This window comes from Antechinus flavipes, chromosome 2, assembly GCF_016432865.1.
Source record: "Antechinus flavipes isolate AdamAnt ecotype Samford, QLD, Australia chromosome 2, AdamAnt_v2, whole genome shotgun sequence".
NCBI classification, from domain to species: domain Eukaryota; kingdom Metazoa; phylum Chordata; class Mammalia; order Dasyuromorphia; family Dasyuridae; genus Antechinus; species Antechinus flavipes.
In genome coordinates this window covers 471,839,296-471,911,384 of record NC_067399.1, presented here as the reverse complement: position 1 = coordinate 471,911,384, position 72,089 = coordinate 471,839,296, and the positions used below count along the sequence as shown (strand labels likewise).

At 36.4% G+C, this 72,089-nt stretch overlaps 2 protein-coding genes and 1 pseudogene across 5 annotated transcripts; 2 read left to right on the top strand and 1 right to left on the bottom strand.

Moving 5' to 3' along the window:
• The window catches only part of LOC127547050 (putative monooxygenase p33MONOX), a 920-nt pseudogene extending 178 nt beyond the window's left edge, over positions 1 to 742 (bottom strand).
• A 14,657-nt stretch (positions 743 to 15,399) lies between these two features.
• On the top strand, positions 15,400 to 43,829 carry LOC127550606 (zinc finger protein 501-like). 4 transcript variants are annotated; one of them, XM_051979699.1, is made up of 6 exons: positions 15,400 to 17,164; positions 18,359 to 18,632; positions 19,272 to 19,358; positions 39,057 to 39,183; positions 39,463 to 39,561; positions 42,186 to 43,829. In XM_051979699.1, the coding sequence occupies exons 3-6, from the start codon at positions 19,326 to 19,328 to the stop codon at positions 43,412 to 43,414; spliced, it is 1,488 nt and encodes a 495-aa protein (XP_051835659.1). In that variant the 5' UTR covers positions 15,400 to 17,164; positions 18,359 to 18,632; positions 19,272 to 19,325; the 3' UTR covers positions 43,415 to 43,829. The 4 variants fall into 4 exon arrangements, with proteins under 4 accessions (XP_051835659.1, XP_051835660.1, XP_051835658.1 ...); XM_051979700.1 differs by having other exon boundaries at positions 15,400 to 17,193; positions 39,466 to 39,561; XM_051979698.1 differs by having other exon boundaries at positions 15,400 to 17,193.
• Positions 43,830 to 53,405: 9,576 nt separating this feature from the next.
• On the top strand, positions 53,406 to 71,749 carry LOC127546808 (zinc finger protein 260-like). The gene is made up of 3 exons (XM_051973750.1): positions 53,406 to 53,952; positions 63,797 to 63,940; positions 67,478 to 71,749. The coding sequence occupies exons 1-3, from the start codon at positions 53,842 to 53,844 to the stop codon at positions 69,305 to 69,307; spliced, it is 2,085 nt and encodes a 694-aa protein (XP_051829710.1). The 5' UTR covers positions 53,406 to 53,841; the 3' UTR covers positions 69,308 to 71,749.
• The last annotated feature ends 340 nt before the right edge of the window (positions 71,750 to 72,089 follow it).

Sequence of the window (72,089 nt, the reverse complement as noted above, 5' to 3'; positions counted from 1 at the left end):
TATCTCTGAAGGATTGGACCCTAAAACCCAAATCAGATTTCTGAAGCATTCTTGTTCCAAAAAAGCTCCACTTTTCAGGTGAGGGTTTGTCTCTATCTCCATTTCCAGAGTCCATGCTGCTGACATCTAGGCCCAGTAAGGAAGTAGAAAATCCATGAGTAAACCAGCCTCTGGGCTTTTGCCTTGGAGAAGAATGGGGTGTACTACTTGGAGTGGACTGGGCTGGAGCAATCAGTCTATCTTCTTTTGTTATTTCTCCATTTTCTAACTTCAATTTATGGACTGCCTCTGCCACACGGTGGTATTTGGCTTCTTCTGTGGTGAGGCCTTTATGGGGAGTGTATCCTGCATCTCTCAACCCTGCCTGCTGCTCAAAGAGCTGGATGCTCTCTTGCGTCTGTTTTGTAATTAGAGAATTCACGATGACATGCATAGCCTTGGCCTTCACTACTAGGACCTTGTACATTTGATCACTGGAAGCTGAGGGGGTTATGGAGAAACTATTTTCTCCTTCCTCAACCTTGGAAAGCTGTTGGTACTTCCAATCTGGGATGACCGGCTTTTTCCATAGAACTTTACTGCACATGTCAGATGAAGATAGAGTCATTGGTGTGGGATCCTCCAGGACATCATTATAACTGAATGCTTGACGATGCATTTCAATTGGCAAAGACATCTTGCCTAGAAGCTCACCTGTATTGTGCTCAATAGCAGGTATATCTGGCTCTCTGGATGATTCCATGAAAGACTGTGATCCAGATGTTTCTCTAAATAGATATCCAGGTGATTCGACAGTGAGGTCTATGGAAGCTATGCAAATAAGACAAAGACGTCAAAAGGGAACATTCTGTACCTAGTGTTGAACTAGCAAAGAGTCCCAAGCAATTCTCATGCAGAGGCTCTCCAGACAGCAAGGTCTCCTGAGGAGGTGGTGAGATGGAGGAAAGAGAAAGGAAAGAGGCTGTCCACAGCCTGAGGCTCCACCATGGACAGAAAGCTGAGACTAACAAGGCTCTAGAACCCTGTCACTCGGTGGCAAACCGAGGCCATGACACAAGTAGTGCCAAGACCCAAATAGACCTCAGCTATGAGAAGTAGAACAAACTTGAATGTAGTTTTTATTGCATTGTGATCGGAAAAGAAAGCATTTACTATTTCTGCCTTCCTGCATTTAATTTTGAGGTCTTTATGTCCTAATATATGGTCAATTTTTGTATAGGTTCCATGAACTGCTGAGAAGAAAGCATATTCCTTTCTATCTCCATTCAGTTTTCTCCAAAGATCTATCATACCTAATTTTTCTAATATTCTTTTTACCTCTTTAATTTCTTTCTTATTTGTTTTGTGGGTTGATTTATCTAATTCTGAGAGTGCAAGGTTGAGATCTCCCACTATTACAGTTTTGCTGTCTATTTCTTCTTGCAATTCAACTTCTTCTTTAGGAAGTTAGATGCTAAACCTCTTGGTGCATTTATGTTTAGTATTGATATTGCTTCATTGTCTATGCTACCCTTTAGCAAGATATAGTTTTCTTCCTTATGTCTTTTAGATCAATTTTTGCTTTTGCTTGATCTGAGATCAGGATGGCTACCCCTGCTTTTTTTACTTCACCTGTAGCATAATAGATTCTGCTCCTGCCTTTTACCTTTACTCTGTATGTATCTCCCTGCTTTAAATGTGTTTCCTGTAAACAACATATTGTAGGGTTCTGACTTTTGATCCAGTGTGTTATCCACCTCCATTTAATGGGAGAGTTCATCCCATTCACATTTACAGTTAAAATGACTAATTCTGTATTTCCTGACATCTTATTATTCCCAGATTATGCTTTTCTTTTCCTTGCCCCTCCAACCCTCTTCCCCCAGTTTTAAACTTATGGGCCCCATTTGTATCACACTGCTCACCCTCTTTAGGATCCCTCCCTCTCTCCTTTGAATCTCTTCCCCTTTCTTGTGCCCTTCCCTTATTACTCTTTTCCTTTTCCCTTTTCCTCTCCCTCTTTTAAATGAGGTGAGAGTAGATTCTCTGTAAAACAAATATGTCAATTATTTTCTCTTTGAGCCAATTCTAATGAGAGTAAGATTCCCACAATGTTCCTCCCCCTCTCTAAATTCCTACAGATATGATAGGTTTCCTTTGCCTCTTCATGGGTGTTGGGGTGGGAAACAAGGATAGATGCCAAAAACACAAGCTTGCTAGCTATAAGATCACCATATAAGGATAAAACTGGTAACAGACACCCTGATTGGTGCTGACAAAACCAAAAAGTTTTTATTTACAATGTACTTCCTGGAGTCCCTCTCTGTGCCTGATGTAGCTTTGTAAGAATAAACTTCGTCTGTTCTCTGGCAACTCGGCTCAGTGTTTAGTTCTTCCTCGGAAGCCAGTGACGACCGAAGGCCCAGAAGATGGGTAAGTAGAGGGCAGAGACTCCGCTCGAGAAACACGTCATGCTACAAGTGGCGCCCGAACAGGGACAGAGGGTCCAGGGACCTTCACGAGCGCAGAGAGACTGCCTCGGCAGAGATTCTGCCTTCACTGAGCTGCCTCTGCTGGGAGCAGGGATGATGGGGGTGGGGGGGAGGGGAGTAGTATTCCCCAAATGTTGCCAGAAGAAAAAGCGGTGTTAGCAAAACGCCTCTATAAATTATGTGCACAGAAAGGTTGCAAACTTCCCATAAAGACATGTCGGGAATTTATAGAGAAGATTTGGGACGTCTGCCCATGGGTCCAACAATCAGGCATAAGAATAGGAAGATGGCATCTAGTGGGTCAGCAAATGGCCGCATATGACTATACACACCCAGGGATCATTGAGATCCCTCCCGTCCAGTCCCCGTCAGAACTGCCCCGATACTTAATCCCCCTGTCGCCCCAGTCATTGACCTCACCACAGCTAAGCAAGACTTAACGAACAAACTCTCTGCATTACAACAATCTTTACAAAGAACTCTCTCCCTCCCTGTGTCAGGGTATCAGGGACAATTACCCAAAGCAGTGAGACCCTTGCTGAGACGGATATTTTCTGGGACACTGGGAAATATCTGGGTCTATGTTATGTGTTATATGTTTGTTTAGTGTTGTAACTGTGTAGTCTGTGTGATGTGTGTTCTATGTTCTGTGTGATTTGTCTGTTTTATTGGTTGGAAAAATTTTTAAATGGAGCTCCATGTTTGTCTGTGTGTGTCTGTGTTAAAAGTTAGCAAACTTGTAAGAGATAAGGATCCAGCCTCTGTGTGCAGGCTTAGCAAATATCAAGAAGCTTGAAAAATCTTTCTCTCTCCCTCTCTCTGTCTCTGGCTGACTGCAGTAGCCTGGGAGACAAAGGGAGAAAAGTGAGAGAAAGGAAGAAAAAGAAATGAAAAAATAGATTGAAAGGGATTTGGAATTTCGGAAAGTTAAAATATGTATATAGAAGACCAGTGTGCTAACATTTAAAGGAAAGAAGTTTGAATGGAATATCTAGGCATTCTCTGTGAAGAGAAAAAAGCACTAAATTAGTTTGGAAAGGGGTAACAGAAACCCCTTTGGATACTGAAATGGGAAAAGGGAATTCAACAAACTTCTCTCTGGGGGTGGAGGTCCTGGAAACAGCCCCTAGTCTGTTTTTGCTGATTTAAAAGCTTTGTTAAGTTTTAAGAACAATGATTAAGAAATTTGGGAATTGGTTGTTTGAAAATTTGCTTGTCATTTTAAAACTTTTAACCTGTTGTACTAATTTTGTAAGTACATGGAATTTAGCTATTTTAACAGAAAATAGTTTTTTTCAGAAAAGGTTTTTTTCCCTTGAAACAAAGCTTACTAGAGTAAAGAGCAATAAAATTCAAGGTTAGCCTGGCCTGGGCAATAAAAAGCTCTGGAGATAAGATGCTAATAGCTGTTAGAAGGAATGTGGTAAAAGAAAAAAAAAAAAACTTTTAAAAACAGCTGTATTAGTTTGATTCAGTTTGTTACCTTCTGAAATATATTGAGTTATTTGTTAACATAAGTTATACTTTAAAACCAGCTCTGCTGGACATGTGTGGGTTTTTGGAGGTTTTGGACTATTCACTATAGTGTGAATCTTACAGGTTTTCGAAGGACAAAGGAAAGAGGAATGCAGGTGATTTAGGAAGGACTGATTTGTAGGAACAATTAGAGGTTTGCATGGCTTTAAAAAAGGTGAAAGAAAATCTTTTAGGAGTAGGTGAAGAGGTGGGGGGAGGGAGCCATCCACCTCCACTGTCTTTATAGTAGCATCAGGAGCATCTGATAGGAAAGTTCTTTAAGGAGATTGTTCAAATATGTAGCCAGGGAGAAAGAGAAGGTTGGAAATGGGTGAATTTGGGAAGAAACCTGATATTGGGAAACTGATGGGTTAAATCTTGAAAAGGATCCCCATTAGGAAATTTGAATGGGGAACCTGAGGGAAGTTTTTTCCAGGGGGCAGGAGTGGGGGAAGGGTGGCCATGTGGAATCCTCTCCTCCCCTCACCCCCCTGAGTATGTTCCTGCCGCTTTTTTCTTATCTGATTATGGCCAGTTCAGCAAACTGATTTTTAAGGACATACTTTTAAGTTAATTGATTGAATATTTGTTTCTTGATACATAAATATTTTCTTGGTTGAGGAATATAGTCATAAATGTGATCCATACTTTGGTCCGAGTATTTCTAAAAGTTTAATTGCTATGATAAAAACCTTCTTGAATTCTTTTATGTGAAATTGGGTTTTTAGTATAAGTTTAAATTGATTGTATTGGGTCATCCTGAGGTTATTTAAAGGGCCTCTGAAAATAATAGTTTTTTTCTTTGTCCTTTTTAAAATGTTTCTGTTATGGACAATATGCAATTTGGGATATTTTTCTATGTATTGGGTATTTTTAAAGCCAAATGATTTGTATGTATAATGTTCACTTAAGTAACATCTACCTAGATATGATAATTGTTCTAAGTTGTGAACTTACTGAGACAATTTCTTTCTGTCATGACTTATAAGGATATGATAAATAATTGTTTAAGAGTTATCAGAAATTTGATTAATGACATCTGTTATTGGAGGTAAAAGTTTTGGCTTAGAGTTAATTAGCTGTTTGGGAGTTTTAAAGCTCCACCCTGTGACAATTACTGGGACAATTGATAAGCAGTTAAAATTCGATTATATTCTTGCATTTTTCCTTTTGTAACTGATCTCTCTGATCAGAGCAATGGTCAGTAGAACTGTTAATGCAATTCAATTATGTCATGCCTTGCTATTTTCAGTCTGGTCATATGTAATCATTGTATCCTAAATGCTTGGGCAACTGAGTATTTAGCCTGGTCATCTGTCTGTTACCGGATATTGGTGTTTTGTTTCTTTAAGGTTTCTACATGATAAGTGGACAATTAACAGGGGTCTGTAAGACTGCAGCTGTTTGCCTGGCTTGTAAAGCAAACTCATTTCTTCACATAGGGAACAATTTATTTTGGCCTCCTCATGTTTTGCAGCAACCTGATGAACTGAGTCTTTCTATCTGAGACTGATCTAATCTTTGTGCTAGATTTGTGTTTTTGCTCTAGATTTTGGTCAAATTACAGATATTGGCTTGCTTCTGGAACCTGGATCAGCTTTGATCAGCTTTGATTGTCAGCATGATGCACCCACTCTGCAAGGAATGAGAACCTCCTGTCACTTCACAGCCTGGAGCAGCAGTTTTAAATGAGAGCCATGGACTGGACCCTGCATCTACTGTAGTTTGGACTAATATAAGGGACTTTGGGAATGGTTGATGAATGACTGTTAAACCTTGCCTGGATCATCTATTACTGTGTGCTTAAGATTTGGGATGGGATTTGTTAACACTGTGTAACTGTTGCTGTTATGTTTGAGGGATTTTTAGGAACTGCTACTGTACTAGTCTGTTATGTATAGGGATTTTGATTTGCTCTTAGAATTTATATGGGGAATGATCATTTGATAATTCCTTTCCATGAGTAAGAAAAAAGGGGGAGGTAGAGATAGAACATTGGAGAACCTGATAGAACATTGGAGAAACTGGTATATATTTTTTCAAAATACCTGAAAGAATGGGAACGCCTAGCTCCTATTCACTTTGCCTGCTCCTCTGGACTGACCACTTTTATCCGCTCCACCTCCTTTTTAAGCAAACAAGATTACTGTGTGCTCATGTCACTTTTTCCTCACCTCATGGTACACCCAGCCGATGAGCTCTTACAATTTTGGGACTCAGGGACTGACGCTAGAATCAGAACAAAAAGAGAGCCTTTAACAGCAATCACATTTGCCGTGGTCATTGGCCTTGGTCTAACTGGTACAGGAACAGGGATTGCCTCTTTAGTCACATCCAATCACCAATATGTGCAGTTAAGTGCAGTCATTGATAAAGACCTCACAGAACTCCAATCAGGCCTTGAAAATTTAAAAGACTCTGTGTCCTCCCTAGCAGAAGTAGTACTGCAAAATAGAAGGGGTTTAGATCTGTTGTTCTTACAGCAGGGCGGCCTTGGCGCTGCACTAAAAGAAGAATGTTGTTTCTTTGTAAATAAGCTGGACCTGGTAGAGAATAGCATTCAAAGGGTCAAGGACAACTTAGAAAAATGTAAAAGAGAGAGAGAGCAACAAGAATCCTGGTACCAAAACTGGTTTTCTGCTTCCCCTGGCTGACAACATTGCTTCCTAGTCTCCTAGGCCCACTCATTGGCTTCCTACTTTTGGTTTCCTTTGGACCATGGTTGTTCAATAAATTAACCACCTTTGTTAAGTCTCAGGTTGACTCCGCGGTACAGAAAAACGTTCAAGTTGTCTACCAACGAATCCATGACTCAGAGCCAGTGGACAACTCGCACACCCCACAACCTGAGCCCCTTTGTTTTACTGAAGCTGATTTTAACACCCCATGGTACCGGAAACTTTGCCTTAGTTAAATTATCTATCTCCTAGTGCCTGTGGTGTCTATGTATAACTATTTGCCTTTGGCTGAATTGTAAATAGAACACGTGTATAAAAGAGAGACGTTAGTTTTCAACATTGTCATCATTGTGTAATTGAAAGATAATGACTCTCAGGTCTGGCTGACGGAGCTTGAACCACAACTGTAAGACCACTGCTACGCCATGATGGGCAACTTCAGGGCATTCCCACCCACCTGAGACAGGGCCTTGGTGTGGCAGGGATCCACGGGTCAGGTGTGACTTGCCCTGACAACCTTAATCAGCGCCCGGTGGCCGAAATCCTCAAGTTCACGCAGAAGGGGCCCAGGGCATAATCTATTATTGAGATACAGTGACCCGTTTTCAGCACTGGCTTTAAACAAAAAGGGGGAATTGTTGGGGTGGGAAACGAGGATAGATGCCAAAAACACAGGCTTGCTAGCTATAAGATCACCATATAAGGATAAAACTGGTAACAGACACCCTGATTGGTGCTGACAAAACCAAAAAGTTTTTATTTACAATGTACTTCTTGGAGTCCCTCTCTGTGCCTGATGTAGCTTTGTAAGAATAAACTTCGTCTGTTCTCTGGCAACTCGGCTCAGTGTTTAGTTCTTCCTCGGAAGCCGGTGACGACCGAAGGCCCAGAAGATGGGTAAGTAGAGGGCAGAGACTCCGCTCGAGAAACACGTCACGCTACAATGGGATGTAGTTTCCCTCTTTTTATCCCCCTTTTCTGACACTATCCTTGTTCCATTTCTACTTCCCTTCTTTATGTTATATCATTAAAATCAAATTATACATGTAGTTTTTTTGTATATCCACAACAGAAATACTAAGAGTTCCTTTTACCTTTTTCTGCTTCTCTTGAGTCCTATGGTTGGAGATCAAATTTTTTATTTAGTTCCGTTTTTTTCCTTAGAAACAAATGGAATTTATCTGTTTCATTAAATGTCTATCTTCTTCCCTGGAAGAAAATGCTCAGCTTGGCTGGGTAGTTTATTCTTGGCTGCATTCCAAGTTATTTTGCCTTTTGGAATATCAGATTCCAGGCCCATCGATCCTTTAATGTGGAGGCAGCCAGATCTTGGGTGAGCCTTATCGTGGCACCTCGGTATTTGAATTGTTTTTTTTTTTTTTTTTTTTTTCTGGCTGCTTGTAATATTTTTTCCTTAATCTGATAGTTCTGAAATTTGGCCACAATATTCCTTGGAGTTTTTATTTTAAGGTCTTTTTCAGAAGGTGTTTGATGAATTCTTTCAATGACTATTTTACCTTCTGATTCTATTACATCTGGACAGTTCTCTTTGATGATTTCCTGTAAAAAATATCTAGGCTCTTTTTTTCATCATAATTTTCGGAAAGTCCAATAATGCTCAGATTATCTCTCCTAGATCTATTTTCCAGGTCTGTTGTTTTTCCAAGTAGATATTTGATGCTTCTAATTTTTCATTTTTTTTGATTCTTCTTGACTGATTCTTGATGTCTCAACGAATCATTCATTTATATTTGTTTAGTTCTGATTTTTAATGAGTTATTTTCTTCATTAGCTTTTTTTACTTCTTTTTGTTTATGTCCAATTGAATTTTTAAATGAGTTGTTTTGCTCTATGGAATTTTTTTCCATTTCACTAATTTTTTTTTTTTTTTTTTTCTTAGTGAGTTATTTTCTTTTTCCAATTCACAAATCCTACCTTCTTGGGAATTCTTTATCTTCCAATTCACAAATCCTACTTTCTTGGGAATTCTTTATCTTTTCCAATTCCCAAATCCTACTTTCCTGGGATTTTTTTTTTACCTTTTCCAGTTCACAAATTCTCTTTTCCTGCACTTCCTGAGAATTCTTTTACCTTTTCCAATTCACATTTTAGGAAGTTGTTACTTTCTTGCATAGCTTCACTTTCCTTTCCCCATTTTTCTTCTAGCTCTCTTTTGAGACTTTTAATGGTCTCTTCTAGGAGAGTGTTATGTGATAGGGGCCAGGTAACATTCCCCTTTGGGATACTGTCTAGAGACTGTTTGCTATTAGTCTACTCGGGGTTGCAAACTTGCTCTTTTTCTGTATAGAAGATATTGATAGTCCTTTTGATTTTTTTATTCTTTTTTTAAAGCCTTTAGGGTCTGCCTTCAGGGCAAGATGGTTACCAGCTTCCTCTGCAAAGCAGATAAGATACAAATAGGCTGTAGAGAGCAGCAAGGTATGGGAGTATTCTGGGAAAAAGTTCCCCAACTGGAAGTGATTCAGATCTGGTTAGCACAAGCTGAGCTGCAGAATTGCCCAGTGAAGAACCCCCACTGTGCAGATTAGCAACTGCCCTGAGGCTAGTGAAAATGTCACTACCCCAGGCCAAAGCCCACCTGGGGCTGTGTTTATTAGCAGCTGACCATCAAATAGCCTGGTATAGACCGGAAGCGTCCCTGCTCCAGAAGCACAGCCTCACTTCGGAAGTTCTATTTCCCCAGGTTAAGCCCCTTACTGTGCAGATTAGAGGCTGCCTCGGGCTATGGCCCCCTGCTGTGCAGGTTCATAACTGCCCCAAGGAAAAGCCCTGTACTGTGGATAGGGGCTGCGCAGTTGTGCTGTGATCTGTGCTGTATCACTTCCAGTTTTGGGTGGATATAGCCAGATCCTGTTAGGTTCTGGCATTTTTTGTTTGTTTGTTTTAGAGTGGCTTCGAATTCTCTGCTGATCTGCTGTTTTGCAAGCAAGGCAGAGCAATCAGTCTATGTCAGAGTCATCTCTGTAATTTTTCTAATCCAGAGATCACCCCCACCCGATCTGCACAATATGCTAGCCTCTAATTCTGTCCCTGCTGATCTGCTCCGGTCCCTCAGGACAAACCTTTTTTTGACAAAATTCCAGATTATCTTTGACTGGTGAGTTGTCGTATTTCTAACCTTTGTGGGTTTTACTAGTCAAGCACTATTTTTGAGGCTGAATTTAATAATTGGTTGTGAGGGTATGAGAGAGCTTAGAAAGTCACATGTGCCTTCTCTGCCATCTTGGCTCCACCCCCTGTGGTATATGATTCACATACGGTTTATTATTGTTCTGTAAGAAATGACCAGCAAGATGAACACAGAGAGGCTTAGAAAGCCTTACATGAACTGATGCTGAGTGAAATGAGCAGAACCAGGAGATCATTATATACTTCAACAACAATACTGTATGAGGATGTATTCTGATGGAAATTGATATCTTTGACAAAGAGAAGATCTAATTCAGTTCCAATTGATCAATGATGGACAGAATCAGCTACACCCAGAAAAGGAACACTGGAAAATGAGTGTGAACTGTTTTCATTCTTGTTTTTCTTCCCAGGTTATTTTTACCTTCTGAATCCAATTCTTCCTGTGCAACAAGAGAACTATTCGGTTCTACACACACATATTGTATCTAAGATATACTATAACATATTTAACATGTATAAGACTACCTTGCATCTAGGGGAGGGGGTGGAGGGAGGGAAGGGAAAAGTTGGAATAGAAATGAGTGCAAGGGATAATGTTGTAAAAAATTACCCATGCATATGTACTGTCAATAAAAAGTTATAATTTAAAAAAAGAAAAATTATCTTTTCTTTATGTTTTCTATATAAAAAGCTATCATAAAAAATAAAAAAAAAACCAAAACTGGGGTTTTAGGTTTGTGAAACACTCATTATTTTGTTCCATGAACCTAACCTATTCCATTGATCAACTAGTCTATTTCTTAGCCAATACCAAATGGTTTTGGTGGCTGCCAAATTGTTTTTTATTCAATCTTTCCTATTCTATCTGCTCAAATCTCCCAATTTCTTCATGTCTTATTTACACTCACTTTGTTCCATGTCTCTGCTATATGAACTGCTGTACTCAATTCTACTCATATAGATTTTAGAATCCCTACTTCCATTCAGTCTCATCATTCCATCCCTCCCATATCAATTTTATAACTAAAAAATAGGCCTTCTCTAACACAATAAAATTAAATTGGGATAAGTATAAAATCTTATCTTTTTAATAGCATACCTTTGATATTTGATTATAAATTTATTAACACTTCACATGCATTTATAATGTCACATAATTGATAAATGTTGGGATCTCTGCATCTTTCAGTCAACCATGTGCTTGAAAAGGGGTCATGTACAAGATTAGAAGGAAAGCAATAAACTGATAAAACATTTTTATATTCAAAGGTTCTGATAAAGGCTTCATTTCTAAAATATTTAGAGAATTGACTCAAATTTATAAGAATTCGAGCCATTCTCCAGTTGATAGTCAAAAGATATGAACAGACAATTTTCAGATAAAGAAATTGAAACTTTTTCTAGTCATATGAAAAGGTGCTCTAAATCACTATTGATCAGAGAAATGCAAATTAAGCCAACTCTGAGATACCACTACACACCTGTCAGATACACTATGATGACAGGAAAAAATGATGAATGTTGGAGGGGATGTGGGAAAACTGGGACACTGATACATTGTTGGTGGAATTGTGAATTCATTTAACCATTCTGGACAGCAATTTGGAACTATGCTCAAAAAGTTATCAAACTGTGCATACACTTTGATCCAGCAGTGCTATTACTAGGCTTATATCCCAAAGAGATCTTAAAAGAGGGAAAGGAAGCCACACGTGCAAAAATGTTCGTGGCAACCCTTTTCTTAGTGACAAACTGAGTGGATGCCCATCAGATGGAGAATGGCTGAATAAATTATGGCATAGGAATGTTGTGGAATATTATTGTTCTGTAAGAAATGACCAACAGGATGATTTCAGAGAGGCCTGAAGAAACCTACGTGAACTGATGCTAAGTGAAATTAACAGAACCAGGAGATCATTGTACACAGCAACAATACTACATGATGATCAATTCTGATAGATGTGGCTCTCTTCAACAAAGAATTGATTCAGGCCAGTTCCAATTGTTCAGTAATGAAGGAGAGTTAACTATACCCAGGGAGAGGACTGTGGGAACTGAGTGTGGACCACATCATAGCATTTTCACTCTTTCTGTTGTTTTCTGTAATGTTTTTCTCTTAAGTATAATGTTCTCTGAAAGCAGATTTCTTGGGGGGCTTCTAGAGGCAGCCTTTGTTTCAGTTCAGTATAATGATCACCTCAAATGCAGCCAGGTGTTAAAGTCCAGTCCTTTATTGTTTTTTTCAAAATAGCCCAGTTAGGTTTCTTAGAGACCCATATCTCTCCTTGATTCCAAGAGCTCTTACTGCTAGTTCTTTGCCTCATCCAGCTTCAGTCTCTAGCTCCCTCCAAATCCAAAGCCTCCAGCCAGCACAAAGATGGAAGTTGGAATGAATCTGTCTTGCCTCTGAGAGTGGGCTCCTCCTCTGCTCCTCTAGTGGGCTTGTCCTTGTGACTTTTGAATCTCACACTGAATTCTGGTCCTGATTCTCCTGGAGCTTCTGGTGGACTTGTCCTTTTATATGCTCTTTTAGAGGTGTGAACTCTTAAAGGTGTGAAAGGTGTGAACTCTAGCAGAACTCTAATAAGTACTAAGCACATTAGTGAACCAGATAACTGCTAAGCACCATGCTAAAATTAGACGACCAATTTAGCACTTTGTAAGAATCCTAACAGTTTTCTGCTTGCATTTTTGTTTTCCTTCTCAGGGTTTTTTTCTTTCTAGATCTGATATTTCTTGTGCAGCAAGATAACTGTATGAATATGTATACATACATTGGATTTAACATATATTTTAACATGTATTGGAATACCTGCCATCTAGGGGAGGGAGTGGGGAGGAGGAGAAAATTTGGAAGAGAAGGTTTGCAAGGGTCAGTGTTGAAAAATTACCCATTATTTATACCTTCTGAATCCAATTCTCCCTGTGCAAGAAGAGAACTGTTCGGTTCTGCACACATATATTGTATCTAGGATATACTGTAACCTATTTAACATATAAAGGACTGCTTGCCATCTGGGGGAGGGCGTAGAGGGAGGGAGGGGAAAAATCAGAACAGAAGTGAGTGCAAGGGATAATGCTGTAAAAAATTACTCTGGCATGGGTTCTGTCAATAAAAAGTTTAAAAAAATAAAAAAATAAAGGAAAATAAAGAAAAATTACCCACACACACGTTTTGCAAATAAAAAGCTATAATAGAAAAAAATTTTTTAATTCTTCTAGTTTTTAAGTGGCCTCCCAACTCATTGATCTATTTTTTTTCTCTTATTTCATTAACGTAAGAGTTTAGAGGAATAAAATTTTCCATAAGTACTACTTTGGCTGCATCCCATAAATTTTGTAATGTTCTCTTATGGTTATTTTCTTTAATGAAATTGTTTTTATGATTTTTGACTCACTTATTCTTAAGATTAGATTATTTAGTTTCCAATTAATTTTTAATCTATCGTTCCATTGTCCTTTGTTGAATTTTTATTGCATGTAATTGCAGCAGTTTTAGCTTAGATTGTTGCCTAGTAGCTTTTGTAGTGAATGCACTCTTTGATGCACTTATAGTTCCATAATATGCTGACATACAGACTTTGCCTGCCCTTTACTTACCTGCATCAGTTTTTAGTACCATGCTTACATGGTATACCTATGGACAGAAGAAACTCTTGTATTTTAAGAGATTTGCAAAGACACAATTAAATAATCTAGGCAAAAGATTATGAGGTACTAAATTAGCATGGTAGTTGTGTGAATGGAAAAAAAGTTATGAAATGGGAAAAAAGATATGAGAGGCTATGAAAATAAGACTAGTAATATTTAGCAAGTTAATGGGCAAAGGAGAGTAATGAATCATGAATGACTCAGAAGTTTGTGAAATTTAGTGACAAGAAGTAAGGTGGAAATTTCAAAAGAAATTTTTTTTTTTTAAATTTGGAAACAGATAAAGGGAATTTCAAAGGGAATCTCAAACTCAAGTTTTGTTTTGGACATACTGACTTTGAGATTCCTGTAGGATATCCAGGTAGACATTTCCAACCAGTGTTGGTGACATGGTCCTGGAGCTGCATAAAGACATGCCATATGAAGATATGAAGAGCCAGAGGAAGAGATAAAAAGACAAAGAGGAAGAGAAACAATGAGAAATTTGTAGTCATCTGAACTGATCTGATCATTGAATTCATGAAAGCTGACTAGATTACAAATAAAGTGTAAAGGTGAGAAATAGCAGCATTTCTAAATACTACACTCTTAGACACAAGGGAAGAAAGAAAGCATGGAATATGATGATATATCAAAGGGAATTGAAGAGGAGATAAACTAGAAGGAAGAGAGACAAGAGAGAGCAGGTGAAAAAAGAGAAAGCCAACAGTGGTCAATAATATCATAGGCTTCAGATCAAACAAGAATGATGAGGCCTGAGAAATTCAAGATTAGCCATTGAGATTAAGATATATTTAGAGAAAAATTTCTTTCAAGTGGCTGACTTACAAAGCCATATTGCAAAGAGGAAGAGTAAGTGGTAAATAGGGAAACAGAGACAATAAAACAGAGGTTTTTGTTTTTGTTTTTTTGAGTTTGGCTCTGAAGAGAAGTATAATAGAGGAACAGATTGAGACAGGGCCAGATCAAGGTTTTTTAATGTTGAGAAAGAGCTATTTATGTAAGCAGAGAAGGATGCAGTAGATAAAAAGACTAAAGATCAAGGAGTAGAAAAACCATCAGGAGAAAACTGGAGGGAATAGGATAGCAGCAAAGTAGAAAGAATGAATTTCACAAAGAGAGGAATAAAGTATAACAAAGGAGCAAACAGTTTTTCACAAACTGGAGGGAAGAAGAATGAAACAAAGAATTGGAAAGAGGAAATTCATGAAAAAGAGACCCAAATTTCCTCAGGTAAGATCCCTTTCTCTTCATCCTCCTTTTCTCCATAATCTTTAAAGATCTTAAAATGAAAACCTTAAAACTCATTGGATTTGTGAAAGGCATTTGTTTCTTCTGTTTGCAAGTAAACAATTCATTCTTACATAGTTCCTTTCAATTAATCAAATTTATATTTCTGATTTCCTGTGTTTTCATTCTGACCTTTTCATCAAGAAAAAATAAATCTTGTTTCATTAAAAATCCATTTTCCCCCTACAAGATTATCTTCAGTTTTCCCAGATAGGTTATGCTTTATTGTAAGCCCTTATTTTTTGCCTTTTGAAATATTTAATTCTGAGCTCTCTTTTTCCTTCGCTTTTTCCTTGGAAGTCTTGTGTAAATCTTCAGTATCATTGAACTTTCTCTTTTTGGTTTACAGTATTTTTTTTTTTACCTCAAAGCTCTAAATTTAGACAATAATGCTCATGTCAAATCAACATAACCATGAGCAGCTAGTCTTCCAATTATTTAGCTCTATATTTATCACTGAAAAGCAAGTTATAATTAAATTCTTATATTCCCCGATAACCTTAGAAGATACATTTCCAAAGTCTCTAATTTTTCTCTATTACATATAATTGCTCTTTCCTTCAGATAAATACTATTTGCTATATTAAATAAAGGTATATTTATTCCTATGATTTAGTTATTCATAAATCAGTTGGATTTCATCTATTGGAGGAAAATCATGATTATTATTTGTTATTAAATTGGTTTGTTATATATATGGTTTTCCTTATGTAGAACCAACTCTGCCTTCCTGGTACAAACCGGATTCTGATGAGTCTGGACAACAGTGTGAGGCAGATGACTTTGTATGCTCTGCCCTCAGTTTTCACCCTCTCCTTCCCAAGATTCAAAGGTTGAGATAGAAACTAGAAGTATTAGAAAGTACTGCCTGTACACTAAAATTTGACACTAAAATGGGCACATCTATAAAGATCTAGGAGCTATGGGTTTGAAAAAATACAGACTACCTTGAAGATAGCTTGTCTGGGTAGATCCACAGGTGAGTTGCAAGACTGGGATGGATGCCTTAAGGTACTTCAAGAAGTTAGTCTTTTGAAATTGAAAATTTTACTATGTACTTCCTCATTCAGATAATTTATAAAAATATTAAATTTCCAAGTCTCTGCCTTAGACACTGGCTTCATCCCTTTTATTTCCACTTTTCTACTCAAAAAAGCCTCTATGGATTCCAACTTTTTGTTTTCTGTATTTATCTCAACTCTCTAGAACACACATACACAAAAAGTTATGTTCTCCTAATATTAGTGACTCCCTGCCTTTAAAAAAAAAAAAAAAAAAAAAAAAGAACTTAGAGTCCTAATGGTTAAAACCCTCTTAAAAGTCTAAATTGTGGTCTGTTTCATGAGTCCTTCCAGATTCCTAAAAGGCCTTCAGACTAAACAGTTTCTCCTAATTAGGATTTTATTAGTTCCAACACATCCAGCTTTCATAGCCGGTCCAATCCTCCTTTTTAATAATGATGGCCCCGCCCTCCTCTTGTCCCGCCTCCAGGAATTTCCCCCAAGTTCCACAAAAAGAGAAGGGCCCCTTCCCAGCTCAATTTCTAGAGAATAAGGCTCTCCCACTAGTGGTATTGCTCCTTAGTTTTTTCAGTTGTGTCTGAACCTCCGTGTTCTCTTTTGGAAGTTTTCTTTGCAGGATTGCAATGGTTTGCCGTTTCCTTCTCTAGCTCGCTTTTCAGATAGGAAACTGAGGCAAACAGGGTTGAGTAGTCTGTTAAACAAGTAAGTGTTTTGAGCTTATATTTGAACCTAGGTCTTCCGGATTCCAGGCCCCATGAGCTAATCATTCCGCCGTCTAGCTACCCTTGTAAGACCGCATCTAACCTTAACTCTCCAGAGATGTTTCTCCTGCTAAAAAGTGGATTAAATCCTTCTATCTCATCCACCAACTCCAAATGAAATGTTTTTCTACCACTATTTCAAAGTGTTATAATCATTTCCCTCGTTTCACCTCTAGTCCGTTGCAACTCCACGCTACAAAAACAGGCCATTCTCTGATTCTACATTCCCAGAAACAGAACCGGAAGGGCGGGCTTTAGCTACAATCAAAGAAACATTTCGTGATATACGATAGGGTGGGAACGAGAAAGGAAATTTCAATGACCACCACCTGTGATTGTCGAAAAATCGATCACTACCTGCAGAATTTAGTTTTTTTGGCGTCCACGTGCTCTCAGTAAAGAGATCAGACCGTTATCCCGGATACTAGAGAAGTAATGGACTTAGCGACCTTTTGCCCAGGAACGCGCCAGAAAACGGAAGCGATGCATTGTGGATGTGGTAGTCTCGACGCTACTAGGGCACAAGCTTTTCTCCCCCCTCCCTTCTGAGGCTACATGATGATGCGCGCGCAGCGTCGACGCCATGATTGGTTCTTTGGCCTCGAACCAGTTCTTTATCTGAGGTCAGTCTAGGCCCCGGACCCAATTCCAGGTATTTAGTGACCCGGGCCCAATTCCTCGCCGCACCCTGAACCCGAACTGGGCGGGTCCGGGAGGAGACTTAGGGGCCTGGCGCGGAGCATGCGATCGGGGCCGTTCCTTTCCTTGAGAGGGGCGGGACAAGGGGCGGGCTTAACTACTGAGAAGGCCCGGGAGTTGGGGTTGAGGTTGGGATTGGGGATGGGGAAGAGGTGTGTGTGTGAGTGTTTTTATGTGTGTTATACATAGAATAACAAAAGCCCTCTTTTGTATGGGTTACATTTGTGTAAAGGAGTTAAGATTCCCTTGGTTTCCTATCACCAATAACTATTAATTATCTATTCTGTGTAAGTCATTGTGATAGACATCTGGTATACAAAGATCCCCAATAAAATATAGACCTCTCTCCCTCCCTTGTCATATAATTTCATGAGGAATAAAAGACATGTATGTATCCACGAAGCTTTTACATGAAGGATTCTTTGATAAGTACAATGGAGAGGTCCTGGATAAATGCCATGTTAAATTTAAGCATAGAGAGATTACTTCCAACTGGATGTGTGGGTAAATCTAGGGCTTTAGTAGGTGGATAGAAGTCCAATCTAATTCTAGATTTTGGTTATAGTATTAACAAATGCTCCGGGTAGGAAAAGGTGATCTAAGAAAAGGATTGAGGGATAATCCAGGACTGTTAGATTGTAGAATATACCATTCCTATGCTGGTGTTTTATGAATTACAGCTAAAAAGTTTTAATGAAGCTAATTTGTAAAGGGCTTCTAATACCAGTGTTAAGGTGTTTATTTTTGTGCAGTGGGGAGCCAGTGTATGTGTGTCAGAGAAGAATCCTCCATCAGTGTCTATGTAAGTGACTATGAGAATCAATTCGAGGAGCTCTTGACATTGACTTTTCAGCATCATATGCTAGACAACATCAATATACTAGATCTTCAGTTCTTAAAGGTCAGAGACCTTGTTTTATTCATTTTTGTATGCCCTATAGCAACTTGCATAAAGATTTGATCACAGTAGGTATCCTTTATCAATTTGCTAAATGAACAAAATTATGATTCAACATATACCTATTTGCATAGTTCTTGCTACTTTTTCTACTTTAATTCTTAACCCATTAGCAGAGCTGCTAGGTTCCTTTTGCTGATTCCATCTTTTCTTTGTTCAGTCCTCCAGAGATTCTATATAAAGTATACAGCTCTGGGCACCAGAAAGAGGGTTCTCTACTGCATTTCACCGCCAAAGTAAAGTTACCTTTCTTCTGAATTCTCATGACCTAGAAACCTGGAATCCATCCCAAGTGGAGAAACTTTTGCCCAAAGTAGAAAAAAGAAAGTGTATGTCTTTCGGGGCTGTTGCCAAAACAATTCCTAAAGGGACACTGCAACATTAAGAATCCATTGAGTAGTGGGTGATTTGAAGGATTGATCTTGAGAAGAAAGGTAAGTATTTTGAGCATTACAAAGAAGGAGATATGAATGGTCCAGGAAAGAAATTGCATCTAGAATTGATTGCCACGTAGAAGAAAAAAAATTTTTTTCTCTCATGTAATTGCTTTTCCCCTTTAAAAATCACACTCACTCTCTCACTCATTCTCAAAGGGATGTTTCTGGGAAGGAAGTGAGATATTCTACTGAATCTTAACTTAATCCCTCTCCTAAAGCAGTTCAGCAAAGAATGAGGATTTTAAGATTGGGATACCATAGGAAGTTATGTAACAGAATGCTTTGGCTTTCATTGATACCATTCATAGAGTAGCTCTCAGTTTAATAAAAGTTTTGAGAACTGCACCTTGAGTGGTCATATTGTCTTTAAGACTGATCTTAATTGGGACCATAAATAATAGATGAAATATCTAGAAGCTAATAGCATCAAAAAGATAAGAGGACCCAGGTCAGTGGGACTTCTTTTTGATCTAGGATAGAAATAGAGTTGTTGCTGGACTTAATTTCACTTTCCTGCTTTTCACAAAGTGTTTGGGGATTGAGGGTGTAGCATTACATCATTTTCTGTGAGAATTTCTAGCCTGGTAAGAGATCTACAAGATAGGAGGTCTTTCATGGCTTCTTTCTCATCCCCAGGTCTGTTTTCTCCAGACTGTCTTTCCCCAGCAAGAGAGTACTGAGCAGGGGAAGATGAACTCTGTACTTTTGACAGCAAAATCCCAGGTGAGTTTCTCTCTCCTAAAATACCATATCTCTAGTCTCAAAGAATGTAAATTGTTTTTTTCCTTTGTCCCCAGATCTCATAAAGGGACTTGTGCCCCAATTGTTTGATCCCAGCAAATTAGAAATGTTCCCAATTTGTCTGCTGCCATTCATCATTGACTTTCCCTTCCTCTGCCTACCATCAAACTGTTAGCAGATTATTCAATCATATTGTATTCTTAGAACTGAACTTGAACCTGTGAACAAACCAAAAGAATTAGCATAATCTTTCTTCTTAAAGGCTCATTGGAAAGATATAAACATCAAATGACATTTTTATTTTTAACATAGGTTAAAAAAAATTGAAGAAATATATATATAATTCTACAACTCAAAGCTAAAGGAAAAGTAAAATGAAAAGACTTTCTGAAAGACATAAGATTAGAATTAACATTGATGAAGATTTATATAGTTATAGAGAATGGCAGAGGGTATTATAAACAGAGGATTAGAGCTGAATTATCTTCTCAACAAACCACAGAGGAGACTGCAGTGAAAAGTATATTATGGAAATAGTGAATAGATTGGCAGTGTAGTGGGGATCATTTTATGGAGGATCTTGAATGTCTGCTTAAGGAGTTTAGAATTGGTCTTGATATAGACAAGCAGTGCATAAGGGAAACTTTTGACACATGTGAAGAAAAAAGAATAATTGATTCAGCAGAAAAAATAAAAAATGGGAGTTAGAGTTGACTCCATGCTCTTTACATTGGACAACTGGCAGAATGATGATCTCAGTAGTAAAGTTGGACATGAATATTTAAAATTGGCATCACTGTACATAAATAGTAATCTAAACATGACATATGTGAGGAGGTTTTCACGCACACACACGCAAAAAAAAATTGATGTGCTGTGCTTCTTCTTGGGACTCCATAGCAATGCATTTCTAGTAGTATGGCTAGGCCTACTCGAGGCATCAATTCCTTAAACATGAGTTTAGAATTCATTGTTATTTTCTTTGAAACTGCTCATTTATGCTTTTCTTAACAACAACAACAACAGCAACAACAACAAAAATGGCCAAAAAAAAAAAAAAAACCCAAAACCGAATACTTGGGTAATTTCTTCCTGAGAAAGCTAAATATATAATAAAATCTTTTGTGGCTTTTTTGTCCACAGTAAATCAGATACTATGGTACTTACTCAATAGAATTAACTTTCAAAGGACAGCTTTCATGTTTTTGTGCCATTGTTTGATAATCACATATCACATGGAGAAGCTAGTTTCTTAAGTCTTTAGGAGAAAGCAAAGTTCACAGTTCATTATATTTTCCAAAACAGCCCAGTGAATCTCATTGTAATATATTCTGCTTAGTAATTTATATTACATAAGTGAATACCTCATGAAAATTGTATTCAGAATTTAGACAGTGAATGAAAATCTTTTCACAATCATTTGCAACAAATTTAAAACAAAACCAAAAAATTAATATATTCTTATAGTCATATATCTTGAACATAGAATAATAAAATTATATGGAAGTAATCTTGTTCCATAAAAAACAATCTTCATTTCCTCTCCTTTCTTTTGTCCTAGTAAAATTACATATTCACCAAACTCTAGATCAGTACTTACTATTCATATTATATTTCAAACATAAATATGTTGCATGTCTGAATTAGCTTTGGAAACACTGACCAGTAGGCATTCAGCAGTAAATATTAGAATAACAAGATTTTGTTACATTTTAAAATTATGCAGTAAAACTAGAATTAAATTTGCATCAGAAGATTTGAGTTAGCCTACTTATCACCTGTGTGACCTTTGCTAAGTTATTTAACCTATCTGGGCATCATTTTTTCTCATTTGTAAAATGTGAAAGTTGGCCTTGATGACCACTAAAGCCTCTTCCAGTTCTAACTCTATAATCCTATGTTCAAAAGAAGCAATTATTAAAAATTATTTCTAGCATATATACAATTAGTAAGAATTTATTAAATGCTAGATATGGATATACAAAGACAAAAATTAAATAGACTTTGCCTTCAACAATTTACTTTCCATTATGGGAGATATGTATATTAAAAAGATAAGGTAACTTTGGAGGGGGAGCCACTATCAACTGCCTAGATGATGGGGTCAGGGAAGGGAAGAGGAAGCCAAGGCAGTGGTCATAATAATGATCCCATGCATCATCTGTCATAGTTCAGTTTAATTCAGTATAAATTTATTAAGCATTTCCAATATAAAGGTCTTGTGCTAGGTCCTAAAAATGCAAAGACAAAATGGAACCTCAAGACTTAAGGAGAAGAGAGAAAGAGAGAAATATACACATAGCTAAGTATAGCTAAAAATTTATATTTATGTACAAAGTAAATAAGTTATTTGGTGGTAAGGAAGAATACAAACAATTAAGGGAAGTGAGAATGATTGAGGAAAGGGTCTTACATAGAAGGTGGTATATGAGCTTAGCCTTTAAAGGCGTTTAGGATTCCAAGAGGAGCGATAGAAAAATTTTCAAGGAATGGGGGAATTTGGAAAGGCATAGAAGTGAAAGATAATATAGTATTGGGGGAACAGTGAATAGACCAGTCTGACTGGAATGTAGACCTTCTGAAGAAGAATAATGTTAAATAAATCTGAAAAGATGGACTGGAGTCAGATTTTAGAAGGCTTTAAAGATCAAAGAATTTTCTAGTTTATCCTAGTAGTTAGAGAGCCACTGGCATTCTTGAATGGAGAGTGAAATCTCCAGAACGTTAGACATCCAAATTTGGTTTTGCATATATATTTCACATTTGTAAAAAGTGTGGTTAGGGGAGAGGAAGAAAGGAAGAAAAGGAGTTGTGGAATTATATAACTTTTTGGATATGGGGAGGTAAAGGAAAAGTGAAGAGTATACTAAGGTCCTGAATCTGGGTATTTACAAGAATCAAGTGGTACCTTTAACAGTAACTGAGAAATTAGGAGGAAGGAAAGGTAGGTTGAGATTGATACTTAGTGGAAATCCAGGTGAAAATGTCTAGGCAACTACTTCGTGATTTAGGCCTGAGCTCTTAAGAAAATAGATTTTTAAATGGGCTTCATATATTCATGTAATCTAACAAGAACCTCCTTTACAAAGCCCCAAAAAGTGATCAACTAGGCTTTCCTGAAAGACTATTAGTTAAAAGGATCCTTTTATCCCCTCACATTCCATTCTGGAACTTTTTAATTCTTAGTAAAGTTCCCCCCACCACCATCACCAATTTCCACCTCTTGTTCCTGATATTATTGACCTCTCTACAAACAAGAAAAATAAGTCTTTTATGCATGACAGCTCTGAATAGATGAAAGCAATTATCATGTTTCAATAAAATCCTCTAATTTTCAAGTGAAAAAATCTACTGATCCTTATTTAGATAGTTCTTGCTTTATGTAAATTTGTTTTACACAAATTTGACTTTATACAAAGAAGTCTGAAAGAAATCTGCATTCTTAAAAAAAAAAAAAAAACACTTTCTTTAACTTTACTATACTTTACTGCACTCTCTCTCTCTGATCGTGTTCCATTGTCTTGGCCTCCACAGCCTCTCATCTGTCCTATCCTCACCCCCTAAATAAAAAATCCTCCAAATAAAAACAGAACAACTTTCGAGGAAACCACTACTATGGATTGGAGCTTCGAACCTGCACCCTGAAAGAGGAGACCTTTGCCTCATTACATCCACTTGTTCAAACCTGAGTATTTTTTTGCCATCCATCTGTACTTGGGTACCACATGTATGTTCTCAGACATCAAATGTCATCTGCCCTCCTCTGTCTTTGTCAATGTCCAGGTCTAGGCCATGTATCTGCTCCCTACATGTCCTACTTACTTTTACTCAGGTTTGCACCATATTCCTCCTTCTACTTTGCCTTCTCTATCTTTACTCCTACGTGTCCTTGTACTATGTGCCATTTGTATCTCCATGAACTCATGTCCTCCTTCCTGCCTTGATCCTTCCCACAAATCTACAGAAAAATTCACATTTCCAAAAAAATCAATTTATGTAGAATAGTCTGAAGAATAGTCTAATAGTAAATAGAAATAATAAAGCAAGAATTATCTGTATAGCAAAATATTGAGTTTCCCCACCATGGTGTTTATTCTTCTCTAAACAGTCTTCAATCTAATAGTGGACCTTCCTCATATGTATTATCCAGAATTGAATAAAGTATTCCAGATGTATTCTGGCCAGAGCAGAGGACAATAGGATTGTCTTCTGCCTAGTCTTAGGTACATCACATTTCAATGCAACATAAGATGACATTATCTTTTTTGTTACTATGTCACACTGTTGATTCATATTGAGCTTATAGTCCATTAAACTTCAAAGATATTTTTCAGACAACATGCTATACCTCTCATCTCTTGTAATTGTGAAGGTGACTTTTTTTAACACAAGTATCAGATTCATCATTCATCCCTGTTAAATTTTATCACATTTGATTTTGCCTAATGTTCGTTTGTTAAGATATTTTTTAGATCCTGATTTTGGAGTCTATTATCTAGGCTTTGTGTCATATGCAAATTTAGCAAGCATGTTATAAGACCTAGTAGATAGGATACTGGATCTGGAGTCAGGAAAACCTGAGTTCAATTTGGAGATCAGATAGTTACCATTTGTGTTACCCTGGGCTTGGGTTACCCAAGTCACTCAACCTTATTTACCTTAGTTTCTTCATCTGTAAAATGAGCCAGAGAAGAAAGTGGTAAAATCACTTCAGTATCCTTGCCAAGAAAACTCCAAAAGAGGTCATTAAAAGTCAGACAGGAATGAAAATGATTAAACAACAACATTCTTTGATTCCTTATAAGTCACTGATACAAAAACAGGATTAAGGATAAATCTTTGGGATACTCTGTAGAAACTTTCTAAGTTGATGCGTACCCATTAGTGAATTTCTACCCATCTATTCAAATCCTTCTGAGTCCACCTAACTATGCCACTTTGTAACTTATTCCTACCTCCCTGTCTTCTCCACATAATTAAAATTTGTCAAATGTTTTGTTGAAATCTAGGGAAACTAAATCTAGCATTTCCCTTAAGCTACCAATATAGAAACTCAGTCATAAAAGGAAATCTGATTAGTTTGGAATGACATTCTTTTTTTTTTTTTTTTTTTGAATGACTTATTCTTGATTAAATTATAGCATACTGCCTTTTATAGTGACTAGTTGTTTCTCCTAAATTTTTACTATCCTTTAATAATGAACTAAAATTTTGTCAGGAATTAAATTTAAACTCTCTGATCTGAGACTACAGATTACACTTTTTTCCCTTTTTTGAAAAGCCAACTTTTTTGCCTATCTACTCTTTTGGCAAAGTTCACTAATTATCCCTCAATTATTCCATCTGTCATTTCCTTTAAAATCTGGGAATGTTGTTTGTCTAGACTTAGTGACCTGACCTCATCCATGACAATTAAGTGGTCTTTTACTATTTCCCTTTTTGTGTTGATTTCAACTACCTTTAGTTATTTTTGTACTGACCTTTCCACTCCAAAGAGTGTTCTTGGCAGAGAAAACAGAAGCAAAAAAATGAGCTGAGTAATCCTACTTTCTGTCCATTATTGTCATGCCATCCACCTGAAGTAGTGGTCTCACACCTTCTTTGAACATACTATCTTTACCCAGATAAATGAAAAACTTTTTATTGTCCTTAAAATTCCTGGAGAATTTCACTTTATTCTGAATTCTAGTATTCTTAACACAGTTCTTACAGAACAATGCACATTTTTGTATTTTTTTCAGTTTTGTGCCTTTTCTTCTATCCTTTATACATTTCTTTATAAATTTGAATTGATGGATTCTCTTGCATTCATATGGAAAAACATCTCTTCTTTTCAGAATTGTTTTTGTTTATATCTTCAGAATATTATTATTAAAATATTCCTATAATTATTTGTTGAATTCCACAGTAGAATTTTAATCTATGTATCCTGTCATTTCTCTGGTCACTTTGAAATTTACTTTCCTCAGTCTTAAAGTGCATGGTAGACTTTAACCAATTCTCTTCTTCTTCTCTGTCATAAATCCTAACATGAAACAAATATATTAGCTGATTTCCTTTGAGAAAATAGAGAATTCTAGCAGTTATGCAGACCTCCATCACTACTATATCATACCTTTCTCTTAGGCTTATAACACTTTTCAAACTCATCATATATGATGATGAACTCATCTTTTGTTAGGTGGTCCATAATTTATTCCAACATTAATTGCTTCTATTTCAGTCTAATTGCTTCTGCATACCGTCATGTTTCTTCTACTTCAACCTAGTTTCTAGTAATATCTTATTAGCACAATCTGCCATTATCATAGAATCCAGAAAAGTAGAGGCCCTAACTATCAGGTGGCCTAACTTATCAATGGCAAATTTTCCAGGATGAGCATTTTTCCTGCTTTCCTAATATTCTTTCCCAATATTCCTTATTCAGCTCAATCCTACTATTCCCTAGATTTACTCCCTTTTCTCCTCTATCCTCTTTTTGTTTTTTAGAACCCTTACTGTCATTAATAAATTTCCTTTCTCAGGCTAGGTCTGATTTGCATGATCCAGTGGTTCAGGCTGAAGAATGAAATAAAAATGAGATTCTTGTAAACTATCTAACATTTAACAGAAAGGACAGCATGGAAGGCATATTCAGCAAAGATACAGCACTGTTTCAAGTATTTGCAGCCTATGTGGAAAACATATCTGGTCAGAGGAGTGTGTTGATTCACACAGTAGTGAGATGTCTATTAAGTTTGAAAGATATCATTTCTGGATCAGGCAGAAGTGACTAGAAGCTGAGTCAACATCTGGAGTCCTGAAAGATGACTTCACTGCCTTTAGGGTAAAAACTAGACCAACCTGTGTGGCAGATACCCTTGTTGATATTATTCTGACCATACACTATCCCTTTGTGGTAAGATTCTAAAGGTCCTCTAGAGCTTTCACTATATTGAGTTAAATATATATTTATATATTATATTATATATTACATATTATAATATATCACATGTTTACATAATTATATGTTTTATATATTATAATATATGTTTTATATATATGTATATATAAAACATATTATAAATATATATTTAATTGACACTAGGGCCATTACTGCATAGCACTGAGTTATAGGAGGCTTGGTGTAGACGTCATTGGAGATAAATGTAAGCAAAATATAAACAAAGACATAAAATATGAACAATACAATACCTCTCCTCCCCTTCATCAGGAGTGACTAAATATAAAGGAAAAACAAGGATCAGAAAACTAAATCTATATCTACCCCTTTCAGAAGCATCTTCATGGTGTAATCTATATGATGAATGATTACAGTTCAGAGTGGGTAAAGTAGTAAGTATGAGCAAGAATATCACTAAGAACATCAGGATCACAGCACAGATGATGACACTCCCAGCACAATCATTAATCTTCATCATGGTTCAGGGCCATGTGGGGAAGTAACTAAGACGTCATTAATCTCTTAGCTTGCAGCCTGTCCTGGTATTAGAGTCAGCATCAAGACTTTCCTTGTAACACTGTGCATTCATTGTTCTCAAGACAACTAAACAGGACCTCCACACCTGTAGGAGAGGGGTGACATTGAAATTTTACTGCTCTAAAAACCTTTTCTAAGGGGCTTTCCTTTCTATCCTGGTTGCTGATCAAGGACTCTTGATCACCTTCAAACAGGGATTCAGAGTCATGAGTTAATCAATTCATTTTCTTTTCTTCTAGGTTCATTATAAATATTCCACATTCATTATAATTATGTGGAGATAGCTTTTCCTTTTCCATTGCATTAAAAAAACAAGGCACCTCCTAAGAATTCTGACTTTTTAAGAGAAGAAGAAGGAAGAAGAATAAGCACTTATTAAGAACCTCTAACGTGCCTGATACCATGCTAAGCACTTTACAAGTATTGTCTCATTTGATCCTCACAACAATTCTGTGAGGAAGGTGCTTTTTTTTTGTTCTCTTTTTACATTTAAGGAAACTGAGGCAAGCAGACATTAAGTGACTTGCCCAGAGTCAGATAGCTAGTAAGTGTCAAGGTCAGATTTAATTTCAGGTCTTTCTGACTCTAGGATCAATGCTTTATCCACTGTGCCATCAATTGCCTGGGAATGAGTATTTCTGAGAGTTGTCAAAAAATCACAGTGGAAAAGCAAGCTGCTAATTGCAATGACCTGAACTGTTTCTCCTGAATGTAATGAAGCCCCTTGGGCATTAGGGGAGAAGGGGCCTTGAGATTCTTGCTATTCTGTTCCAGGGATGGAATAAGGAAGGTTCATTGTGAACCAGAATTAGGTCCAAAAGAGCCTATTTTTATCACGTAAGTCTTTTTAGAAACCAAATCTAAGAAATCTCTGAAGGAAGCCATCTCCTTCCTAAGATAGTGCCAATTTGTCATGGATTTGATTTCAGTAATTAGGGTCATGATGATTAAGCCATTTAAACAAGCATCAATGCCTTTTCTTTAGAAAGATCATATAATCCCACACTCACCTTCAGTTTGCTTCCATGTTCAGATTGATAATGGACTTCTTGACTTGTGCCATTCTTTTGTTTGACGTTCTTGGCCTGATTGTTCATTTCAACAGAGGGTATTTGATGATTGATGAGTACTGACCATACCCTACTCATATATGGAAGACTTTGGCAGAATTTTTCCAAGACTTTTATTAATTAACCAGACCAGTTTCCTCCAGGCTTCACACCCACAGTCACTCTTCAGAAATCGATACAGCTCAATGCCTTACCTGTGCTTGAGCTGCCTTATCTCAGCTTACTGGGAGAACTTGACAAGACCTCTGCCTCTCAAAGTATCATATGTTATTGGACTGATTGGTGGCTGCTGAGAGCCATTTGTGCATGCCTCCTCGTGTAGTACATGCATCTTTTGGTGAACAAGGAATAATGGAGATCTGTAGGCGTCAGGCTCACTAGGCAAGGTGGACTAATAGAAAAGGGAGAATGTCAAGGCTAAGACTAGAGAAGCCTCAGCTTCTAGTAGAGTTGCTACCTATTTATAAATAGTGTAACACTATCAACTCCTCGTGTTTGTGATTCTTCCTGTCTGCTGCCCTGAACTGCTGCTCTGCACTGCTGCTCTACACTGCTGCTGTTAATACTGGAACCTTTGAAACTGCTCCTGTTGCTTAAGTCTCTCTGCCTTCAGTGCCTGTGATGCTACTTATCCTGGTAAAATCTGTGCTACTAGTGATACCCATTGCCAATATCTGTGGTCTTAGTGAATGTCAGTAGCTTGTTCTGGATTGCATCCAGGCTTCTCTTACCTCTCCCCCCACATTTTCCCAAAACTTGACTTAAGCAGATTAGACCTTGGATTTTCATAGTGTTGGTCTCCCACAACTCATTCCTTTTTGGGCCATCTAGTCTATGGATTCTGTCACCATGGACTTATCTTGTCAGGCCGATATTATGTCATGGATGTAGTAGTGGATTTCATTGTCCTCAGGAAGTGGTGCCTCTTTCTAGTCTTTCTAACACACTAACATTCAGAGGAAGAGTTCAAATAGGAGCTGTGGGGAACAATTGTGAAGGTAGATTGGAGTTCTTCCTAGGTAAGTTTTTATATATAGATTCTTATATAGTAAATATACTAAGTAAAAAACCTGTTCTTGACTGGGTAGCCACAAAAATAGAAAAAGGGCAGTAAATTTGACTATCTCATTCTATTCCTCTGGGACTTGGCTACAATTTCTGAAAAAGTCAGAAATGGCTTCAGTGATTATTGTAACAGTTTTGTTCAGCTCCCTGTACTCCCCTGTGAGTCATCAGGTACCATTCAGTCTCCTTGCTGACCACATGGGTTTATTGTAAGGGCAGCTGGCTTAGTGAAATATTCCAACTTCTTTCATCTCTACAATTTGAAGAAATTGCTTTTACCTCTTTTAGAATCTGGGATTGTTTGGGATTAATTACACAAGATGACTCTGGAAATTCCAGATGTTTTCCATCTGACCTACCCAAAATATCTTCCACAGAATTTGCTACTATAAGCACTTATAGAGTTTCTGACTTCCAGGAAGTCTTGGTACCTCTTTCCTCAGTGGTCTGTTCCCCAAATCACTTAACTGCTAAATCCAGTGACCTTTTCTCCATAAACATTTTTTTTTTTAACTTTCTGGGATACCATTATCTCCTGGTCTGCCTGCGTAACTCCTTCTTTTTAGTCTCCTTTGTCAGATCATTAATCATTTCCTGCCTCCTCAGTGTAATGCTTTTTAGGACTCTGCCCTGGACTTTTTCTCTATATATACACTCCCTTGGAAATCTTTCTTACTCCAATGGGTATCATCTTATACAGAGATGATTTCCACATCTATATAACTAACCTTAATATCTCTCTTTCCTGAATTCTCTAATACCAACAACCGTCTGTCTTTTCCTAGCTATTTCTGTAGGAATTTCAAATCCAGTATGTCTAAAATAAAACTCATTATCTTACCCCTTGAATCCACCACTCCTCCAAACCTCTATTTCTTTTCATGGAACTCTTGTTTCCAGGTTACCCTGCTGTCAACGATGTAGCCTGCCATTTTTTTTTTCTTTTATCCACCATATCTAGTCAATTCCCAAGTTTTGTTGATTTTCTATAAAATCCCTTGCATTCTTCTCTCCATTTATATATAGGGAACATTCAAATTCAAGTCTATATAATCTCTTTCATGGGCATTTGCAGTAAGCTGATGGCCTCCTAATTAATTTCCATCCTTTCAGTCTCTCCCCTCTCTGAATCATCCTCTATACAGCTACTAATTAACCTTCCTAAAGCACAGTTCTGACCATATCATTCTCCTGTTTAAAATCATTTTAAAACTCCCTTTTCCCTCTAAGATTTGATAGGAGCTTCTCAATCTAGCCTTTCTGCATTCAAACTGCCTTAGCAAAGTTATTTCAATTTCAGGTATTCTGGGTTTTAACCAATCTGCTCCATTCTATTCCCTAAACTCAACATTGCATAGCCTAACTCATTAAAAGCTGCTACCACCACCACCCATTCCTAGAATTAATTTTTCCTTCCTTTTCTCCATCTCTCATCTTTCTACAGGACTGAGCTCAGCTGACAGCTTCTCTATGAGGTCTTCTCTAAATTTTAATTGTTTCTAGTGCTTTCTGTCTCTTTAGATTATCTTTTATTTTACTTCTCTTCATGGATACCATATATTCCCATAAAAGAATATAGGCTCTTGAGGGCAGGTATTCTTTTTGTCTTCATGTCCCCAGTGCCTGGCATTTGGACATAATTAAATTGAATTAAACATTGTGGCATATTGGCCCCTAGGAAAGCTCTGCCAGAATTTGGGGGGAACAAGTAGGCCAGATACAAGATGCAGAGGCACATATTCTCTCTCCTTTCTCCTAGTCATGTATCAGGGTTATATCAGACTAAGGGAAAAAAACTAGTGGGCCCAACTTTGACCATAATGAAAGTCAAATTTTATGTTTGCTCTGTCATGAAAATGCCTGCTGCTTTACAGCCTTCCCCAAGTGTTAGAAATTCTATTTCAATTATGAAAGATACACAGCTTTCAAGAAAAGTGTGCCCAACATATCTTCACTTCTCACATCCCCTCTGGATTATATTCTTTGTCTTGGTTTCCAAGCAGATCTCACAGGCTCTAATTGAAACCCTCACAAGCGTGTTAGTCTATCAGTGTATGTCAACTCTGACAACAATGTAAAAATGGCTGAAAAACCTCTTGGATGTTGGTATTGTCCATGATACTTATTAAGCTCCACTGCCTTGTGCTCAGTACTTTCTCAGTGATGCCCATCTCTGGTACATAGCCCTCGGTGAGCTTTTTTACCTCAAGCTTCTTGTTAATTTATTTCCTGCTCTAACAAACTCTTCCCTACTCATAGAGAAATGAGGTTATACCCTTTCTGCATTCTCTTAGTGGAAGTGCTTGACTACCAAAACATGTAAATCCTCAATCTACTGCCATGTCTGGTCCTTGAGACTATAACCTTTCCACACTGTCAGATAATACCAGTATCCTCTCTGTCATTTTTAGTCTAGGATCTCCCTTAACTCAGATTCTTCCTGTGACCCAACATGAATGGAGGCTGGTCGCTCCTGCTATTGTGGCAATTCTAGAGGATGTGCAGGTTTAAGGTAAGAGATGTGGAACACAGAGTGACATTTCCAAGTAACTCTTTCTCATATGTTACTTAATTCAGTCATCCACAGTCATAAATAGCTTTGATTTTCACCAAGGACCCAGCAAGGCTTTTTGAACTGATAAGTAAATATAGTCTAATCAGACCTAATTTGGTTTTCTAGCAAAGGAACCCCAAATGCATGCTGGTTTCCAACCATTGAGATCTGCTATCATGATTGGACCAAGTTTTGTGATATTGCAAATAGTCTTACTTCTAGGTACTTATATAAAAATTATCCAAAGGGTTCATTGTATCAGGTAGGACAATGAACTTCTAGAGCTTGAATTTTATGTTCCAAGATTTATTGTGCAGTCGGTGTGCTGGAGGCAATGTCCTCTTCTTTATCACAGTAGTGGCAAGAACTCTGAACCAGAGTTTCTTTCTGATCACAGGCTTTCTTTTATCACAGAGACAATTAAAAGTCCTATTCCTGTGCTACCAAAACAATCAAGTACTGTTCCTTTTCTCAACTAAATTCTATTTCTGTTTCTGCATAGTGTGTGTGTGTGTGTGTGTGTGTGTGTGTGTGTGTGTGTTCCACCACCCTTCATTAGAATATAAAATTCTTAAGGTTTAAGTCTGTTTTGTTTTGATCTTCTTATTCCTAGTGTACTCTGTGCTAGAAGAACATAGTAATAATTCATGAATGTTTGTTATATAAATTAATGCTTAAGCACTGCCTATAATACTGAAGCAAATGATTTCATTTCCCACATTTAGAACAGGAGTGATTTGTATTTTATTTCACACATTTGTTGCCCAAGTTACTTACTCTTTACACCTCAACAAAGCTTTTGCATATATTGGGCTTTTATAATAACAGTGACACCTGCTAGGTCTGGGTCAAGTCCCTATGCTCATCTCCAGTGTTCAGGCTCAGCCAAGTTCCAGTTCTATGTTTGATGATGATTAGAGTTCTCCAAAAGTGGGATTAACTTCCTTGAAAGGCAATGTTTTTCCTCTCGCTTACTCCTCAAATAAGGCTAGATGAAAGCTTGTCAGCAATGTATAAGAGATACTTATTTAGGTACGGATTGGACTAAATGGCCCCAGATTATTCTGTAGACAATCTATCCTTCATGCAGTTGTAGAAATAATCTTATTAATCTTAGAACTTACTGTTATTTTTCATCTCTGACTAGGTATTTTCTGATCTCATTCTTTACTCTTCCACCTCTCAGTATGCATGGAGATCATTCAATATACCTTGAATATCCATCCCACCTAATCTCTACTTGTTGAAATCCTTCTCTTCAAGTTGAACATCAGATGCCATTTCTTCTGTAAAACCTTCCTTGATATTCACAGAACAAAATGATCTTTCCCAAAGTTTTTTTTTTTTTAATAGAGATCATTGTCTGATTCTTTTTGAATGCCCCATCATATTATGTCTTATAGGATGATAGATCTAGAGCTGGAAGAGACCTCAGAAGCCATAAAATCTAACTCCCTCATTTCACACAGGAGGAAACTGAGGTCTAGGGAGGCTAAATGACTTGTTCACTTTCTACTTATTTTGTATATCTGTCACAGCATCACCCTTATTAGCTTGTAAGCTCCTCATTGTAAGGTCCATTTTTCATCTTTGTAACCCCAGCATCTAGTAAAATTCTTGTACACTACAGATGATTAACACATATTGTTTGAGTTGAATTAGCTATGATTTTGATATAGAACCCTGATAATCTGGTCTAGTTGTATGATAAATTCTGGGTTCCAAATAAGAAAAGGCAGGACCTGAAAAATCAGGAAAGAATGGAGACTGGGTTACTGATGTGGATAAATCCACAACCTCAGTTCTGGTATGTACAGTTGTACTGCATATATTTGGGTTCATGTTTTCCATGTGATAGTTTTGCCTTCATACTTTTATTTTTAAAATTAAAAACCTAGATTGGAGTAAAGGTGAATCTATTACCACTCCCATGATTTTACCATAGCAGCATGAGTAAATGAATGAATGAAAAAACATCCAATGTTCCAGGCACTGTCTTAAATGCTAAGTATATCAAAACAAGGAAGCTATGTTCTAGTTAGGAAAGATATCACAAAGGGGAAGTAAATATGAAAAGAGAGATGAGAGAACAGTGACATGGTTAGTGTCATGACTTGGGCATGGTTGGGAAGTATGTAATGGGCTAGTAACTGCACTAGACAATATGAAAGTTAGTTAAAAGAGCTTAAAGTCCAGGAGGTAAGAAACTGAGATCTGAGTGGGAAAAAGCCCAGAGTAAACCCAATTTACTCATCTGGGAATGAATGTAAGGTACCAAGACTTATAGTAGATTACAAAATGAAATAGAGCTGACCCACATTGTGTGGCTAAAAGCAAAGAGATTAAAGAAAAGAGGATGCAGAAGCCAAGAAATACTCTTTTAGGCAAAACTCTGAGCATGACTTCCTTTTCTGCCAAAATTATGTATTTTATATATATGTTCTATATGTGTATATTTATTTCCCTCAGTAAAATTTAAAGCTCCTTGAGGACAGGGACTGTTTAGTTTTTGTCTTTGTATCCCAATGCTTAACACATTGTGGCATTTAATTGTTTGTTGATTGATTAATACAAAGAAGATAGAGGAATTGGAGCAAATTTTACCACATCCCAAGCCTCCAAGGGAACAAGGAAGACTGTTGAAAGAATGTTAAACAGGAAAGCACAGAAATAAGTCATGGATCACTTTTCCTATGTAGACCCATTGCTTAGGTTTCTCAAGAAATCACAGATCAATAACTGCCTTGTATTCTAAGCATGGGGGCTCTATATAATTATTAATCATTTCTCACTTCTACCTTCAGCCTGCCAGAAATTGTGATTGTTCCCTTCCTCCCAGAAGGAAGAAGAATAGGTCTTAGAATAGACATATTGTCAGTATAGCAGGGAAAGACATTCAAAAGTACAGACACAAGACAGTCCAGGTACCACTCCCAACAGTGGTTAGCCTTTGACAAACAGCTAAATGATGTAACCACTAACTGAGCCATGATTACTTTTAAGATATTTAAGGAAACCAAATAAGGGGAAGGGAAATGGTCTACCTTGATTCAACATAGTCAATATATGGTGGTGAAAGATCATATGATAAAGAGTCATTAGAGAGAATAAGACCAGTTATGGCAAATGGAGGTAGAAAGGTGGTATGGCTTTAGCATTTTATCCCAGGCTCTCCCTCACCCCACCCTTGTGCTGGCCTTCAGGGATCAAAAAACTATGACCTGCCAGCCAAATCTGGACCACTTATTTTTGTTATAGCCTGTGAGCTAAGAATATATATTTCAAAATAAAAATTTTATTTTTAAAAAGTAAAAATATTGGGGCAGCTAGGTGGTGCAGTAGATAGAGCACCAGCCCTAAAGTCAGAACCTGAATTCAAATCTGGTCACTTAATACCACCTAGCTGTGTGACCCTGGGCAAGTCACTTAACCCCAATTGCCTCAGCCAAAAAATAAAAAATAAAAAAGGTAAAAATATTTTTAAATAAATTAAAATTCCCTCTTACCTCACAGGCCATACAAAAGCAGTCAACAGCCAGATTTGGCCGATAAGCCATGTTTGCCAGGCTTGTTGTATTACATAGCTTGTCCTATTCCAGCACCTACACACAGCATGCACCAGAACTGAAGACATAAATAAAGATGAAAATTGTAATAGTCATCTTAGTTCTGCACAACTACTTGAATTTTATTAGCTGAGCTTACTCCCAATTTCCTATGCTTGATGAAAAGTAATGTACTAAGAAATTCAGAAAATGTATATAAACCAGAAGTAATTTTACAAATAGAGTAGATTCAGTGAGAGAAAGTTTACAGATATGGAAGGAAATTATAGAAATAAAATAATTTTCTCTCTCTCTTTTTTTTTAATTGAGAAGATACACTCAAAAAAAAACACAAGCTAGCCATAAAGTACATTTCTGAAACAGGAAAACTTTCCAATACTACATATAATTTTATACCATTATGATTAAAACAAACACTGTTACCTTACTTACTAAAGTTTTTGCTGTCTAACGTTGTCTTTACTTAGTTGTAGTCATTGCAGAATCTTTTCTGCAATCTTACACACAGACATAGACTCTTATAGATTCTTATGTCTCTTTTGATCTCCTTTTCATTTATAGTTCTTAATAACATAATAATATTCAATTACATTCCTATACCTTGATTTGTTTAGCCATGCCCCAGTTATAAGGCATGATCTTTTCAACCTTTTGCTATTTCAAATAGTGCTTTTATAAGTAATTGAGGGTTTTTTAAGTAGGTATGCATTTTTCATTGGGGCTATAAACCCTGTGGTGGATTCATTAAGTCAAAAAGAATGAAAGTTTGTAAATTATCTTATGCATTTTAGAATTTTTTTTCTAAAATGGTGGACCAGTTTACAACTGTATAGGTACTCCTGAGGAATAGGGTTTAAGGTATAACCAAATTTGGGTAATCAAAATTAAGTTGAATGATGGAATTAAGTGTTTTAAATCATAGGAAGGTCATCAATAAAGCTGTTGAGGTCATTAGTAACTATGATAGCAGAGAATGGAATAGAGAGGAAGATTGAGTCAGGCATTGAAGAAGGCTGGAGACTAGCTAAAATGATAGTAAATAATTTGAAATGGTCGAGAGAGAAAGTGGCAACAGATGTCTTGAACTTCAAAAGAGAAGTAGTGATCTAGAAGAAGAAAAAAAGTTACTTTGACAGTGTTTTTAGAGTAAGGCGGGAGGAATTGGAGACAGTTACAAATGATGCTTTGTCCTGAAGAGAAAAAGCTGAGTTAAAATCTTGATGGATAAAATTGGTGCAGCCGAGAATAGCAGAGCAGCATCTGCTCAATATTCTATGAGAACCCAATAGGCATAGAGGGACCTCTGTAAACATTTGTCACTTAGCCCTGTCCTGGGAATGATATGGTTGTCTCCCTCCTCCAAAAGGAGAAAGAATGAATCAGAATATATATGTGTTTCAGCCAGACTGACTTGTTTCTGCCCTAGTCACCTGCATCAGGAAGCACATTATTTTGTTATACTCTGCCTAGAGTTAAGAATGTGTCCTGAAGTTGTATAGAATACAACATTGCAGCAATTTCTGCAAGTCCTGATATTCTCTTTCCACCTATCAGTTTATAGACAATATATTAACATAAGTAAGAATTGTACCCTTACCTTCTTCTATAATCATCTCCTAAATTCATTTATTTATTTTTTGCTGAGGCAATTGGGGTTAATTGACTTGCCCAGGATCACACAGCTAGGCCTTGTTAAATGTCTGAGACCAGATTTGAACTCAGATCCTCCTGACTTCAGGGCTGGTGCTCTATCCACTGTGCCACCTAGCTATCCCCATCTCCTAAATTTATCTATGAATCATGGCTTTTGGTTTCATATTATTTGTATTGGTATTCTGTACCATATCCTTCAAAAAATATATAGTTTTTTCTATAGAGTGGATGGCAAATTCAAACAGTTTCTTGTAGCACACTAGAAATAACCACCACAAACTCAGTGTGATCATCACCAATTTGACTGAAATAGTAGTAAATCCATTTGAAGTCTAGCCCTTGATGATACTAGAGTCACGAGGCTGCCAAGAGTTTCAGGTTCTTCACAAGGGCTTTTTGATCTTCTACCACTGATATCCATCCCTATGACAGCAATAGAAATATTTATGATAAATGTTGTCTATATTGTAGGGCTGTAGTTTTACTTATTTAACATGGTTGCTATGAGTGAGGCCTGGAGGTATGCCAGCATGTCATTCTTTAAATGCTAGAATATCCTTGTTGCATTTGTCAAACCAGATGGCATTATATGGCATGCAAAATGCCCTTAATTCATGTATGTGTGTATGTATATATGCACACCCATATATACATACACACATGTGTATATATGCCTATATTATATACATTTACAGACATGTGTGTACATGTATTGTACAGGTGTATGCATGACTGGCTTCTACTTGTGTGGAGCTCTAATCCAGTTAAAATATATACCTATCTTCCCCACAGAAGTCCAACTTTGTATAGACTTTGGCCCTGGACCTTTTCTAAAAATGTCCAAAAATCACTAGCAGTGAATAACAACTATAGGTAGTAATTCTCAATAAGTAAAAGGACACAATTGTCCTTCTTGAACATGAAGAAAATAGGATCTCAGATGGTATGTTATATATGTGTGTGTGTGTGTCTATATCTGTTTCTGTGTGTGTATATATAATATATATAATGTTTCAGATAAAGTACTTCAAGAACACTTATTTCTACTCCACCATTTCTGTTCATTTAATGTTTAGATGGTAAAAGATTGGTGGGACAATTTTACTTGCTAGTATTTATTGAGCTCTACCTCAGAAATTCTCTGAGCAAGACAACTGCTACTAATATAGATTCTTTGAAGACTGTGAAAACTTGATCTCAAAAGATATATATAGTCTTATGGTATTTAGCCACTACAGTCTGAAAATACATACTTGCCTCATTTCATGGGTATTATTTGCAATATCATATTGCTTAAATGGCTTTCTTAACTGAATATATTATGCTTTTTTTTTAAGTAATGTGATATTATCACCCTCCTCCAAATACCAATTACAGTATCAGACTTCATTATAAAACAATAATATACAGAACAAGGAAAACAAAAAACCTGCTTTATTGTGAATTGACCAGACTATATTTACAGTGGAGGTTTGTATTTTATGTGCGACATTATGATGAGACCATTGACAGATCAAAGAAATTTAAAGGAAAGCAAAGAAATGGCATGTGACAAATGATTGTCCAAACTAGAGGTGTTTAGCCAGGAGAAAAAAAGATTTAGAAAAGACATAACAATTACCTTCAAATAGTTAAAAGGACTATCACATAAACTGTGATTATGATTGATTCTTTTTGTTTCACATGGAAGAACTAAGAACAGTGGGTAAGAATTATAAGGAGACAGGTTGCAACTCAATAAAAGCAAGAAGACCTAAACACTTGGGTACGAAGATGCATTGGGCAGCTTTATGATGGAGTTACTCATTTAAGGTGTTCTGAGATTAAATGATCAGTAGATCAAATGGTCAGTATATCAGAGAGATTGGTAAAGCATAAGTAGTCATTCACTGGATGGGAGATTCCAGATTTCAAGGTTCTATAACCCTAGTGAGGTCTTCACTTACTTCTCTAACTTGGGTGGATCCCTTTTTACTTTGAATCACATGCACTTTTTTCTGTACCTTCATAACTTAACACTTTGCCATATTCCAGTTGTGACAAATTGGATCTAGCAAAAGTATATCCTTATCAAGAACACTGACCAAGGCTCTTTTGAGCCTCTTATTTAATCAGAATTGGTGCTGTCCACATGGTATGAAATGGATTAATAATTTACTTAGAATATTATAGTTATCTTGGGAAATTATCAGAATCTCTATTCCTATTCACTTTTTCTGACACTAGCAACTCTCTCCAAGGCCATGTCAATAAATGGTACCAGGTTGAGCAAAAGTGTGTTTGGCTTTTCAGGAATCATTGTCCTTCAAGGATGTGGCTGTGGATTTCACCCAGGAAGAATGGGGGCAACTGGACCCTGATCAGAGATACCTGTATAAGGATGTAATGCTGGAGAACTATAGAAACCTGGTCTCAGTTGGTAAGCGTGGTATTTTTGTGTGACTCAGGGTTATTTTGTTTCCTCAGTGATGAGATGGTATAAAGCTTCTCCCCCTAAAACACTTATCTGTTTAGAGACTTGGACCTGAATGATTAGAAATTCTCAGTTCACTTTGGGCACAAAAACAAGTTGTTCCTCTTCCCTCTTTCCTTCAAAAATTCCAAGAAGCAAGGAGATAAAAGTTAATGCAGGAATGACTTTTAGCCCTAGTCCAAATATCTAAGTTCTTTGTTTTGTTTTGTTTTGTTTTGTTTTGAGGAGGACATCAAGTTTATAAGCCAAATTTGATATCCCAATTGGAGCAAGGAGAAGAGCCCTGGATTATAGATAGAGAAATTCCAAGAGGTGTCTTCCCAGGTAAGTTAGAAAGACCCAAGCAGAAGAATCACTGTAAGTAACAAAAGGGATTATAGTCTAGTTTTTATAATTTTCTTTGAAGCTATCTAGGTATGTATAAAAGAATGAGATTATTTGGCATAATACCTCATATACCTTAAGCTTATTTGATTCTTTAATATGTTGAGGTAATCTTAAGAGTTGAAAGAGATCTTAAAAGACAAGTTCAAACTCTGGGAATACAAAAAAGAGAAAATTATACAACCTTTACCTTCAAGGCATTTATATTCTGTTGAGAAAGGCAGTATATTTGAATATAGTTATACAAAATAAACACAAAATTAATCCACAATAATTATGGAGAAGAGAGTTAGCACTTGGGAAGATCAGAAGTGATCAAATTAGGGGTTTGATAAGGAGATAATGAGTTCAGTTTTTGGAATGTTCTGTTTGAGGTTCTGATGGGATTTACATATAGAAGTGTCCTTTGGGCATTGGATATGGCTCTTGAGCTCAAAAGGAAAATCAGAACTAGAAATAAGAGATATGAAGGTATAAAGAGGAGTTAAAGTGATAGTAATAGATTAGACTGCCAAGGGAAAGATTATAGGAAGAGAAGAGGGCCAAAGAGTGGAAAGTGCACACTAACAAGATAGAGAAATGATTACGATGTAAAAGAAAAACCAGGATTATGTGGTGCCCCTGAATCTGAAGAAGAAAGAAAACAGACATCACTAATATCAAAAGCTGGAAGCATTCTGGGTAAAATTGAGAGCTTTAATATTTGGGACTTTGTGCCTCCATGAGGTCTCTTTTTTAAAGTATTCAGAGGTTCCTTGATTGATTAATCAGGAATGCAGATGTTTGTGTTCTAGCATTTTGGGTTCCAGGAAGACAAGGAGCAAAATGCTTCAGAAAAGATATTCAAAACTACCAGTTTTCCTAAGATCCCATGAATATAGTGGTGCATAAGATACTAACGTATATCTTGGAATAACAGTTCATAGGTGATCATTTTTAAAAGGGATTGCCACAGAGGCAAGAAATGCTCTGGTTAAAAAGGCTTCACAGGTTTCCATGGGACAAAGCCAGTGGCATAGGTGCAACACATCCCTCAAAAAAATGTGTTTTAATTAGCCATATGCTCATAGTCAGTAAGCATATTTAAGTACCTCCAATGTTCCAAAGTCCGTACTAAAGTGCTGGGGACATAAAAAAAGGGCAAAAACAGTATTTGTCTTCAAAAACCTCACAGTCTAAATGGGGGAGAAAGCATACAAACAACTATGTAATGATATGATATATACAGGATAATCTGGAGATAATCTCAAAGGATGGCACTTAAGGGGGGGAATAGGGAAAAGATTCTTGTTGAGCCTTGAAGGAAGCCAAGGAATCCAGGAGGCATGGAAAAGAAATAGAGTACCAGGCATGTGGGACCTTCAATGAAAATGCACATAGTTGAGATATAGATTGTCACCAGATCACAGAGTGTGTGGCAAGGAGTAAGATATTAAAAAAATCTGGAGAGGAAATGTCCAGGTTGTAAAAACCAAGCTAGTATATCAAGAAGGCTGAGGATTGATAAGAGTCCATTAGTTTTGGCAATTAGATGATTAGAAAGAGCAATTTCAATTGTATGGTGTGGTCAGAAGCCAAACTGCAGAGGTAAGAAGAGTGAATGGAAGTGAGTTGATTTAAGAACATATAAAAGACTTGTCTTGCTGCAGTAAGAGGTGAGGGCCCAAATTAATTTATAAAAAACAAGTTTGTATTGAACCTAGTCAAGCACAATTTCTTATTTTTCTCCAGTTTTATTTAGTAGCATATGAATAGGAACAAAGGCAAGGATAATGGGAATAATCCAAGTCTGGGATTTAGCAGAAAAAAATTTGATATGAGGATAAAGGACTCAAGAAAGAGATTAGAGTAGTGTACAGTTGAACTAGTTTACCAAAGAGTAAAGATGAGGAAGGGAAAAGAATGTAACTTGTGCAGAGATTTCCCAGATGATGACTTGGGAACATAAGGGGTAGAGGGATTAGAAGTCAGAGTGAAGATGAAAGATTAGGGATCATGAGGCAGAGGGAAAGATGTAATGATAAAAGATTATGATCGGGTAAAGGAGTTTTAGAATACATGGAACTAGAACACTTTGGGGTATTAGCAAGATCAAAAGTATGATCATCTCTGTGTAACTGAGTTGAAGTAAAGATCATCATGAAAATTTAGTAAATTTAATAATTGGGAAGTTATAACACCTGAGGGAATATCAATATATATTGAAGTCCACTAGTATCAGGATAAGAATTATGGATGACAGTTGGTGAGCCAGACACTGGAGTCTTTCATTGAAAAAGTAAGGAGAATTCCTAGAGATTGGGATAATAGTTACTAGAATCTTCATTGGATAATAAATAGATTGAATAAACCTCAGGGAAGAAAAGTTATCCCCTTATTACTATCCCTTTCTCTCTTTTTCCATTCTTTTCCCAAACTCCAAGACCATATTTGAAAATGTCAGAGTATTGTACTCTGTATTATTATTATAGTATTATTACTACTATTTTCTCCTTTTCTCATTTTAGTGATTCCTTTTTCATTGCCTAAGCTACAGTATAGAGTTATATTTTTCTTTCTTTTAGATTGGGAGATCAGACAAGAAACCAAGAAGTCAACTGTAAAGAAAGACATTTTTGAAGAGAGATCATCCCAGAAGGTAACAGTGGAAAGATTCCCAAGGGATAGCATATGGTACTCTAAGCCAGGTGAAACGAGGAGATTTGAAGACCATCTTGGGGTTGGGGCCCCACAAGAAATACAAGAGAGATATATAAAACAAACAATAGTTTCCCAGACTAAAATCTTACCTGAGAAGAAAGCTCCTGAATGTAATCAGTTTAATCTGGACCCAGTCCTTATTATGGAGCAGAGTGTTCCCACAAGAGAGAAATACCATGAATATGATCTATATGGAAAAACTTTTGAATATGATTCAGACCTAATCAGTCATCAGAAAATCTGTGTACCAAGGTCTTATGAATGTACAGAATGCAGGAAAATTTTTAGTAAAAGTGCACTCCTTACGCAACATTGGAGGGTCCATACTGGGGAGAAACCCTATAAATGTAATGACTGTGAAAAAGCTTTCAGTAAGGCTACTCTCCTTATACAACATCAGAGAATCCATACTGGAGAGAAACCTTATAAATGTAATGACTGTGGAAAAGCTTTCAGCCAAAGTATATGTCTTACTCGACATAAAAGAATTCACACTGGAGAAAAACCATATGAGTGCAATGAATGTGGGAGAGCCTTTAGATTGCGTGGACACCTTACCCAACATCAGAGAATCCATACTGGAGAGAAACCCTATAAATGTAGTGAATGTGAGAAAACTTTTAGTCAGAGTACAGACCGTACTCAACATGAAAGAATTCATACTGGAGAGAAACCCTATAAATGTATTGAATGTGGGAAAGCATTTAGATGTAGTACACATTTGACTCAGCATCAGAGAATTCATACTGGAGAAAAACCCTACGAATGTAGTGAATGCAGAAAAGCATTTTGTGATAGGTCATCCCTTAATAAACACCAGAGGATTCATACTGGAGAAAAGCCCTATGAATGTAGCGAATGTGGGAAAGCCTTCATTCGAAGTTCAGACCTTACCCAACATTACAGAACTCATACTGGTGAGAAACCTTATGAATGTAATGAGTGTGGAAAAGTCTTTAGCCTGCATGTACATCTTACTCGACATCAGAGAATCCATACAGGAGAGAAACCTTACAAGTGCATTCAATGTGGGAATGCTTTCAGGCACAGTTCAGCTCTGGTCAGACATCTGAGACTTCATAGTGGAGAATAATCCTAGAAATTTAGTAAATGAAGTAGTTTCTTTTGGACTTAATTCATATTCAAATACCCTACGATCATAATAGTACCAGCTATGATTTTATTTGATGTACTTAAATGAGAAATATGCTGCTTCTTCACCATCTCTTTCCCCACTATATATCTTTCTCCCATAATATATTTCCCACTTTTTACAGGGCATTCTCATCCAATAATGGTTCCTCTCAAAACCATTTTTTTAAAGGATTTCATTTAACAATCATTTGACTAAGGTTATGAAGCATTTTACTTTGCTGGGTAGTTTTTTTGTTGTTGTTGTTTTTAACTAATTTTTTGGTTTGGGACTCCAGAACATTTTTATATTGTTTTTTGGTGATGGAGCACCAAAAGTAATATGTGAGTCCTACAGGGTTAAGGAAGTTAGTTGATTATTAGATGTATTGCCTTTATGTGAATTGGCTTGTTTTCCTTAGCCTAGAATTGTATTGGTGTAAGGAGTGGATTTATTTCCAAGTTTCCTTTAAAGATATAGAAAGAAATTTATTTTCAAAATAAACTCTTTAGATAAGCACACTTCATGAGGAAATTTGTTGAAGCATGGAAAGTTGGTGTATTTTGATAAAAAGAGTACTACCCATAGTTATGAAATCACAGAGTTGAAAAGGACTTCAAAGGTCACCTCTTCTCATCCTCTTGTTTTATGGGAGACATCAGACCAAGAAAGACAAGTGATTTCCCAAGGTCACATAGATAAGAGGCAAGGCCTTTTGACCCCAGGCCTTCTGAATAGTGTCAGTGCTTTTAAGAAAATAGCCTTTATGGATAGAGTACCAGCCCGAAAGTCAGGAGGACCTAAGTTCAAATCTGATCTCAGACACTTAATACTTTCTAGCTGTGTGACCCTGGGCAAGTCACTTAACTCCAATTGCCTCAGCAAAAAAAAAAAAAAAAAAAAAGAAAGAAAGAAAATAGCTTTTGAAGGCAGCTGATTGGCACAGTGGAATAGAACACCAGCCCTAAACTCAGAAAGAGCTATGTACAGATTCAGACTCAGAAATATTCTAGCTGTGTGACCCTAGACAAGTCACTAAACCCTGATTATTTTCTCTCCTCTCCTTTCCCTCCCCCTACAAATAACCTCTGAGTGCAAAAAAAATTGACTATATAAAGGCAATACTCCTGACTATGGCTGGTTGTTATGAGAGAAAATATTCTAAGTTTAACAGAAGTCAAATCAGCTTTTCATGTAGGAACAAAAGGATGTCACATTACTATCAATATCCTGATGATCAATTTTTTTATAGATATGAGGAAACTATATGTCACCAAATTTTATTGGTATAAGTAAATGATAGCAAGTTTTATAAAGGATATAAATTGATTCCACAAAACAATTCAATATCATAGCTAAAATTATATTTAATGATAGATGAGAACATGTTATACCAAATTCATATCTGGCTTCATAATTTCTGTCTTTGAATTGTGGCAAATAAGAAATAAGAAAATGAATAAAAAACCTCCATTCACAAAATTCAGATTTTCTTTAACAAGATTTTTTAATAGGCACTTATAGTTAAAAAAAAAAAAAGTTTGTGAAAGATGTAGGACCATTAAATTGCTTTCTAAAAGACTGATTGAGGTATGTTTGTTCTTTTATCTTCTTACTATGAATTGCCACATAGAGGAAACAACAAAAATTAAAAGATCAGTGTTGAGCCTTCTGCTGCTCTTTTGTATCTACCACTTCATCATTATGAACAACTTCACTCCATACCATAATTAATGTCAGGTGGGGCACACCTGCTCTTCAGATCTTTGAATCAGCCCTTGCTGGAACTGAATTTTTCATCCTTTGATGTCTTAGCATGTTGTAGATTTATTAAAAAAAAGAAAACAAACCAAAGTTTTGATGTTGTGTTGAAATACAAAGACCACCATCATGATTCTTAATACACACACATACATACACACACACACACACACACACACACACACACACACACACACACACACACTGTGTAAGGCATTTGGCAGAACAACAGAATTAAAGTTCAAATCCTTGATCGGCTACTTACTACTTGGGTGATCTTGAACAAGTTATATGTTTAGCATTGTCTTCCTCATGCTTAAAATAAAGGGGTTAAAAATAAATGATCTCTTGAGTCCCCTTTCAACTCTAATCTATGATTCTTTCACTTCCCCACATAAGTATATCTTCCTCAAAATTCATAATCTAATCCATAATCCTGCATGTTGTCTTGGAATAGTGAACTGCAATTAGAACCTCTGTTTTTCCTTGTTTCCAGGAATTTTTGAGGATTCCATATAAAGTATGGTGGATTGTAAGACATTACCCAGTTACTTGGGGAGAGAAGTATATGTTGGTATATTTGCCATATGTTTCATGTATTTGTGTTTGTATTTATATTTGAAACTGTAATTTGTATAAAATTTTTTTTCCTGACTATTGGAAAAGTGAGATTTTTTTTTTTTTTTTTTGCTATTTCTGTAATGCAATATAATGAGAGGCTTGCAGAGCCACAAGGATACTCTACAGAGTCTAAGAGCTGATGCTATAAGCATTAGAATCCAGGCCTAAACAAGCATGGTAGTCTAAGTCCTCCAGATTTCTGTAACTAGGAAGATTCTGCTAAATGTTTTGTTTCATTTACACTATTTACACTACACAAGAATAGAGGCTACAGAATGGAATGACAAACTTACTGGGGCATCTAAATGTTTTGCTCTTCAAGCACTAAATGTGAAAATCTAAGATGATGATTTGGGGATTTGGTAAGCAAATCTTCATCAAAAATCAAAGAAGCAAAATTTCCCATAGCTATGTACTATTGACTATCAACCATAGGTTTAAGTTCCTATGACTAACAAGTTACACAAAGATATATTAACCTTAGTCCTTTTATCCCCTCCTAGTTACCAGCTGAAGAAAATGAAATTTGAGTTGGTTGATAACAACTACTTAGAGATAACATGGAAGTGGGTAGAGACTGAAAGCAATCTCTCATACTGTGTAGTATGTCAAGATTGACAGAAGATTTTGGTACTTTGGGTTCAAGTTTGAAATGAAATGAGACACTTGGAGAACATAAAGCAGTACACAGAAAGAAGTTAATAGCTATAACATGGAATGGATACCCAACATTACATTATTTTGCTTACACAGTGCTTTTGCCTCACATCCATGTTTTTATTCTTTGTTTCCATTAAAGAATCTTGCCCAAGACTTGTGATTATCTCCTGAAATTCACGTCAGGGAAAGAAAGATCAGTAGAAAGCTTATTAAAGAGATAAATGAACACAGAACAAATCATGCTGCCCTTTCTCTGCACTCCTTTTTAGCTCTCAACAATCCACCAACTCTACAGGTGATCAGAAAGTCACAATAACCTTTGCTCTCCTGGGTCAAATACCTTTCAGGATTTGTTTATCCTTTATGGCAATCACTGGCAGATATTGCTCTTACATCACCTCTTATGACAAGAAACTAAATGTCTTCTACAGCCCAACTTATTAAATTGTTGTTCATGACCCCATATGAGGTCTCTAAATAAATGTGTAGGTGACAAAATTATGATTTATCATTAGTAAATGTTTGATTTGTATACCTATTATATATACCTATGTACTCAGGATCACATAAAATTTTCTCTAGGAAAAAAGATTGCAAGTGGAAAAAGTTTATGAAACCCTGTTCTACAGGACCTCTTATCTCTTAGGATATAGAACTGTTACTGGACAAACTTAATCTCTGAAATGAGAAAAGGCTAATATAGGCAGCAGAGGGAAGGAGGGGGAACTAAATCAGAAAGATAAGGGGAAAAGACTTTGCTTTTCATCCTTTGGGAGAATCAAGTTCCAGATTAGTCCACAGTAATTTTCTCTGATGATGCAGGAACAGCATCAGAGACATCAGGCCACAGTATAGATGATAATTCTAGCTCAGTCACCAATTATCACACATCAGAATCATCTGTAATAAAGTAGCTATGAGGTCATTACACTTTTATATGTAGTCTGAACAGACACAAGCATTGATTCCAAGACTTCCCATACTAATGGCTTAGGGAACAAGACTAGATAATTGAAGACTCTCGAGCTGCCAGAACCTCTTCTTTCTAGGAAATTTCATTGGGATGGTAATACCAAAATTTTTACCCTTTAGAGACTTCTGCTAAGGGGCTGCTCACTTCTTTGGAGGGAACTGAATAATCTCCTTCACCTTCATTGAAGAATTAAGGATTAGCATTAAGTTGTTTCAGGGCTCCACTTCCAAGTAATGCATTATTATACAGAGACAATTTCACCACCTCCAATCTGTTGGGAATCCTAGCACTTTCCAACAATACCACACCTTTCTCCCCAAACTTGTAGTTTGGGAATTGTAGACAAGAAGTCCTATCATTTGAGGGGTACCTAATCCATTTCCCTAGATTTATGGAACTGAGAGGAAAAGCAAGGTGTCAAGGCTTGGACAACTACAGGGGACAATAAGAAAGGGCCAGAGAGGTCAAACAAAACTATGACCAAAAATATTCTGATCAGAATAAGTCCTGGAAGCTAGATCAAAGAAACTGCTAAACAAAAAAACCTTTCCTTCTACTGTGGCATTGATTCATTATGACTATGGCTTCTGGGAAATGGGACACTCAACTCTTGGTAGTCAGAAGTATGATGACCAAGCTCTTAATAGTAGCAAACCTCTTACCCTGAGATGGGAAAAGGCCAATTTACCAGTTTAGGACAGGTGAAGGGCCAAATGAATTTTCAAAAATATTCTCCCCCTAGGTATGTTCTAGACTGTGTCCAGAATAATCTAGGTGCTTATCCACTATGTTCCCAAGCATTCAATAGCAGGCTGGACTGTGGCTTTTCTTATATTTGATCTTCTACTACTATAGGCAGCACTAGAGAAGGGGAATGCTACATATAAGTCACCTAACTAGGACCTTTTGCCTCTGTGGATTTGTCTGACCCAGCTAACATCTCATCAAAATAGTGTGTATGTGAATATCCTTGGGAAGTAATGGTTTTCAGGGGTCACAAAAATTTCTTAGGCTAAAAGATTGTGAATGAAAAAAATTTAAGAAACCCTGTTTTGGATTATCTTTTCATAACTTAAAATTGCTTCACCTCTACCAGGGATATGGTATCCTTTGATATTTAAGTATCTGAAATGACTTGGATAGTTCAAAAGTTTTCCATTTGGCCTTATCCACAATAACTATCATAGAAGTTGCTGAAAGGGCTGGTATAGGTACCAGTATTAACTACAACCTCAGCATTGTATACTTACAGTTGCTTAATATTTTCAATATTATTTCAATAATATTTTCAACTTAATGCTGTTTGCCTCAGTTTCTCATCTGTAAAATAATCCGAGGAAGAAAATAGCAAACAATTCCAATATCTTTGCCAAGAAAACTCCAATTGGGGTCACAAAGTCAGACACAACTGAAATAACAACAAAAATATTTCAATAAATGTTCATTTTAATAAAGCTAAATGGCCATAGGTTTAAAGTCAGGAAGCCCCAAATTCAACTCCAGCTTCAGATACAAGTTGTGTGTGACCCTGAGTACCTCAGTTTCCTCAACTGTAAAACTTATATAATAGTACCTACCTTACAGGATTAGTATAAGATTTAATATTTGTACTAGCACAGTGCTGGCACATAGAAGACACTAGGTAAAGGCTTAATCTTCATTTTAAGTACTTTGCAACCCTTAAAGCACTACATAAAAGCTAGCTCTTATTATCTGTGGAGATCTTATCTTATTCAGCATTGTATTTTCCATTAAGTTAGCATAGGTGTGATTTAGTTGCATTCAGACTCAAAAGATCTAGGTTCAAGTTTTCCTATCACAGCAAAGATGGGTGGATTCCTTAGTCTTAGTTTCTCACTATATAAAAGGAATAATTTTTTTTAAAGCTTTTTATTTTCAAAACATATGCATGGATAATTTTTCAACATTGACCCTTGCATAGCCTTGTGTTTCAGATTTTCCCATTCTTCCCCCTATCCCTTTCCTTGGATAGCAAGCAATCCATACATGTTAAAATACATGATAAATCCAATATATATAAACATATTTATACAATTCTCTTGCTGCACAAGAAAAATCAGATCAAAAAGAAAAGAAAATGAGTAAGAAAATGCAAGCAAATATCAAACAGAGTAAAAATTTTATGTTATGATCCACATTTAGTTTCCAGAGTCCTCTCTCTGGCTCTCTCTTCATCACAAGGTCATTGGAACTGGTCTGAATCATCTCATTGTTGAAAGGAGTCACATTCATCAGAATTGATTGTCATATAATATTGATGTTGCCGTGTACAATGATCTCCTGATTCTTCTCATTTCGTTCATGTAAGTCTCTCCAGGACTCTAAAATCATCTTCCTGATTGTTTCTTATAGAACAATAATAAGGAATATTTTTTTTTATCTATTAAAATTTCACTATTACAGTGCTATCATGAGAATCAAATGCGATAATAAATCTAATAATAAAGACTCACTGTAGCCATAAATTGTATCAAGTTACTACACTAACATATCCCATAAATATTTGTTGATAAAAGAATCAAAATGATTATTTTTTATTTCTTCTTGAGGAGAAAGAAAACAATGGAGACTATCAGGCATACATTAATCTCTATCTCCAGGACACTGGGCCTAGAGTCAGAAAGACTCAAGTTCAAATACTGCCTTAGAGAATTACCAGCTGTATGATCTCAGGAATGTTATTTAACCTCTGTTTGCCTCAGTTTCCTCAACTGCAAAATGGATATAAGAGCACCTATATTGCAAGGTTGTTGTAAGAATCAAATGAGAATATTTGTAAAACTTTAACAGTGTCTGATACATAATAGGTGCTATACAAATGCTTGTTCCTTCTTTCAAGGACCTATTATGGGCCAGGCATTGTGCTAAATATTAAGTATACAGAGATCAAAAACCAACCAAACCAAACAGTACCTTGCTCTGTAGTTTACACTCTAATGGAGAAAACATGCAATTGCTATGTACAGCTGACATGTACAGAATAAAATGGAGATAAAGGGAAGGCACTAGCATTAAGGGAGATCTGGAAAAACTTTGTAGGGGATGGTACCAGGCTGAGGAGCAGCTTTTATTTTAGAGTGTTAAGGCACTAATGGGAGCAGTTAGGTGGCTGAGTAGATGGATGGAGTGCTTGGCTTGGAATCAGGAAGGTCATTTTCCTGAGTTCAAATGTAGCCCCACACACATACTAGCTGGGTGGCAAATGAGCTGAAAAAGGAAATGGAAAACCATTCCAGTATCTTTGCCAAGAAAAACCCAAAAGGAATCAAGATACCACTGAAGCGTCCAAACAAGAAAAGGTGCTAATGAAGGATGTTTTAGTTGAGAAGCTGTGCTTTAGGAATACCAGTTTAGTGGCTATGTGGTGGGATGGATTGGGGGCAGGAAAGTCTGGAAGGGGAGAGGCAGGTCAGTTAGGAAGGTGAGTCTAGGGGAGAAGTGATGAAGGCCCTGAAACAGGGAGGGGGGTCAGAGAGTAAAGAAAAATTGATTAAAGTGAGATGTCATAGAGGCAGAGATGATCAAGCCTTGGCACCTGGTTGTATGGGTGGATGGTGGCAGGAAATAACGAATGACTAATGTTGGGAAACTCTTGGGGACTGCCCTCTGGAGAGGTGTGCCCTACCAAAAAATTGGAAAATCATTTGAGTTTGGCTTGTTACTCAAGTGTCTCTCACAGATTAGGCATTATTTCTCTTTGTAATAACAGTATTACCTCTCTCCGAATCAGATTTTGTTTCCTCAGGTCCTAAATTCCTTATTGAAATTCCTTTTTATTTAGAAGTCCGATTATTTTTGTACAGCAAAATAACTGTATGGACACGTATACATTTATTGTATTTAACTTATACTTTAACATATTTAACATGTATTGGTCAACCTGTCATCTGAGGGAAGGGGTGGGGGGGGTGAGGGGAAGGAGGGGAAAAGTTGGAACAAAAGGTTTTGCAATTGTCAATGCTGAAAAATTACCCGTGCATATATCTTGTAAATAAAAAGCTATAATTAAAAAAAAAAAAGGAAAACAAACAAACAAACAAAAAATTTCCTTTTTGTCCTCATCCCCCCGAAAGCCAATTCCATCCTTTGCCTATTCCTCCCATAGGTTTCCTCAGCCCTTTCCCACCTAGACACTATCTCCTCGAGGTCATACTTCCATTTCCGTTTCCGTTCATTAAAAGGAAAAAGCCATTTGGTTGCCAAGGAGACAGACCCAGGACCTTGAAAGGTGAAGTGAGAGCTGAGACTGCTTTGTTTGATGCAGTGATCGTTGGCTTCCCCGCCCTTCCTCTTGATTTAAGGCACAGTGCTAAGTTTTACTCTTGGCTATGCCCTCGTAAAAAGACTAAAGTATTTCACGTGCTAGGAAGGGACAGGACCTGGCCATCAATCACAAGAATCGACTGGAAGTCGTTATGGCAACGAAGCAAAAGAGCCCACGTCATTCTGGAAGTTGTAGTCCTTTGGTTCTCTAAGCGCAGGCGCTCTCTCGACACTTGTTTAAGGATGCGTGCGCGTGCCCGTCGCCATGATTGGTGGTTCTCCCCGAATCAGTTCCTTATCTGAAGTCAGTCCGGGTCCCAGTGCCAGGTACTTAATGACCCGGGCCGACCCTTGACCTCTGCCTGAGTCAGAACTGGGCGAATCCGGGCCGGAGGGAGGGAGGTTTGTCTCAAGACTGAGAAACTGCTGTGTCTTGACAAACCGACGTCCGAGTCCCCTCCAGAAGCCTTCTGGGTTGTCAGACTCCAGGATCATGTGCTTTAAAAGCACCAGGATTCCACCCGTGCAGGAGGCCAGATCTTGATTTCTACTAGCAATAGGTGCTGCATAGCAACTAGCACAGAGTTTTAAACATAGCTGGTGCCTTTTAGATCAAGTTCTCGTATTCACTTGTCTGTCCATGTTACACCCCACCCAACCCTCCCCCAGAGAATGTAATTTCCATGAGATCAGGGACTGTCTCGTTTTTCCTAGCTGTATCCCTAATGCCTTGCATGTGTAGCAAATGGGTATTAACTATTTGTGTAATTAGATATTTTATGAAAGCATAAAACCCATCTTGTGCCCATTCTATGGGCATAACCTGATTTTATGGCTATCTTTTCAATGTTACGTAGGAATCTGAGGCTGATATTTCTGATCTAATTTTATCTTCTCTCTGTTGTCCACAGCAGTCGTGCACATAATCTAGTTATCTAGCTTGGAGCATCAAAGGAAGGGTTCCCGTTGAAGAGACAAAGATACCAGCCCCTGAATGAAAATCTCAGATAATATGACTTTACCTTTGAGACCCTTAGACCCTCTGTAAACAAATCGGAATCAGGCTCAATAACAGATCCATTTGGCCTTAGACCTTTGGCAAAAAGTTCAAGAAGGAGCTGATCCTTGAGTGGTTAATCAATTTATAACCATCTTGCCTGGCTAAAGAGGACTGGAGTGATTTAAGAATATCTAGAATAGGAAGTGTGACTTAAAGGATCTGACCCAAATGCTTGGGGAGAAAGGTGAGAGTCTTAAAGTAACAGAGAAATGAAGAAAAGGTGATAGACCAGTTGCTAGAACTTTGTCCTTATTGAAAAGTAACTTTCTTTTATCTGGAATTACCTTCATTTTTAGAAAGTTTGTTCAAATATACTTCCTAGATTGGGGTATTGTATTGTGGGAATAAAATTTACCCAACATTGCACTTTTACTCATCAATTCACCAAGTGATGGTTTTGGGAAGGAGCCAAATATAATATATCTTCACAAACCAAACAAGAATGGAAATTTCTGAGACTGAGAATCCTGAAACAAACACTTTGACTTTAGTAGATTCCTTGTAAGATAGTAGATAACATATTTATAAATATGCTGTATATCCAATATTTTATATAAATGTTTTCACATATTTACAAACTGAGCTTTAGCAGATCTGGTTGACCTTGGAAGTGATCTCTGGCCAAGACTATGACTGTAATAAATTATAATTCTAGATAATAACCTAGAACCTTTTAGAACTATAGGCATGGAATATATAGCCCAAGCTTACATTAGTCACCCATATTAGTTTGTACATGTTTATTTGCTGATGTCTCCCCCATTAAATGGTACACTTCTTTAGGGCAAGGACTTTATCTCTTTTTGTATGCTTAGCACTAAGCATAGTGCATGGTACATAGTAGACATTTAATAAAGGATTATTGACTGATAATATAAGAAATCATTTCTGATCCCCCAACTAGCAGAAAGTACTACTATTGGGGTCTATTTGACTTTTCTTTTCCCCCACAGGGTGTACTGATTGCTCAATGAAAATTTCTAGTCTTGACATTTAAGTCGGGAGAACCACAAGGCAGGAGAATCTCTCATGATTTCTTCTTCTTCCACAGTTCTTTCTTCTCAGGAACATGCACTTATCCAAGACAGAAACACTGAGGAGCCAAGAAAAACCTCTGAATTCTTTACAGCCAGGTTCCAGGTAAGTTGAGAATTGTTCGTTTCTGTCTTTTCCTCCTTTTAATTCTCTTTCTGCCCTCAAATGGTATCTCCTGGTTGAAGGTAGAACATTTCCTTCCTGCACTTATACAAAAGGAGTCTCTGTTGTTTTGTTCTAGGAGACTGGAAATGTGTCTAGCTTACATAGCACCAGTGGTCCTCTCTTCCTCACCTGGAATCCACCCATGTATAAGATTATTCACTCCCATTATATGCCCAATACTGTGGACCTGTGAACCAAAGTAGAGAAACAAGAGACATAGTCTTTATCCTCAAGAGCCTTTTACTTTCATTGGGGAAAATAAAAATATTCAAGAGACAAGTCTATTTAGCATAGATAAAAGTTAATTCAACAAGGTACATGAGTCAAGAACAAAATAAATAGTACAAAGAATAAATATAAAGATTCAGAGGAGGGAGGAAGAAGTATGGTCAAGCAATAAGCAGGGAAAGCCTTCTTAAAAAGCTAGGATTAAGAGAATGGCATTTCAGATAGAGAGTACTTCTTGCCTCAGAGACTTCAGATAGAAAATATTCCAAGTTAAGTTCCTTGTAGGAGCCAGATAGATATTAAGTACTTAATGGAGAGAGAGAGAGACACTATGCTCATTTTTAAGTATACAAATACAAGCAAAAAGGAAGATAGCCTCTGCCCTCAAGGAGCTTATATTCTGAAGAGGGAAGACTCACATAAAAGAGAAATTAAAAGGGAGTGGGGAGAGGAATATTCAAGGAAGTTGTGACAAAGCAGTACCAGTGAAGTGTACCTCAAGAAGATGACAAGGCACAAGGGATAAAGTGTCATTCTTAGAGTCAAGAAAATTTCATCTTATGTTCAAATCTGGCCTTAAACTCATACTAATGGTGTGACTGGGCAAGTCACTATTTGCCTCAATTTCCTCATCTATAAAATGAGTTGTAAAAGGAAATGGATAACCATTTCACTATCTGTGCTGAGAAAACCCCAAATGGGATCATGAATCAGACAAAACTGAAACAATTCAACAATGCCATAGGTTGGCTTTAGAGAGGAGAGCCATATTGTTTGTCTTGAATACTGTCATGAGTATTTTTTGGTCATCTTAGAGGGAGTTGAGAATATTTAATTATTGGAAGTACAGAGTAGAGCACAGAAAAGAAGTATGATGACAATTGTATTTGAGCTACCTTCAGCAACTAGCAAAATGATCTAGATAGTAAAGTGACTATGACTAAAGGTCTCATGGTAGGTAAATAATTGCTAATATGCTTGCTATATGAAATTTTTTTAACTTTGAATTTAACAAAAAAGCATTTCACATACATAGCATCCCAAAAGGGGAATGTCCCTTTTTAAAAAAGTAAATAGCAATTTGACATTTGCAAAGCTGTATTCATTTGTGTTTATTTCTGACCATCTTTTTATTTCTTCTGGACATTTTAAAAAATGTTTTGACTCTATTTTTTGAGTGTATCCCTGTTGCTAACTTATTTTATTTCCCCTAAACATACCCAACTCCAATGAACAATCTACAGAAAGGAGGACACAAATTGTAGTATTTTCATTTTTGTTGTCAGTGCCTACTGTAAGAACTGGAAATACAAAAAGAGGCAAAAAAATAGTCCCTGTCTTCAAGAAGCTTACGATCTAATAAAATGTTTATTTTTAATAGTAATACATGATCACCAAATACACTATGAAATAATATTTCATATTTGGATATATCACTATATCCACACTTCCAAACTGTATGTATGTGTGTTTTTGTGTGTGTGTATGTGTGTGTGTGTGTGTGTATGTAACAAATATTTTCAATCAAAAGGAATTCATATAATAACCTTGTATTTAAAATGTATGCTTCTTTCTGTACCTTGAGTTCATCAATTCTCTGTCAAAAGATGGATAATATTCTTCATCACAAGTCTTCTGAAATTATGGTTGGTCATTTCATTGATCAGAATTCTTACATTTTTAATATAAGTTTTTAAATTTTGCTTTTACTTTTTTTCTCATTTCATTATATTACCCAGGTTTTTCTAAAATCTTTTTCATTTTTTTTATAGTGCAGTGATACTTCATTACATTCATATATCATAATTTGTCTAGCTATTCCTCAGTTATCTAAGAGACAATCTAAGTCACTCTTTTAAATTCTAATTCTTCACTTTTCATTTCTTGCTTTAATCCCACCTTCAGGAATAGTAAGTTTATTTTGCTTGTGATTTTTCCTTTCCTATTATTTTCTATTTTAACCCTGTTCCTTCCCATTCATTTTGCCATTGAGTGTAACATATTTCTACATTAAATAGTGTGTGTTCAACCCTCTTTTGTCTTTCTTCCTTCATATTTGGGTATTCTTCTCATATATCCCACTTATAAGTATTCTGTTCTGCCCCCATTTCCTCCTTACTACACTAGAATCCTTCCAGTTGCTCAAATAAAGTTACATTTTTAGGTTTTTCTGATTATATGTATTTCAAAGTTGATATTCAGCTCTGTACTTTGTTATGGGACAGAACTCTGAACTTGAAACAAAGGATGCTTACAAGGTACTAAGTGGAATTGAGGAGACAATGGTTATCTAGTTTAGCATGGTTCAGTGTGATTGATTTAATGTTGCAATAAATAATGGTTTCTTAGTGATATAATGATTGGTTTATACTCAGTGTAGAGCATATAAGCTAGGAGCCTCAGCCAGGATTCATTTGGGGAGATTCAGAAGCCAGAGAAGACAGGCAGGAGCTCAAGCTCTCAGAACCAAGGACAGACATTCATTCGATCTTCAATCTTCCTGTTGGCTGGCCTGGCCTTCTGCACTTACCCCACTAAGACCAAAGCCAGATTGAAAGATTCTCCAGAAAGCTGCCCATCATCAGGCAAAGAAATAATAAAGGATTTGGACTTTAACTCCTGGCTACTCTTGTGGTGATTACTGAACTGAAACGAAAGCTGCCCCTGAGATCCCCAGAGACTCCAAGGAAACTGAACTAGAGAACATTACAGACTTTTACATCAGAAATGGAATAGACTCTTAAAGGTCTGTTGTTTGTTTTTTCCCCTGACGGATTATACTCAGTTTTTCAGGATAAAATATTCTTTGTTGTAAGCCTATGTCTTTTGCCTTTTGGAATACTCAATTTCAAGCTCTCTTTTCATTTACATGGAAGCAACTACTAGACCTTAGATGATCCTGACTAGGGTTCCTTTGTATTTGAATTGTGTCTTCTTTTATCTTAGATTTTTAAGGAGTCCAAAGATTCTTAAATTATCTCTACTTAATCTTTTTTCTAAGTCAGTTGTTGATATTTTTTAATCTTTTGATTTTTCTTCTATTTCTTGTTGTCTCTTGGAATCACTTTCTATTCTAAGCTGTTTATTCTTCTAATTTTCTGCTCTAGAACTTTTTCCTTTTGTTGCATTTCTTCTTAGTCAGAGGTTCTTAACAGTTTTGATGCCATGACCCCTTTTGTAGTCTGATAAAGCCAGGATGTGGGGGGGTTTGTGTGTGTGTGTTGTGTGTGTGTGTGTTGTGTGTGTGTGTTGTTTTTAATTATGAAGGAAATAACTCAATTTAATTTAGAGATAATAAATGCATAATTGTATTTTTTCCTATTTAAGTTTTTGGATGCCCTAAAATCAATCCATGGATCCTGATGTAGTTTATAGATTCTTTGTTAAGAACTTCTATTCTGTTTATTCATGTAGTTCTTGTGGAAAATCCATCTTTTTCTCATTAGAGTCTGCTTGCCGTTGTTATAGAGTTAATCTTTGCTCCCACGCTAGATTTTTGCAGCCTTTCTAAATCTATAATCTTTGTCTTCTTAGACATACAATTTTAATCTCTTCTTGGACTCTTTGCAAATCCCTGATACTGATATCAGTCACTCAAGAGTATAGGATCATGTATCAAGAGTAAAACCATATACTTATAGAGGGTGAGACAAGTATCTATATCAAGCTAAATATGTATGATATTTCTTCTTTGTGACATTTCTGATGAGATTAAAATTCAGACAATACTCATCCTTCTACTTTCTTTCCCTCAACTGTAATAAGTCTTTTTTGCCTTTTCATGATGTAATTTACCCCATTTTACCTTTCCTTTCCTCTTCTCCCAATACAATCCCTTTCCATCCCTAGTTTCTTTTTTATATCATCACATTAAAGTTAACTTATGCCTACACTCTCAAAGCATACTTCTAACAAAGAAATAGTTCTCAAGAGTTGTTACACATATCATCTTCACATGTAAAGATAAAAACAATTTTTCTCCTCCCTTTTTGCCTTCTTTTTTTGAGTCATATTTGAAGATCAAATTTTCTGTTCAGCTCTAGTCTTTTCATCAAAAAAATGATTGAAAATCCTCTATTTCATGTCTATCTGTTCCCCTGAAAGATAATGCTTATTTTGCTGAGTAGTTGACTCTTGTTTGTAGTCCATGCTCCATTGCCTTCCAGAATGTCATAATCCATATCCTTTAAAATAGAAGCTGCTAAGTCCTGAGTAATTCTGATTGTGGCTCCTCAATATTGATTTGTTTCCTTCTGGCTGTTCGCAGTATTTTCTCCCTGATTTTATAATTCTGGAATTTAGCTACAATATTCCTTGGAGTTTTAATTTTGGGGTCTCTTTTAGGGCGTGATCAGTGTTTTCTTTTAATGACTCTTTTATCCTTTGGTTCTAGGATATCAGGAAAGTTTTTCTTGATGATTTCTTGAAAGATGTTGTCAAGGCCCTTTTTTTCATTGTGGTTTTCAGGTAGTCTAATAATTCTTAGATTGCCTTTCTTGGATCTCTTTTTCATCAGTTGTTTTTCCATTGAGGTATTTTACATTTTCTTCTCTCTCTGTCTGTTTCTCTCTCTGTTTCTCTCTGTCTCTGTCTCTCTCTCTCTCCTCTTTTTTTTTAAAGGATTTCTTTTTTTTCCATTTCACCAATTGTTTTTTAAGGCATTTTCCTTTTCTGTTCTGAGAAATACTATTTTTTAAGAAGTTTTTTTTCTCCAGTATATATATTTTTCCCCATTCCACCAAATATATTCCAGTCAATGTCTGTGTTTCCTTTCCCAGAATTTTCTGGAAAGCTCTCATTTCTTTTCTCTCCCCATTTTTCTTCCAACTGTCTTTTAAGATACCTTTTAAATTCTTCCAGGAAAGCTTTTTGACTTTGAGACCAGTTCATATCCCTCGTTGAGAATTCATCTGGAGTCATTTTGTCTTTGGTGTTCTAGGTCTGTTCCTAGGGCAGAGGGGAGATTATCCAGAGCTTCCTCTACAGGGTAACAGAGCTGTCTAGCTGACTACTCTGGGATGGCTGATGCTTCAGGTTTTCCCACTACACTGGGTGGTCTTGACCAAGTCCTACTTGTTATGCTGGGATTCATGGGCTTACTATTTGCCATCTGTAGTTTCACCAGAGGTCTCGCAACTGGTCTAATTTTCTGAACCAAGACAGAGTAGACAAGGTTGCTGTATTTTTGGCTAAGAGCCTCCCATTAGATTCCTTACTCTAGAATTCTCTGCCCTGGGCCTTCCTGGGCCAAGCCTGGGATGAACTCCATTCTTCTCTGCCCAATTCAAACAGACCTTTCCTGAAGTCCTTCCAGGATATCTTATGCTGGAAAATTATTACATTCCTAATATTTGTGGGTTCTATCACTCCAAAATCCATTCAGAGGCTTTATGTAGTGCTAATTCTGAGGGAAGCCAGACAACCTCAGGCAAAGTCCTGTCTATTCTCTGCCATCTTGGCTCCAATCTAAAAAACATTTTAAGAGAGAGAAAGAGAAAGACACAGAGAGACAGAAGAAAAAAAAGAAAAGGAAAGAAAGGAAGGAAGGAAAGATACAAAGAAAATCTACAGATCATCTCCTGAAAAAAACAGTGCAAGGAATACTACCAGAATTATTGTAGCCAGAAACCAGAGTTCTCAAATCAAAGGAAAAATCAGGAAGGAGGAATTTAAAATTTACTGAGGAGCCATAGTGGGACCACACAAGCAGTCACCAGAATAAAGAAGCAAAAAACTTGGAACATGATATTTACAAAAGGCAAAATATCTAGGCGTACAACTAAGAATAACTTACCCAGAGTATAATACTTCATGGGAGAAAACTGATTTTTAATGAAATAGAGGACTTCTAAAACTTCCTGATATAAAGACCAAAACTGAATAGAAACTTTGACATACAAACATAGAAGTCATGAGAAGTATATTAAAAAAAAAAGCACAAGCAATCATAAGGGACTAAAATTTATATAGGGAAATGATACATGCATCTCCTCAGAAGTCAGTAATCATTAGATTAGATAGAATTCCTTGGAGTTACTCTGTTATGTTTTAATTTTCTTTTTAATAAGGAATGAAAAGAATGGGGAAAAGGAGAAAAATGCAGAGGAGGGAAAGGAGAAGAAGAATAGGGAAAAGCAAAGGGAAGTCAATACAAGAAGGGAGTAGGGGGACCAGACAACACTTGAACTTCACTCTGATCTGAACAGATCTAAGGAGGGAAGAATACACATATGCATAATTGGGTATAGAAATGCATCTCACACAAAAGGAAAACAGGAAGAAAAATGTTTAAGGGAAAAGTTGGTTTGGAAAGGGATTAGTCATAAGCAAAACAAACTCAAGGAAGGGGCAGGAAAAAAGAAGGAAAGCTCTAAAAGAATAGAATGGAGAAAAATACCACAATTAGAAGTCTTGACATAGTAAAACTATCAATTAATCTCTCAGACCTGGATAATCTAAATCAACAATAAACCTAAAAAAAAAAAAAAAAAAAAAAAAAGGACATGAATAGACTTTTAGAAAAGTTACATATGATAAATCTCTGGAGAACATTATGTGGGGAATAGAAAGTGGTATAACCAGTTTTCAGCTGCATATATGGTATCTTTATGAAAAGTAGAAATTGTAACTGCATTCTTTATCAACTATAATAATACTCTCTTCTAAACTGTATTTTCAGTCCTGGTTCTCCTCCTTAACCAAACCAGGATGGTTTCTCCAACAGAAATGAGACCCACTGAAAAGCATATTTCTGGTATTTGCTATACAACTTATTGTAGAGAAATTAATATTTCTAGCACTTATCAGTTGTGATTTCAGAGCCTCACTTTCCTGGAAGGATGAAATAATAAAACTTTGACTAAATAAAACCAATGACATAAGGAGAAATGTGCTTTGTATTTCCTATTAATAACTGTATCATATATTATGTTCTTAATTTAAAAAGAAGAGACTATTACTAACCACCTACTGTTAAAATGTGCAAGAGGTATGCCAAAAAGTCATTCTCAATATGCTCAAACATTGCAGCCTTATATCCCAACCCAAAAATCAAATGTCTAGACCTAATACTTTAAATTCCTGTAAGGTATAGTAGACACATTTATGCATAGCCCTAATATAAAATTTTGGCTTCCTGCCCCCAAACCCATATTCGTAAAGATCTGGGCACCATAGACTTTTGCCAGTAATCAAAGGTGCATTACAGCCAAAGCAATGATTTCAGGAAGTCCTTGTCATCAATATAGAAGTACTTTCATGGATCAGAAAAAGAATAAAATGCTATATGGTGACAAGGCCCAGATAAAGCCCTTTCATAAATGGCCTTGATTATATTCTCTCAGTATCTTCCACCTTCATTCATCTACTGCACAAATGGCAGAAGGTCAGAAAAATGATCATTTTTGTGTCCCAGGAGAACAGCCCATTTCCTAATGAAAAAAACCTTTTTCAAGTCCTAGTATTCTTCAAATATTATCCCATAGGCAACTACTGCAAAGGTTGGTTCTTACGAATCCAACCATTCTGGAGAGCAATCTGGAATTATGCCCAAAAAATTATCAAATTGTGCATACCCTTTGATCCAGCAGTGTTCCTATTGGGCTTATATCTCAAAGAAATACTAAAGAAGGGAAAGGGACCTGTATATGCCAAAATGTTTGTAGCAGCCCTATTTGTAGTGGCTAGAAACTGGAAAATGAATGGATGCCCATCAATTGGAGAATGGATGGGTAAATTGTGGTATATGAATGTTATGGAATATTATTGTTCTGTAAGAAATGACCAGTAGGATGAACACAGAGAGGTCTGGCGAGACTTACATGAACTGATGCTAAGTGAAATGAGCAGAACCAGGAGATCATTATACACTTCGACAACGATATTGTATGAGGACATATTTTGATGGAAGTGGATTTCTTTGACAAAGAGACCTAACTGAGTTTCAATTGATAAATGACGGACAAAAGCAGCTACTCCCAAAGAAAGAACACTGGGAAACAAATGTGAACTATCTGCATTTTTGTTTTTCTTCCCGGGTTATTTATACCTTCTGAATCCAATTCTCCCTATGCAACAAGAGCACTGTTCAGTTCTGCAAACATATATTGTATCTAGGATATACTGCAACATATCCAATATATATAGGACTGCTTGCCTTCTAGGGGAGGAGGTGGAGGGAGGGAGGGGAAAAATCGGAACAGAAACGAGTGCAAGGGATAATGTTGTAAAAAAATTACCCTGGCATGGATTCTGTCAATATAAAGTAACTGTTAAATAAAAATTTAAAAAAAAAAAAAAACCCAAAAGAATCTCAGGGACAAAAAAAAAAAAAAGGTTGGTTCTTAGAGGGGTTTGAAAGCCTGTTCAAGGAAGGTACATCATTGCATGAATGCAGAAGGATTTGTGATACTGAAGCTATTGTAGCTTGAACACAATTCATACTGTATTCATCTTCCCTTTCCCCCAGGATTATCTGGCCTGAATGATCTCCCCATCTATTATGCTATTTAGCCTTATTTTAAGATAATATAACATGGCTGCTAAAAAAATAGTTAAGTCTTTATATTTCATTAATGTGTTTATAGTGAGGCAGATAGGTGGTGCAGTGAAGGGATAGTGCACTGGGCTTGGAATCAAGAAGACTTTAGTTCAAATCATGCCTCAGACACCATGGCAAGTTACTGTTAACCTTTGTTTAGTTTCCTCAATTGCAAAGTGGGGATAATAATGGTACCTCCCTCATAGAATTGTAGTTAAGAATCAAATGAGGGAATATTAGCAAAAAGTGCTTAGTACAGTGCTTAGTACAGACACATATTAGGTGCTATATAAATTCTTATTCCCTTTCTTTTCTTTTCCCTGTGGTTCTGGAACAAGGAAGGGAAAAGATAAACCCTCCCTATTTATAGTTCTTGGTTGGACTGTAATATCATGTAATACGGATATGTAATATCATGCTCTGCTCTTCATGCCACATTTTAAAGGTAGCATTGATGCTAGAACACATCTATTAGTGAGTGACCATTATGAAAAAAGTCATGTGAGAAATTGTTAAAGGAACTAGAATGTTTTTTAGCCTTGAAAAGATTTAGACAAGCTGTAATAGTTGCCTTCAGTTATTTGAGAAGCTGATACATAGAAGATCAATTTGATTTATTCTTTGTTCTTCCAAAGGAGACAACTAGGAATAATGAGTAAATATTCCAGGAAAGCATATTGCAATTCAAAGAAAGAAAGAAATTTCTAACCTTTAGATAATTACAAAAATGGATTGGACTACCTTATGAGACAATGATCTCAATGAAAAGTTCAAGCATAATTAAAGATATTTGAGTGAAGGTAGATGTTACAGGCAGAGTTTCTTAACCTTAATTTTCGTCTCACCCATAGATACTAGAAGGTAATTAAATAATAAGAAACTAAATAATTTACTTAACTCAGAATAATCAGATTCTGGATTACCATCAAAATTTAATAATACTGTTTGCTGCTTTTGATACTGCCAATTCTCTCCAATGTCATTTTCTATTAAACAAGAATGTGTTTGTCATTTCAGGAATCACTGACATTCAAGGATGTGGCTGTGGACTTCACCTACGAGGAATGGCAACAACTGAACCCTGATCAGAGATACCTGTATAGGGATGTAATGCTTGAGAACTATAGGAACCTAGTCTTTTTAGGTAAGGGAGGTTTTCCTGTATAATTAAGCATGAACATTTCCACTGGATACCAATTTTTTTTCCTCCTCAGTTAGCAGAAGCTATAACACCTCTGAGATCTGTATCAGAACCTGAAGCTCAGTGATCATATATTCTTAATGCCTTTGAAGCACAAAACAGAGTACACCTTCTTCCGCTTTCCAGGTGAAAGATCTATATTTTGTACAGTAAGAAAAAGGACTTTTGATGTGCTGTCTATAAGTTGTATGTTTCTTATATTTCACAGGTCTTGAGAAAAGAGTTTAGGGGATTTTTTCTGGAATAATTATTTTTCTAACAAAAATACTCAAATCCTTTGTCTTTCCATATGACAGGGCATCAGATTTCCAAACCAGATGTCATTTCCCAGTTGGAGCAAGGAAAAGGGCCTTGGTCCATAGAAAGAGAAATCTTCACATATTCTTGCCGAGGTAGGTAAGGAAACAAAATAATATTTATACATACATAACAGTTATGGTAGATGAAATATGGTAAATTATAGATTTTTATAATTTTATTATTGAATGGTATCTTATAGGAGATTTTAGAACCACCAAATACAAGAATACCTAAAGCTAAAGACAAAGAGAAAATCTGCACTGAGGCAGGAGACATGTTGGGGGCAATAAAGAGTGTAAGAGACTTACAACTTAATCTCCTAGTTTTTTGTCTGAAGTATAATTCTATTTCAGACTCATGTATATATATGGAAAAAGGAGATTATGGAGCTTCTTTAAAATAATAGTTGTCCAGCCTTTGTTTGATCATTTTAGGGATAAGGAGGTCATTACTTTGTAAGGTGACCTGTTCATTTTAAAGCAGTTGTAATTATTAGGTTATTAATATTAATCTGGAATTTGCCTTCTGGGAGCTGCTTCTTATTTACAGACCCTAATTCAGCTCTCTGAAGCAAAGTAGAATGTCTTCTATCTGTTCAGTCCTCTTTCCATCTCATGGTTATATCTCCCAATATAGACAATTTAGTTATAAGGTATAGTCTTACTTAAACTATTTGCCTAAGTTTATGCTACTGTTCTGTGTTAGAGTCAAGGCTTGAGCCCATATACTCCGAGGCCAGCCCTCTAACCTGTATAGTAAGCCACCTTTCATGTAACTATAATAAAAGATGTAAATCTTATTGAAAGAAAGATCAAAGCCAGAAGTCAGAGAACCCTTAAAAAAAAAAAAAAACTGAACATTGTATTCCCTAAAAAATTTTGTTCCTTTGTTTTTTGGGAAGAGAAGTAATATATTCCAGATAAAGATAACAGAATGAATAAAAATTCAGAGTAAGAAATTAGTTTAATATCAATCAACAGACATTTATTTAGTCACTACTATGTCCAGACAGTTTACTTAAGTGCTTGGAATACCTTCTACAAGAAGACTTTCTAGGCCTCCCTAATCTTAGTGTCTTCCCTCTGAGCTTCTCTCTCTCATATATATTGTATAATGCCTTCCCATTAGATTAAAAGCTCCTTAAGATAAGGGATTGTTCTCTTTTTTTCCTTAATAGTTGTTGACTTGACATGGACAAAAAAGCTATATTCTCATTAGCATTTTTTTAGCACCTACTAATATGCCAGGAACTGTGTCTGAGTACTTTACAAATATTATGTTATTTGATTTTCACAATAACCCTAGGAAGTAGGTGCTATTATGTTCTGCATTTTACAATTACAGAAACTGAGGCAAACCTGAGGTTAAGTGACTTGCCTAAGGTCACCTAATTAGTGTCTGGTGTTGGATTTTTTAAACTCAAGTCTTCCTGACTCCAAGTCCAGCATTTTAACTATTGGGCCACCTATCTACTTAGTATGTAAATGTATAAGAAAATATGGCATAAATATAAAATAAGAGTTAATTAAGAAGAAAGGACATCAGAGATTGGACACAGGAGGAGAGAACCAGGAAAGACTTTTTAATTAAATTGCATCTTAAATGAAGCTAAGGATTCTATGAGACAGAGATGACAAGGAAGTATATTCCAGGCATGGAGGATGGTCAGATCAAAGTCATAAAGACAGAAGGGGGTGCTTTATATGAAAATCAGAGAGGAAGCCAGTTTGGCTATATTGTAGAATCTGGGAGAGGGAATGATTTATGATGAGATTGGGGCCAAAGAGTAAAAGCAAAACAGAGCAATTGATAATTTATCTTAAAGGCAATAGCAATCTTTAGATTTTATTGAGTAGGAAAGTAACATGAGCACATTCATGCTTAATTGGCAGTTATATTAAAGATTTAATGGAAAGGGACTTGAGGCAGGGATATCATTTGAAGGTTATTGTAATAGTTTAGGCTATAGCATGTGGCAGATAATTAAGAGTTCTTGATGAATAGTATTACTAGCATAAATTATAATAATTGGGTTTCATATGTCAAATAGATCCTATAGATATTATTTCCATTTTACAAATGAGAAAATTGAGGTTCAATGAGGTTAAGTAACTTGTATATTATTATATTGTCTTTTTCTTTCCACAACAACTGCTGATATCTCTGATTGAGAAATAGGTAATATGAGACCAGTTTGTGAAGGACTTAGACTTCCAGACTGAGACTGATCTTCATGTTATAAGCAGTAGGGAGATATTTTAGGATTTTTATTAAGAAAGCAACATTAGTATGCGAGGGAATTGGTGGCAACAGTTCATAGTGGTGAGATTGGTCAAAACAACAAGGAAATTGAGTAGGGCTACAATTCCAGGAAGCCAAGCTTCATGTAAACAATAATCTTAGGATGGCCATGGGTACAAAATTTAGGAGGTCAAAGAAGAATAGAGAAGGCTGTGCTCCATGGACAAATTGAATTTTGTAGTCAGGACAAATTTCAAGAAAACAACAACCAAAAAAAAAAATACCTATGTTTAGAGTATAATAGGGATAATGATCAAAAGGAGCCATTAGTTTTCCCTCTACATCCTAAGTTTCTGCTGAATATAAATAGCCCTAATCTCAAAGGTTGTATGCATGAAAAAGAATATAATTGAACAGAAACAGATCACTATCACTGCAAAAAGACCCTAAGTATGGTTAAAGGAGCTGTAAAAGCATTATTAAAGAAATTATCTTTTATGAAGGATTTCTTTAATATCAATGATTGGAGAAGATAAGACCTAAGAGATTAGTTAGGACTCTATTACAATAACAATAAAATTTTATTACAATAAAATACAGAACATAGGTTAATGAAGTCCTAGATTCAGGTGCTTCTCATAATCCTGATATCTGCTTTTAGCCGTAGCATCTCTTTTTTTTTTCTATTCTAACACTCACCTTTCTTACATCTTAACTCTTCGTCAGTAGATCAGAATCATTGAATTCAATTGCATATGTATTTATTGGATTAATTTTTTTCCAATCAGTTTTGTTCACATATCATTACACCTTGACATATTTATTATTCTATTTTTAAATTACAAATACTGAATTTAATATTTAAATGTTTCCAAAGCTATTTATATATTATTATTATTATTATTATTATCACTTTTACTCTTCTCATTTCAGTAATTTCTTTGATCCCAGAATAGGCAACAGGGCACAGTTGCATTTTTTCTTTCTTTTTTTCAGACTGGGAGACCAAGAACAAAAGCAAGGAGTCAACTCCAAAACAAGACATTCCTGAAGCAGAATCATCCCAGAAAATGACATTGGAAAAATTCACAAGGGATGGTATCTGGTATTCTGAGCTAGAAGAAATTGCTTCCCAATTTGGTTTAGAGCAGAATATCAAAGAGACAGAGCTGAGACAAATTACAGTTTCCCAAACAAAAATAATCCCTAGAGAAACAAACCATAAGTATAATGAATATAATCTGATTGCAGAACAAATTGTTCCTTCAAAAGAAAATGCTCATGAGTATGATATATATAGGAAAATCTATTGTAATTCCCAATTGTTTGAACATCAAAAAATCTGTGTAGAGAAAAAGCTCTTTGAGTGTAATGAATGTGGGAAAGCATTTACTAAGAGTACAATCCTTAAAAACCACCAGAGAATCCATACAGGTGAAAAACCCTATAAATGTAACGAATGTGGAAAAGCCTTCAGACTTCGTGGAAATCTTACTCGACATAATAGAGTTCATACAGGAGAGAAGCCCTATGAATGTACTGAATGTGGGAAAGCTTTCAGGCTTCGTGGAAACCTTAATCAACATAAAAGAATTCATACTGGGGAGAAACCCTATGAATGTACTGAATGTGGGAAAGCCTTCAGATTATATGCACACCTTACTCAGCATAAAAGAATTCATACTGGAGAGAAGCCTTATGAATGTAATGAATGTGGGAAAACTTTTAGACTGCAGGGACATCTTACTAAACATAAGAGCATTCATCCTGGAAAGAAACCCTATAAATGTAGTGATTGTGATAAGACTTTCAGTAAGGGCTCCCTCCTAGTGAGTCATCAGAGAGTCCATACTGGAGAGGAACCCCATAAATGTAATGAATGTGGGAAAGCCTTCAGTTCACGTGCTAGCCTTACTCAACATAAAAGAATTCATACTGGAGAGAAACCTTATGAATGTAATGAATGTGGAAAAGCCTTCAGCCAGAATGTATGCCTTACTCAACATAAGACTATCCATACAGGAGAAAAACCTTATGAATGTAATCAATGTGGGAAAGCCTTCAGTCAGAACAGACATTTAAATCGACATCAGAGAATTCATACAGGAGAGAAACCATATAAATGTGATGATTGCGGTAAATCATTTAGTAATGGTGAATTCCTTAGGCAACATCAGAGAGTCCATACTGGAGAGAAACCTTACAATTGTAATGAATGTGGAAAAGCCTTTCGACTTCGTGTACATCTTACTAGACACAGGAGCATTCATACTGGAGAAAAACCCTACAAATGTAATGAATGTGGGAAAACTTTTCGTCTGAGTACACACCTAACTCAGCATAAAACCATTCATACTGGAGAGAAACCCTACAAATGTAATGAATGTGGGAAAACCTTCCGATTAAGTACAGACTGTACTCAACATCAGAGAATTCATACAGGAGAAAGACCTTATGCATGTAATGAATGTGGAAAAGCATTTTGGGATAGGTCATCTTTTACTAAACATCAGAAAATTCATACTGGAGAAAAACCCTATGAATGTAATGAATGTGGAAAAGCCTTCATTCAGAGTTCATCCTTTATTCAACATTGTATTACACATACTGGAGAGAAACCCTATGAATGTAGTACATGTGGGAAAGCCTTTAGCCTTCATGCAAACCTTATTCGACATCAGAGAATTCATACTGGGGAAAAACCTTATAAATGTGATCACTGTGGAAATGTCTTCAGGCACAGTTCAACTCTAATAAGACATCAGAGACTTCACAGTGTAGAGTAGTACTGGAAATTTAGTGAGTGAAGGGAAAGCTTTTGTTTGATGTGATGTTTTTTATTAAGATACCCTATGGCCATCAAGTTACTATCATCAGCAACTATAATTTTGTTTTGTTTGTTTTCTTAAGACATGCTTCCTTTTACATTGTTCACTCGTATTTCATGTGGAAAAGGAATTGGTTTGTTCTACTTGGCTCCTGAGAGCAAAACTAGGAGAAGTGGTTGAAAGTTACAGAAGCAGAGTTTTTGCTGGCAGTAAGGAAATATTTCCAAATAATTAAAGCTATCTAAAAGCATAATTAACTAGTTTAGCAGAGCTCATTAGAAATTGTTCAGGAAAAATCTTCTAGTGAAGGTTTTGATGGCCATTTGGTAATGGGAGTGATAGAGGTCACTATCAAATTTGGATTGACCTAGTTGACCTGAAAGTTCTTCTTTCAACATCAAAATTCTGTGGTTTCCCTGTTTCTCTCTTCTATAAGATATAACTGTGAAAATAATATTTCTAGTCCATTGATCTGATTATAGAGGTCAAATAATGTGTTCTGACCATCTGACCATCATTTCCAAACTATTAGTTGTACTCTTCCACCTCTTTACATTTATGCATTCCATCCTTCATACCTTGAATATATTCCCACTTCATTTCTATTTTTCAAAACCCCACTTTTCTTTTAAATCTTCAACTCTGATGCCACTTTTATAAGAAAAGTTTTCCTCAAAGCCTTTCCTCTCCAATCTCTACAAAGTTGCCCATCAATCTTCAAAATTTTCAGACACCTTTTTTCAGGAATCACATTTATACTTTTATTACATTTTACCTGGTATCATATTTCTTTGTTATTTTCCTCTCTGTTATATATTGTAAGCTCCTTGAGAGCCTCTTTATATTCTCAAAACTCAGCACAGTACCTTGCACATAGTAGGTGCTTAATAAATATTTGTTGAATTTAATTGAATTACCAAAGTTGGTAATACTAGATATCCATGATCTGTGCTTTAGATGAGGAGCCCAGTTTTGACCCAACAATACAGCTAAATCTAGGTATGAATAAGAAAAGGGAATATTTGAAAAAGCAGAAGACAATGAAAACTAAATTAGTGGGAGCTGATAAGTAGAACTCAGCTCCCCAGAATACAAATATATAGGAACTTTCACAGCAATATTTTTCTAGGTTAGTACTACCTATATCATGTACACATACACAATTCAATAGAAGATCAAAGCCATGCAGCTCCCCCACATTGGATTCAATAAAGTAGGTCAACCTCCTTCCATTTTGTTTCTATAGCAGCAGAGCCCTAGTTTAAAGTTACATAAGAATAGGAATAATAAGGTGCCATGACCTAATGGAAAGTTTATAATGGGGTGGAGTTGACTAAAATCCTCTTAACTGATAGAGACCCTGCCTATTGAAGAAAAAAAAATTCCAGGGAGAAAAACCATTGAATTTAAACTTTCTCCTGGGGTTTAGAAACCCCAAAAGAGAACAAGGCTGGCAAATTATCCTTGTTGACAAAACTCTGAACAGAATTCAGAATGATTAGAGTATCATTCAGCCCCCAGGAATACATGAAAGGAAGTACAGAGGATATTGGACAGAAAAGCATTGCTGCCTAGTGTGTTAAGCAATAACTGACCTATATAGCTCTTTACTCTTTGCCATGCCAGAAGCATTGTTCCACCCTCCTTCCCAAAATTAAGCTTTATTAGCTTGAATTAAGCTTTTAGGACACTCCTATAATTATAAAAAATAAAGGGAAAAGGACTACTTTATTTTGGATCACATATTTGGTAGTAAGAGCCAATGAAATGAGTTCAGGACATTAGACTGAGAAGTTAGAGGTGGAACAGTGGGATAGCTGGAATTCCTTCAATGATTTGTCCTGGCTGTCCGTCCCATGTATCATTTCAGTGCTTAGAGATATTCATGTGCTGTCATTTTTGTTCAGGGTCATTGCCTATAAACAATAGGCACAAAATTGGAAAAGTCCACATTAAAGTTCTGTGTTTGCTATAATTACTTGCATTAGTTATGCTTACCTCTAATTTCTTATGGGTATATATGACAGATCAATGAACTTGAATAGGTACAAGAACTAGAAATCATGATAAAGAGAGGTGTTTTATAAGAGAGATTTTAGGCGACCTAAAGAAAATTTCAGAAGTAATCATGTTAGAGATGTGATATTTCTGATGATGAAGTTTGTCATGCCCAAGTTGGAGGGTGACTGAAGTGAAGTGGAAGGAAGGCAGGCAAAAATAAGAGAAGGTCCAGAACCTGAAAGTCTGTGGTCTTAGAAGTCATCAGCATGGATATTTATAACTCTTATGATAGTGGTGGTGGGGTTGGAGTAGAGTTGAAGATTGAAACAGATATTCTTGTAATTGTAGAAAGTAACTACCTTCTCTGAAAGTCAATAAATTACTGAAATGAATAATGTATTGATCCAAGAGACCAGATTTTTTTCAAGATCTTTGGAAAGGATCTATTTAGCACACTCACTACAAAGATGAATCATTTCTCGGAAATGAAAGAGAAAGGATACACAAAGATTTGAATTTTCTTAAGCCATATAGCCATCCAAGTGTCAAGAAATTCCAGCAAGCTGCACATACCATGCCTATCCAACTGGGGAAGGGGTTGTGGTGAAGGGAAAGAATGATGCATCTTTTAGGCTGAAGAGCAAAACTGATTGGCCATCCCATCTCTACTCTCAACCCAATTTGTTGCATAACCCATTATAAGACAACTAGTATTTGTTGCAGGGATGATGGGTTAAGC

Bases quoted from the DNA above. Each gene is read 5' to 3' on its own strand.
- LOC127550606 (XM_051979699.1), top strand. From the start codon at position 19,326: ATGAACTCTGTACTTTTGACAGCAAAATCCCAG. The intron at 19,359-39,056 runs GTGAGTTTCTCT...TTGGCTTTTCAG, and splicing joins TTTTGACAGCAAAATCCCAG to GAATCATTGTCCTTCAAGGA. The intron at 39,184-39,462 runs GTAAGCGTGGTA...TTTTGTTTTGAG, and splicing joins TAGAAACCTGGTCTCAGTTG to GAGGACATCAAGTTTATAAG.
- LOC127546808 (XM_051973750.1), top strand. From the start codon at position 53,842: ATGATTTCTTCTTCTTCCACAGTTCTTTCTTCTCAGGAACATGCACTT. The intron at 53,953-63,796 runs GTAAGTTGAGAA...TTGTCATTTCAG, and splicing joins TCTTTACAGCCAGGTTCCAG to GAATCACTGACATTCAAGGA. The intron at 63,941-67,477 runs GTATAATTAAGC...ATCCCAGAATAG, and splicing joins TAGGTAAGGGAGGTTTTCCT to GCAACAGGGCACAGTTGCAT.